The 72,089-nt window shown below is 36.3% G+C and overlaps 1 pseudogene; it reads left to right on the forward strand.

Annotated features, from left to right (window-relative positions):
• The first annotated feature begins 30,436 nt into the window (after positions 1 to 30,436).
• On the forward strand, positions 30,437 to 33,799 carry LOC145965984 (uncharacterized; annotated as a pseudogene).
• The last annotated feature ends 38,290 nt before the right edge of the window (positions 33,800 to 72,089 follow it).

Raw genomic sequence — 72,089 nt, forward strand, 5'->3', positions numbered from 1 at the left:
GTCTTGACGCAATACTCACACACATTCCAATATGGCAATGTGCCAACGAATCAGTGTGCTAATTGCGGGAGTAATTGTCATGAAAAACGACCCCTTCTTGAATGCATTAAATGTTTTAAAGCCTATAATCAATTTGTAGACATGATCGTTAAAAAGGGAGAAGAGAGCACTTACAGGCAAACTATAGGCCTGTCTGTAAACTCAATCACATTGAAGATAGATTATGGAGTGGCTGAAATAACGGTTGATCCTAATGATCCAGAAATTTTAGAAGAAAGATTATTAAATTAAATAATAAAATGAAATGGATCATCTCAATCCTTATTTTACCAATAAACTTAAATATCTTATCTATTAGGAACTATACGTATATATATATATATATATATATATATATCCATAATAAATATATTAACGGACTGCATTTATGAAAAAAAAAATAAAACAAAAATAATAATAAAAAAAAATTTTATGTATACGAATAACATAAAATTTTTTATAGTATATATATATTCTAAAAAATATATATATATGTATATATATTCATATATAATTATCCTTTAATTAATTTACTATTAATAAACAGTAATAATAATAACTCATATTTACCATATAAATATATATATACATATAATAATAACAAAAAAAAACAAACAAAAACACAAAAAAAAGGGAAGGAAAATGCTTCGAAAAATACTTCACAGGAAATAATAATCATAAAGAACAAATAAAAGACATATAATATAATGATAACAATATACATACAAATTTAGTCAGATTACCTCTCTATATGTATATATATATATATATATATATATATACATATATCCATGTTATATTATAATCACATTGAGCGACGCTACAAAGATACCTCTTGTGTATTCGAATACTTTCATAAGTAATTATAACTTAAATACACCTAAGATCCAATGTATAATTATGAATCAATTCTGCGACATTTGTTCGTAATCAAACTTTCACGAACATTGTACCATCAATCATGTAACCACAAAATGTAATATAGACATCTACACGTACACCAAAATTGTAATCATTTCAGACCACCATGACGCCCCTAATCCTAGTAATCTTCTTAAGTAAAACTGTCGCCTTAATCGGATTTGATTGCGGAGGACAACACCTCAACGTAACAGCCGTCTCTCTCCTTGATGTCGGCGAATGCGATCTGAACATACGACAACCCAACACCACAGATGTTTATATTCAGCTACTACAACTATCCGACTACAGTTATACAGAAGTCATACAATGCAAGGTTGAAATATCCCGAAACATATATCATTGTGGCATGCATTCACATATATCTGCTGTCCACAATGGAAGAGCCGATTATGTGCATGAGACTGGATACACTCAGTGCCTAAGAATGTTTCAAGATGGAACTATTTCCTTGGGAGACAACACCCTTGTCGCTGGCATAAAAGCAAATCAGACAACCTATCGAAGTATCACCTTGGTGGGCCGCGTACAAGTTGACGGATACTGCAAGGGATCCCAGTACAACGATCCATACGGAACATGGGACGACGTAGTCGTCCAAGCTGCTGTGAAAATATCACTAAAATCTTCCTACGTTCCCGTACAATTGAATACTGGAAGGATTAAATTAAAATCTGGAACAGTGTGTAAACTCGTTGACAGTTACTGTTTAGACGCTGACGACGGATACACCTACTGGAAACCTAAGCCTACGGATACTTGTAATTTTCAACAGTATGATGTCCTCTACGAAGGACCTGCAAACAAAATTTCTGAAGACATCCCTAAGGCAGACACCCCGACCATCTATAGTCTTGTGACTCAAGAAATCACTTTCGCCCTTATGAAAACCAAAGAAATACCTCTATGTGGTTATACCCTCCTGTGCACGGAACACCCGAAATTATTCATTCTTGAAGCTAAACCTGGCAATACATTCGCTAGTCGGAAAACTATTCCTGTCAATAATCTTGACATCTTTACATACATGAACTCCAAGTTCGTGTATATAGAAAAACATGTCAAACAACAGATGACATCTCTATAACAACGTCATTTCGCAAAAATGCGAGTTAGAAAGACAAGTAATTACTAATGCCTTATCTTTTGCTACACTCCAACCAGACGAATTTGCCTATCAGCTCATGAAAGGGCCAGGATACATGGCCGTTACAACAGGAGAAGCAGTACAAATAATTAAATGTATCCCTGTTGAAGTGATGGTAAGAAAAACTGGAGAGTGTTATACCGAACTTCCCATTTCTGTACGTAATCATTCCTTCTTCCTTACACCTAAGTCAAGAATTATCACCAAAATTGGCAACGAACGAGAATGCAGTTTAGAACTTCCTACTTTGTATCGAATCGAAGATACATGGGTGCAACTTACACCTAACATTCAAGTTAGACAACTGCCACCTCAACAGCTAAAACCCATGACTGCCTTAACCTGGAGATATCTCACACCGGGACCTTTGGCCGTAAGTGGAATATATTCTGATACAGATTTGGAGAAATTACGAAATCACATTATGTTCCCAGCCGAAAAGCCAGCTTTGCTCAATGCCGTTGCTAGAGGACTAACTGGCCATACCATGAACACTGAAGGAATCTCAGTATATAACCTACTGGATGAAAATTCCCTAAATAAAATTGTCGAAAGCACAGCCTCGCGAATCTGGAAGGGATTCATAAATTTTGGATCAGCCACTGCAGGACTCGTCGGAATCTTCATGATTATTCGCCTAGTAAAATTAGTCATTGACACAGTCATCCATGGATACGCTCTTCACACTGTATGGTTGCAGCCTTCATCTACTCGGAGCTTTATGGAGCTCCCTCGCAAATTTGCTGCTCCATTTAGCACGAGAATCTTCTAAGAAATCTGGAGACGATAACCGAGACAATCAATCACCTGGCGGAGGAACAACCGTGCAAACCTCCAACATCGATCCCACTGCACCTGCGGAAGTAATTACTCAACAACCTCCACCAGTCAAACCTCCAAGGACAATGAAACCTTGCCACGAAGAAATCACCAAAAACGTAAATATACCTATATCATATACTAAGAGACCGCTTAAACACTCTAGATGAAAATATTTAATCTCCCTAGACCAAAATCCTCCGAAAACAATCGGATTTTGTTCTTAGTAGGGGGGAGGTGTTATGTCCCGCAACAAAAAATTTAATATTTCTTTGTATAATATAGTGACTATAGAATTATTCAATTTATATAATTTTTGCGTATAATTATATAATCATTCGCTCAATATCCACATTATTTAGTTACCTTATATATACATATATCAAATAAATTATATAACCACTAGTGTTAACCCAAAGCTGGTCCTATATATATATATATATATATATATATATCAATCAAATAAAATCAATAAATTCCCTAAATTAATTGTTATAAATATTGTGATAAAGATTTCATTGAATATCCATCTTAAAATCACTAATAAAATTTTATGAATTACTAATTGAAATCACCATATATTAAAATATCTATCATCAATAATAATCTGATTAATATAGTATATGACCAGAGGTATATCATGGTATATTGGCAGTACTAACCAGGCACGATGATATTTATATAAGGAACTGTTATTAATCAACTATATTCAAGATGGAAATAGATTTAAAATTTTATTTTCAAAAAAAATCTTCAACAAATGACTCTGAATAACGCACTTGTGATAAAAGCATTTTGCGATAAATTTAAGTATAAGTTATTATATGAATATCACAAAATTTTATTATTTTACCTAACTAAGTATATTTAATCAATAACTAATCGGAATAATAAATATATATATATCTCAAAATACTATAATAACGAAATTAAAATCTGTTAGAAATAGACTCATAACCTTATTAAAATTTTCTGAGATCAAGTAATTTACATCGTCAAAGCCACAATGCGCAACCATGAGATACGTTATATAAGAATATATATATTTACCATACTATAAAGATCCATGAAATTCCCACAGCAACGAAACATGGGAACAGTCATGGACCAGCTAGGTCATCCAATAAAACATCATTCTCCACCTGAAAATTATAGAGTAATAATAGAAACAATTCCTTAACTCTCTTTGATTAACCACATTTTATATAATCATGTTAAAGTTATTCATAAGATATTACAAACAACACAAAAAATAATATTATTATAAAAATCTATGCTATTACATATATTCTATATACGATAACCCTCAATTAATTAATAAAATAAATATAAAGCATATAAGAAACAATACTATATTATACTAACAGTAGTTGTACATTCAAAATAATTATATATTCTAAAGTAAAGGTAAATATACCTGTTATATAAAAAAATTATTATAGTTAACCCTTTCAGTTGAAGGAAAGACAAATTTAAATTCGTGTTAGACATTGGCAAATTTAAATAATTCGCAACATCAAGGCAATAATATAACCAAGAAAGGATATCTCTATGCATGTATACGCGCTTACTACAAAGGCTCTGTGGAAAAAGCATAAATCAAAATATTTTATCAAATGATACTCACCTAAATTCTATTAATAAATAATTTTGTGAGCCCATGCGTATCCTTCCAATAAATAGTATGGTCAGTTGTCATGGGAGAGATGCAGCGATTACAAATCTTGAAACCTGAAACCCATATAATTAATTAATATTTGGATAAATAAAGATAACTTACAGTAAAAATGCTAACAAAAGTTCTGAAAGCAAGTCACGTAAAAATACTAATACAAAAAATACTAATACAAAATTTATAAAGAATTATCAATAACAAAAAAGAAATTATCAAGTTAATATTTTACATACAAAATATAAACCAACGAACAATAAATAAATGTACAGTCAATCAAAATTAATATCCATGAATAATAATTATTACCAAAATAATACATTAATTTCGCTTTAGAAGCCAGCAATAATAATTAATAATAAAATAATTAACGATATATATATATACATATTCGAGAGAAATAAAATTAATAAATTTTCCTTGACTAATTATAATAATAAAAATCTTTATAGTACATTAATACCATCGGCCAAATATATATATATATATAAAAGTTTAATTGTTATCAAATAACAAATATATTTATTTTGATTATTTAATTATAAAATTAAAATGTAAAAACAGATGGCCAGTAACGACTAAATAATAATCCTTTGTAAAATAACAAGCTTCTTTTAAAAATTAATGATTTAAATACTTCTTAACGAATGAAATATAATTAATCAGGCAAGAACTTCCTTTAAAATCCTAGATTACTTTAATTTTTAGTCCTCGTTGAGTTCCCGTAAATCCATATATATATATATATACATATATATATATATATATATATATATATGTTCACTATTAGGAAGTAATTTTCCTCAGAGTCTTGATACCTGAAAAATATAATAAATGTTTAAGAAAATCTACTATAAAAATTATTAAATAAACCATTTAAAATATAATACATACTTGCACACTTTTTATGATCCTATATATATATATATATATATATATCCTCTTCCTAATAATGTAAGACAGCTTGTCATAAATAAGTAGCAAGAATTCCAAGTCCCAGCAACTGAAAATAATAATCAAATAATATTTGGCCGTATGAAAAATTAACCTAACAAAAAATATACTAAAAAAATCAATTTATACAAAAAATCTATTATCATTATAAAAGTTTGATTGATCAAAATTGTTATATTAAAAAGGTTTAATATTTTACAAATGTATATAACTATATAGGAGTAAAGGAAATCAAATAGTAAAAGAAGTATAATAAATCAAATATTAATACACGTCAAATATTAATACATTAAATTTCAACAATAAACATATTAAATTAAATAATAACTACAAAGAAATGTCAAGAAATTTAGTATGAATAAAATTTTATACATAACTCTTTGCTGCATGCAGAATAATAAGTCACCCTATAAACATAGCCTTCACTTGGTTGTCCACCGGGTGTCTCAATATTTTCATCACCTAACGAAAACGCTATACGGAAAAATAAAAATATATTTATTAATAAAATTCCTTAGAAATATATTTCAATAACAACCTACAAATACGCCTCCTCAAATATATAATCAACCGACCACATCTATCGAAATTTATACACGAGACCTCAATAGGTAGTAGTACGTGAAAGTGAGAGAGACCGCACTATCGGTTGGCCCGCGCGAGTGAGAGAGACAGCGCTATACGTAATCCCATATGTAAAAATAAGAATTAAATCGCGAAACAAGCTCGGATAGACTTGTCACTCTTGTTATTAGTATAAATATATATGTAGTTATTAATAAAAACTTAAAAGACAATACATTAAAATAATAAAAATACATATATATGTATATTATATATATATATATATATATATATATATATATGATGCAATTAAATAAAACTTTTAACTAATAACCTTACCAAATAAACTTCCGAAATAATTTACACAACGGCCTCAAAACCCTTTCAATACTGCATATTCTTATACGCTTTAAGCCTGTCTGTTATCCGTGAATAATCTATTGGTCCATATCCTTTCCAACATATATATATATATTATATATGTAAATGCAACCTAGACAAATAAGAAAAATTTAATTAATAACACATTTAAACTCTTAGCATAAGAACATAATAATTAATTACCAAAATCCGGATGACGAGTGTATGTATCGGGAAATTAATAATAATAATAAAATAATCAACGCTCCATACCATCAAAAAGAAACAAAAGTAATAACTTCTTTAAATTAATCAACTGAACATTTTATGGGAAAATTCCATTATATAAAGGCACTGTCAAACGCATATTATCATTAAATGCTATAAAAATCTCTTTTCATATACGTATATTCTATGTAATTATTCAAATAAAAACTACATCACTACACTACATAAGTTTCACTACATAATAATAAATTATATAAAATCTAATCCCTCAATTATTGCCAAATAATATAATATATATTTTCATTTTGATTATTTAATTGCAAAAATTTTATATATAATTAAAATATAATAAGTGAGCAACAATAACCAAGTAATAAACCATTTCCGTTATATAAAAGCTCAACATTATTTAGTACATATATATATATTATTACGTCCTATTTTATCGTTTATTCAACGACTCTGCAGGGCTTACCGTGCATGGACGAACAAGGTTGTATCTCTCAATTTCTTTTTCAGGGCAACCTGCTAGGCCGGCTATACCCAGGGACGCCGAGAGATTCAGGATCTGTAGGACGCTTCTTTTCAGAGGTATTTTAAGGTTGACAAATAAATAAATGGATATTTTATATTATAAATTTCTATTTTTATTTATTTCATTCCCTTATCCATGTACATTAAATGCAAATTTATGTTAAATATAGAGCGATATAATAATAATTTTTTGTTGATATTAATGTATTACTTTTTATAGGTCAATCGTATCAAGGAATTCCTCGCTGCTTAAATAGTCGAGGAGTTGATTTATTTCAAAATCTGTAAAACTCTCTTCGCTCGGAGAGATATCTATGGGCTCTAAATCTGTTTCTCCAAAAGCAATCGGGGAATAATTCGGGGTATAAAGACCTGGGAATGAATCAGGAGTTCGTGGAGGACTTGGCGGCAGTGAAGTCTGGACTTGTTGGTCCCTTGTCGCAGGGATTTCTGCGTTGCGCTCCCAAGCGCGGAGCAGTCCTAGCGGGAACCCCTCCGTAGGATTGTTTAAGTCGACAATTATTGTCGATGCGTCGCTTGAGCCGCTTGGGTTGTCAGAGCCAGCCGATTCAGTTCTTCGTCAGACTCTGCGCTCGCTGCTATCGCTGGGATGTTGCCGTTGTTGTTGGTTTCTGGATTAAATTCAGGGGGCAGGGGGGCGAAGGACAAATCGAAGAGGGTATCTTCGCGATCGTTGGCGGCGTGTACAATATTAGAAGGGATATTATCCCTGTCTACAAATAATTGTCGTACAACGGAGGGACGATCTCGGAGCAATCGTTGTCTATATATTTCTCGGCGAGCTACGCCTGCGTTTCGCAGAGGGAATTCGCGACGAGTTATTGGGTCTGGACGTCGGGTGTTGATCATCTATTAATAAGAGAAAAGGTTCGAATTCCGATACGAATATAATATAATATTTTAGTTAATTTTCCCGAAAATTATTATTACTTACGATGTCGCAAGAAAAAAAGGGTCACCTGTTAAAAATGAAAGTACCGTGTGAATAATACGTCACACACACGCATATGCACAGTGGAAGAGAAAGTAGATAATTAAATAAATTTATTTTATTTCTTTCTCTGATACTAAATTATGATTTGAAATCATTAAATAATTTTTAGTTATTAATCATGCTTTTAAATTTCAAATCGGGACATCAAGTAAGAAGAGGATTACAGGATGTCATTGAAATGACAGTTTATCAATGCAGCTGGCTCAGTATATTGTAAAATTTTCATATAAGCCTCAGCCAGTGTATCGTTACTAATCTCTGGGATGAATCTCGTATCTTGAAATCAAGGCTAGATTCAACCTGACGTTGTTTACATCAGACAGCTCCAAAATTAAAAGACAACTTCCATCATCAGTAACGCAGCTTCAGGATAATTGTCAATTAACCGGGCCTAAATTGTATCTTTGCCTAATCAAACGTCGATATGACAGGAGGCCGCTAATTTTTTACTTGCCTCACCAGCTCCAAGTCAAAAGGAAACCTCTATCATTGGAATATATTCCTCAAGATAATTGCCTTTTCACTGTGCCTAAATTAGATTTGTCCTGCCGAAGCAGGTTCTTACTAATTACTGTCAATCGAGTCGTCTTATCAAAGAGATAGATCCCATGAAAGACTTTCAATTCGAAGTAAGATTTAAATAAATTGTGTGTATGGATGTGGGAATATGAATAAAAAATATAGAAAATGACAGTCAAGTAGCATGCGACTGTATAGATTATTAATTATTAATAAGTATCAGGAAGCAAAGAAAATTTAATTGGTTTAAGATGTACTTACCAGATGATGAAGTTCTCGATGACTGCTCTCCGTCGGAGACCGACTGCCTCGGCGAGGTCCCTGAAGAGAGGTCAGGAGCCGTTGAAGAATAATTGGCAGAAGTTGAATTTGAATTTACTTTTATTTTAAAGTATACTCGAGTACAATATTTGACGGCTCTAAGATGCTTCCTTCCTTCTAGAGAGCTGGTGGTCAGATGCTAGGTGATGTCCACTCGAGAGCGCTGGGTCAAATGCACGGAAGACTGAGCTGCGCTCCCTGAAGTACCCTCTGATCCCTACTTTGTTCCAAGAGTCAGTGGTAGGGGAATGGGAGCTCTAAGCGTAGGTTGCTTGGCTGCTATTTGCTGCACTAGCTGCCCTTCCTTTTGGCGCATGTTGTGACGTAGTAGTTGCGCTTTTGCGTGGGGGTAGTGGGCTATCCGTGCGTTGGTTTGTTAATTTATAAAATTTTATAATAGTTTTTAGCTACCAGAATTCTCGTTATTTGCATACATTTTCTAATGTAGAATCTTAAATCTCCTTAAAGGAATGCGAAAGAAATGCGAACGGTTCTTCTAGCATGCTCCGTTCAAAAGCTGCCTTAAATTCCGCTTATAATAATTTTTTATAATTAGTAAATTCTGGTGGGTAATCTCTGGAGGCCTGCCCCGGCCCTATCTTAGGGTCCATCCGCCACTGCTATTTGGTACAGTGGGGATTTTAATATATACTAGAGGGATCTTGGGGGATGTGGTCACTCTACGGCGTTGTGCTCGTCGGTGCCGTTTCATACGGAAGGCCAGTCGGAAGCCAGCATGCACGCGAATACCTCCACCGGCACTTATTTGGTCAGCGAGCGACCTTTCAGGGATCCTCCGTGGCAATCGGCATTGCATCCATCGAGTGAGACCAACATCGCTCTGGAGTCGCATATCACTGTGTTAAAAAGCAGCATTAGGTGTGAGGTCTGGATAGCTCAGTGGTCTAGAGCAGTTGCCCGGAAAGCGAAAGACTCGGGTTCGATTCCCGATCCAGCCACTTGCGCCTCACATATTTTTCTAGTCTGCGAATATTGTTTTCTAGCAATTATTCGTTAGACTGAAAAATGTGTGAATGCTCTCTCCACAGGATATGCGTCAATGCCGTTGCCACGGATGGATTCCGTCGCTCGTTGATCAAATGGGCGTAAAGACACGTCCGACCTCCTCCCACATACATCCCTATCTTTCTCTGGACACCAGGCCTCTGGTGTCATAAACTATTATAATTAGAATCATTTTATAATATACATATATATACAGGGTGATTCAAAATAACCCCTGTGTCCCTGAAATGACATATTCTTGAATCAATTCTAAGACGATTTTTCCTTCGGCAAAATTTCGTCCGAAGCTTAGTTTTTGAATTATTAAAGGAAGTAGTTAACGTATGACGGGTCGAATACAAGAGGCAGGCAAGGGTGGCGCGATTCATCGTCAGACGCGGGAGCTTACGCGGGGCGCCTGCTGCGATCAGCTGATCGCTATACACATACAGACACACATGCGAACACATACATTCTCTCTCTGTCTGTCTGTCTGTCTGTCTCTCTCTCTCTCTCTCATTCGCTCACTCACCTGTAAATTTTTTTTTTTTTTTTTTTTACGAGAGAGGGGAAAATGCATTTTATGCATACCCACCGGTCGATCCAGTGAGTTATGTGGGACTCGAGTACCAAGTCGAATTACCAACTCGGTACTCCCTACCCACTAAAAACCCCTCTCTTTTCAGGAATTTCCTTTAACACACTGTCCCTCTGACTCCCCGAGATCTGTTTTCACATAACGTCAAAAAATAGTTATTATTACCTTGTTCGATGACTTTTGATGTATTGCTGTAATTGCTTGAAGGAGAAATGAATTTTCTGATAGATCGTACGTTCTCAAATTTAACGTAGATATCACGTTGCAAAAGACAAGAAATCCACACTAAATTATTAACTGAAAGTTTTTCTTCTTTCATGAACTGTATTCTTTTATTAAACTTTAACATAATCACATTTATTTACTCACTCGATGAGACGAGAAATTTACTAATGACTCTATCACTAATCACTATTAATCACTGTCGAATAATAATTGTTGGCGATTAAAAATCACTCGACGAAAGAAACACGCGCGGACACGTTACTACACGACGCGACGACGCGACAATGTGACGATAATTACGACTCGGCGACTGCAAGCAGTTTTTTGTCATGGTAGGTTGCGGTAGGTTAAGGTATTACTGGCGCTATCGAACGCGATCATGTGTTCGATTGAAGAATGCGGTAAATATAATAAACATTTAACATATTAATATTATTATTATGTTAAATGTTTATTATGTTTACCGCATTCTTCAATCGAACACATGATCGCGTTCGATAGCGCCAGTAGTACCTTAACCTACCGCAACCTACCATGACAAAAAACTGCTTGCAGTCGCCAAGTCGTAATTATCGTCACATTGTCGCGTCGTCGCGTCGTCGCGTCGTGTAGTAACGTGTCCGCGCGTGTTTCTTTCGTCGAGTGATTTTTAATCGCCATCAATTATTATTCGACAGTGATTAATAGTGATTAGTGATAGAGTCATTAGTAAATTTCTCGTCTCATCGAGTGAGTAAATAAATGTGATTATGTTAAAGTTTAATAAAAGAATACAGTTCATGAAAGAAGAAAAACTTTCAGTTAATAATTTAGTGTGGATTTCTTGTCTTTTGCAACGTGATATCTACGTTAAATTTGAGAACGTACGATCTATCGGAAAATTCATTTCTCCTTCAAGCAATTACAGCAATACATCAAAAGTCATCGAACAAGGTAATAATAACTATTTTTTGACGTTATGTGAAAACAGATCTGGGAGAGTCAGAGAGACAGTGTGTTAAAGGAAATTCCTGAAAAGAGAGGGGTTTTTAGTGGGTAGGGAGTACCGAGTTGGTAATTCGACTTGGTACTCGAGTCCCACATAACTCACTGGATCGACCGGTGGGTATGCATAAAATGCATTTTCCCCTCTCTCGTAAAAAAAAAAAAAAAAAATTTACAGGTGAGTGAGCGAATGAGAGAGAGAGAGAGAGAGAGAGAGAGAGAGAGAGAGAGAGACAGACAGACAGACAGACAGACAGACAGAGAGAGAATGTATGTGCTCGCATGTGTGTCTGTATGTGTATAGCGATCAGCTGATCGCAGCAGACGCCCCGCGTAAGCTCCCGCGTCTGACGGTGAATCGCGCCACCCTTGCCTGCCTCTTGTATTCGACCCGTCATACGTTAACTACTTCCTTTAATAATTCAAAAACTAAGCTTCGGACGAAATTTTGCCGAAGGAAAAATCGTCTTAGAATTGATTCAAGAATATGTCATTTCAGGGACACAGGGGTTATTTTGAATCACCCTGTATATATGTGGATATATATATATATATATATATATATATAGTTGCTTACATAGAAGAAATAATTGTTAATAACAATTGGGTGGTATAAAAGTGTTCGAATTATTACAGTTCGATATATCGAATTAATTTTATTGTAGCGGATGGCCGTAATATCAGGCGGTCGTGCCGAGTCTCTTATCTTATCGCTAAATGAGCCCATGTACAACTGTACTGAATGAAGCTCGGAGGGTCGCTTATCTCTTGGTGAATAATTTTATTCTTATATTATTTTATAAGACGATTTAATAATTTCGCTTGCAACAATTCATGTAGCTCTGCTACTTATTATGTAGGATATATATATATATATATATATATATATATATATATATATATATATATATATATATACAGGGTGACCCATTTTAACTTAGGCAGCCAAATAACTCGAAAAATAAGCACACTACGAAAAAATGTTTAGAATCAAAATTTTGTCATTTCGAGGGGGACGTACAATGACGTTAAAATGAGCCCCCCCACCCCTCCCCCTGGGCGGTGAGGGGGGGCAAGTTTGAAATCTTAAATGGGAACCCCTATTTTTTATTGCATATTCGGAATCTTTGGCTAAAAACACATACAATTTGTCTGAAACATTTTTCTCGATTCATGATAGATGGCGCTGTAATCGACGAAATTCAATTTCTTCGATTTCTCTTACTGAGAACCCATGCTTACGATTCTGCAATAAATTAACAATAAAGATACCACGTTTTCATTGTTAATACTCGAAATTAGTCTTAAAACAAACTTCTCATTATTTTTTATTACTCATTAATTACTTCTCAAGAAACTGCTTTTAGCGTAACCTGCCCTTTAGGCAACTTGAATGGTCCAAAGTACCGAGACATTTTGGACTTTCCATCTGATGGAGTTCCTCTAAGTATCCCTCCAAAATTTTGTCCATTTAGTGCCAAAGTCACAAGTGTTTATGTATTTTTTTAACATTTGTACTCTGATAAAATTCTGGTAAAATGGCAAATTATACGCCTACAGAAGTAGTCGATATTCTTATAACCTTTGGCGAATGTGGTAGAAATTATAGACTTACTGCCCGTACTTATGCGGAGCGATTCCCAAATCGCCGCCATCCTACTGATCAACAAATTATAAACATTGAAAGGAGATCTCGTAATAATCCACTTCATCGCGAAAGGCGAAGGAATAGACTTCATAATAATAATGACCCTAGATTGCTCGCAGTTTTGGCTATGGTTCATCAAAATCCCCATATTAGTACCCGTCAAATAGAACGAGAACTGGGAATCCCTCAAACTACGGCACATAGATTGTTACGATCAGTCAATTACCATCCGTATCATATTACTCTGGTACAGGAATTAAGTGAGGCCGACTACGTACTCAGAGTACAATTTTGTAGATGGGCTCTTGAGATGTTAGATCAGAATCCAGATTTTTTTAGTAATGTTTGTTTCAGTGATGAAGCAACATTCATCAGCAATGGTAGTCTCAATAGGCATAATTGCCACTATTGGTCACCAGAAAATCCACATTGGTATCGTGAGGTGCTTAATCAACATCGTTGGAGTTTATATGTATGGGTAGGCATTTGCAATGGCCAAGTCATTGGACCTCATTTTTTTGAACGTCCAATTAATAGTCCAATGTATTTAGAATTCCTCGAAAATGATTTGCCAGCATACCTAGAGAATGTTCCCCTTGCAGTTAGACTAAATTTATGGTATCAACAAGATGGTGCTCCTGCTCATTATGCTCGTATTGTACGGATGTTTTTGAATCAAAGGTTCCCAAATCGGTGGATAGGGCGGGGTGGACCAGTTCTGTGGCCTCCGAGATCACCGGATTTGAACCCCCTTGATTTCTTTTTATGGGGATACGTTAAAGATGCAGTGTATAGTAAAGCTCCAACGACAAGATTGAATATGATGGAAAGAATAAGAAGAGCTTGTGAAGCTATAACTCCTTTAATGCTAGAAAATGTACAACGTAACTTTCGCTGTCGATTACTGTTATCCTTAGAAAATAATGGTGCACACTTTGAGCATCTCCTCCATGCGGAGAGAGCTGATAACAATGCAATCTTGCCTTAACTGGTTGGGTCACTACACGACCTTGCCTTCACTGGCTGGGTCACTACTTGACCTTGCCTTAACTGGTTGGGTCACCACACGACCTTGCCTTCACTGGCTGGGTCACTACTTGACCTTGCCTTAACTGGTTGGGTCACCACACGACCTTGCCTTCACTGGCTGGGTTACCACACGTTCAAGCACCCCGAATTGTGAGAGGCGAGGGGACTCACGTTAATCAAGCACCCCGAAGGGAACAGAAAACTGCTACGTCCACGACGTTGTTCCTGGGTTACGCTAAAAGCAGTTTCTTGAGAAGTAATTAATGAGTAATAAAAAATAATGAGAAGTTTGTTTTAAGACTAATTTCGAGTATTAACAATGAAAACGTGGTATTTTTATTGTTAATTTATTGCAGAATCGTAAGCATGGGTTCTCAGTAAGAGAAATCGAAGAAATTGAATTTCGTCGATTACAGCGCCATCTATCATGAATCGAGAAAAATGTTTCAGACAAATTGTATGTGTTTTTAGCCAAAGATTCCGAATATGCAATAAAAAATAGGGGTTCCCATTTAAGATTTCAAACTTGCCCCCCCTCACCGCCCAGGGGGAGGGGTGGGGGGGCTCATTTTAACGTCATTGTACGTCCCCCTCGAAATGACAAAATTTTGATTCTAAACATTTTTTCGTAGTGTGCTTATTTTTCGAGTTATTTGGCTGCCTAAGTTAAAATGGGTCACCCTGTATATTGGTTGTAAGATTTTATAGTTGTAAATTTTTATTGTCTTGTCAAATTTATTTTATAATGATTTAGTGTGTATTAATATTTTCATGCCGAAAAATAAGAGTTTATTTGAACCTTATTACATCTTAATTTTTTTATTAAACATCCAGGCTCATTTGGCGTATGAATATATATATATATATATATATATATATATATATATATATTCTTTTACCAATTCTTTTACCATTACTTATATTCCTTTTACCATTACTTTTACCATTACATATATTCTTTTACCAATTCTTTTACCATTACTTTTAACAATTTTATAATTTTATGAATATTACGCTCGCAATAGGAAGTGCTTTTTATAATATTCGTTCGAGTTATTATTCTCGAGTCCTCTTTGTCTTTAGACTCGGGCGCGTATGTTGAGACATGGTGGAAGATAAGATTATTGGCACGCGCCAACCGATAACGCACTGCGTTCGGCTTAGCCTTAGGCTTTGGCACATATAAGAGGATTTATAATTTAGCTCGATTATTAGTACGTATAAAATCATGTTTTACTAAATTTTATAAGATTGTACATTTGTTGGATTTCAATTTTATGTTCTAATCCCTTTAATATATTTTAACATATCTTATTTCCTTCATTAAATTCATGTTTTATTGTCAGTTATATTGTTTTTATAATTCGCCTTTTAAATTTCGTATGTATATGTGTTACGTATTCTCTTACGATTTACAACTTAATAATTTAGTAAAACATATTGCAATATATATTTATTAATAACCATGCGTGTTAATGGTTAAAGCAAAAGGTCGGTCCGAAATTTATTTCACGCCTTGACTTTAAAAGAACATTATTTTCAAGTCTCCTTGGTCTGAAGTCTAATGCATGAACGTCGTAAGTATCAAGGGAGATAGGATACGTTGACGCGTGTCAATAGATAACGCACCGCACATCTTTAGCCTTGACCGCTTGACTAACTTATTAATTCACGCATATAAAATCATATTTTATTCGCATTTACCTATAGTTTTTAGATTTGTTACTAATAAAGAAAAAATTTATTGTATTTAGGTTGCTAGAGTACATATGTTTGTATGAATAATTAAAGCACTTAAGCTAACGGATATTCCTCGGATAATATATATATATATTTAAAGTATATAAGAATATATCGCATGTTTTTTGTATGACTACAAATTTTGTGTGCCCAACTCACCTTGTTATTTTTATTAATAATTATATATATATTCTAATAACAAGGGTGACAAGTCGGTCCGAGCTTGTTTCGCGATTTAATTCTCATTAATTCTTGCATACGGGATTACGTATAGCGCTGTCTCTCTCGCTCGCGCGGCCCAACCGATAGTGCGGTCTCTCTCACTTTCACGTACTACCTATTGAGGTCTCGCGTATAAATCTCGATCGGTTTAACCGTTCGATTATGCTCTATTATATGTTTGAGGAGGCTTAGTAAGTATTGTTGGCGTTATTATTTACTATTAATTGATTTATTAAAATGTGGTTTTCCATTATGTAGATTTTTATATATGTATATGTATATACATATAACTGGAAAGGCACAAGCCTATGGATTTTTCATGGATAATGTGTGTACGAAATGAGCCTCTTTTAAATATTTAACAAGGCTGCTACGCAAAACATCCGTAATTCTTTGTTTGAAATTCATTCGGCAAGTATATTCGAATATATATACATAAATTTTATATTTGTAATTGATAATGTATTTTTGAATATGGATTCACGTGTAGGTTATTGTTAGGAAATTTTACTAATAAATATATTTTATTTTTCTGTATAGTGTGTTCGTTAGGTGATGAAAATATTGAGACACCCGGTGGACAACCGAGTGAGGCTACGTTTATAGGGTGACTTATTATTCTGCATGCAGAAAGAGTTATGTATAAAAATTTTTATTCATACTGAAATTTTTCCCTTTGCACTTATTATTTAATTTAAGATAGTTATTGTTAAAATTTAGTGTATTAATATTTGATTTATCATACTTATTTTACTATTTGATTTTCTTCATTCCTATATGGTTATATACATTTGTAAAATATTATACCTTTTTAGTACATTAGTTTTGATAAATTAAAATTTTATAATGATAATAGATTTTTGTATAGATTGATGTTTTTATGTATTTTATGTTAAGTTAATTTTTTCATACGGCCAAATATTATTTGATTGTTATTTTCAGCTGCTGGGACTTGGAATTCTTGCTACTTATTTATGACGAGCTGTCTTATATTGTTAGGAAGAGGATATATATATATATATATATATATATATATATATATATAGATATATAGGGTTATAAAAGGTGTGTAAGTATGAATTATATTTTAAATGGTTTACTTAATAATTTTTATAGTAAATCTTCTTATACATTTTATTATAATTTTCAGGTATCAAGACTCTGAGAAAAATTACTTTCAAATAGTGAATATATATATATCTAGGATTTTAAGCTTTGTGCCGACAAAGTGTCGATTTTTAATAGTTTAAAACGAGCAACAAATTCAATCTCTTATATATTTCGATAGTATATTGATTACGGATTATTTTAATACCAAAAAGATGCGAGCAACAAATTCTTTGAGTTACTTTTCTCTTGTACAAATGAATGGCATCGTTCGCCGATACTTATGATATGTTGGTTTTAATTAAATAATACAATTTTTACAAAATGTTTTTACACTATTTTGGAGCACAAAAATAGCACATAATTCTGGTGTAATTGATTTTTTTAATTGGAGCATTTTTTATGATTTTTTCATTATTTGGGGGGGCTAGCTTAATGTCAAGCTGGCCCCACCCACTTCAAACGTAATTTTCTGCTAAACGGTTTGAGCAACAAAATCCGGACTACGGCAACAAATTAGCACATAATTAGCACAAAATTAATTTTATAAATTTTCTTTTATTAGTGATAATTTTTTTATTAATCTTTTATATTAATATTCCTTCTGTGTAGACTTGCTTTCAGAATATTTGTTAGCATTTTTGCCACAGGTTATGTCTCAATTCATCCAAATATTAATTTAATTATATTTTTTTTTCAGGTTTCAACATTTGTAATAGCTGCAGCTCACTTATGGCAACCTAGCTATATTGTTTATCGAAGCGATCCTTATAGGTTAATAAAATCAATCGTTGACAGATTTTAGGTAAGTATTATTTTATAATTAAAAGTGTTTTTACTTAGTCTTTAAATAAATTGTTTCTAATATTATTTTATAATTTCCAGGAGAAGGGTTATGTTTTATGAGGTAGCTCGGTTGGTCCATAAATATTTCCGTATCTTATTGTAAAGGGAATTTTATGGAACTTTACAGTATAGTAAGTATAGGTACTTATATGAACGTATTTTCCCTTACGATATTTTTGCTCTAACAATATAAATTACTTGAATTTAAAAATAGAAATTTAAATTTGTCTTCTTTTTGACTAAAGGAATTAATTATAAGTGTTTTATATAACAGTTATGTTCACTTTCCTGTAATTAATTTAAAGTGTATAATTATTTTGCATGCACGATTACTGCAGGTGTAATATAGTATATTTTCCTAGATTTTTGGTTACATATATACAGGGTGTTTCATTTTAATCCGACCAGTCGAATATCTCGAAAACCAAGCCCTGGAGAGAAAAATATTTCAGACAAAAGTTGTTTGGTTTCGAGGGGGCCATAAGATGGTATCATTGGTTTGACCTTGAAGAGTCATTTGAAGGTCACGTGAAGGTCACTTCAATTTTTTTAAATGGAACACCCTATATATTTTTGCACACTCTTGTAGCTGACATCGAGAGCTTTCCAAAACACTATCATTAAGTACCTTTTCGTTAAGTACTTTTTGAGTTATGAGGGTTGAAATAATTTCTTAATTTTACATAAACCGTAAAATATCTTGTAAAATATTCACTTTTCGATTATTTTACCTTAATACTTTTATGTACAAAATAATGAGAGGAATCAATTGGTGTAAAAAAACACATAGTTGTTTTTAAGAAAAAATATGGAATTGTTAATTGCAAATTACATATTTTTTCTTCAAAACAACTATGTGTTTTCTTTACACCAATTGATTCCTCTCATTATTTTGTACGTAAAAGTATTAAGGTAAGATAATCGAAAAATGAATATTTTACTAGATATTTTACGGTTTATGTAGAATTAAGAAATTATTTCAAGCCTCATAACTCAAAAAGTACTTAACGAAAAGGTACTTAATTATAGTGTTTTGGAAAGCTCTCGATGTCAGCTACAAGAATGTGCAAAAATATATAGGGTATTCCGTTTAAGAAATTTAAGGTGACCTTTATATGACCTTCAAATGACTGTTCAAGGTCAAATCATTGTCACCATCTTATGGCCCCCTCGAAATCAAACAACTTTTGTCTGAAATATTTTTCTCTCCTGAGCTTGGTTTTCGAGATATTCGACTGGTCGGATTAAAATGAAACACCCTGTATATTAATAGATATTTGAAATAATAAATTTTCTGCTAATATTCATATAATGATTTATATGAATTTTGTCGCGAACACCTTTAACACGGTTTGCATTATTCAAAACAATTTGTTGAAGGTTTTTCTTTAATGATAAAATTTTAAATCTATTTTGTTACGTCCCGCAACAAAATTTTTATTTTTATTTAAACATGCAAAATTTGCCTCTATAATCTTTAAACTGTAATTCCACCGACGAACATATAAATCTTAATCCCACCGCGTAACATATTATTGTTAATATAATTAATATTGATAATTAAAATTCCACCGCGCACCATCTATTATCACCAATGTTTCTTATTATAAAATCTCACCGCGCAATCTATTATCACCAATACTTATAGTACATCAATATCATTCCGCCGCGCGATATACTATTGTCAATATCTCCGAAAATAATCTTTCTTTGTTAAGAAGCTAGCTATACATGACATAACCTCACTTAGGAGTAATAGAAATAATTTTAAGTATTTACCCGCATATAGTATCGTCCGCATAAAAATTACCTACTTTACCGACAATAGGCAAAATCACCCACACAAAAGTTACCGACAGTCGATAAAATAAATTCGTACTTTACCGACAGAGTAAAAGTTACCGACAGAAAAGTTACCGACGGAAGGTAATGCAATTTCCTACTTTACCGACAGAGTAAAAGTTACCGACAGAAAAATTACCGACGGAAGGTAAAGTAATTTCCTACTTTACCGACAGTAGGTAATGTCACCCGCACAAAAGTTACCAACAGATGGTAGAATAGTTTCCTACCTTACCGACAGAGTAAAAGTTACCGGCACATGATAGCGCGGTTACCAACATTACCGACTGAAGATAAAATCACTTCCCACTTTACCGACTGACGATAAAGTTACTTCCTATATTACTGACACATGGTAATTACCGATGTAGGATAACGATGTTTCCTACCTTACCGACGATGAATAATGTTGGTACCCACATTACCGACGGATGTTAATACCGACCCGAGGTAATGATGTTGCTAACCTTACCGACATATAAGAGTATACCTCCTTTATTAATATATTATCCTGATACTAAAAAATTTTACAAACCAAAATCCAAAGGACTTTTTATATACATATATATATATTTGTACACGTCTCAGCACCGACTATACATATATATCATTATTTTAAGGCATAGACTATATCAAAAACCTTTGGTTACTTATTAACTCAAAAAATAATATAGATATAAATCTCTTAATAATTTTTACTTAAAGAGCATAAAAAGCTGAGTTGATACATATATGCATAATTACAAAAACTTGAATATTACTAATTTTATAAGTAAAGTTTTAAATATGATTTTACGTACGCAATATTATAAGTCGCTATAAGGCACTCAAGGTTAAACGCAATGCATTTCTCAGAAACGCCGGTCGATTGCAATTCTCAGAAACGCCGAGCTCGTCGCATTCCAAAAGCTATGGAATATTCCGCTCAAATATTATTGCGCAACATGATGAAATAATTAACTACTAATAAGAAACAAACGAATTTATTGTTAAACATTCGTATTAAGCATATGCAATAATTTTTATTAATTTATTAATGCAAAAACCTAACAGTTATTAAAATCCAAAGAATAAGGATTGTTGCACAACTTATTGAAATAATTTATAGTCTTTATATATCTATATTCTACCACGTAATCATAAATACATATATGTTAAAATAATTGTAATTATAATAATTATGATGTCAGAATTTATTAACAATATTTAAAAGCATTTTCCATAATAATACATAAAGACAAAAATGAACTTTTGAACGGAGCATGCTAGAAACTCCGTTGACATTTCTACAGCTAGAGCTTAAAAATCTACATTAGAAAATATATGCATGTAAACTGCAAAGAAATTCTGATGGTCTAATAATTATTATAAAACTTATATGTCAAAATACAATGTAACCAGTATAGCCGATTCTATACTGACCGCTCCGTCATCCCCACTCCAATTCTGAAGAGTCCCACCATCTACAAATTAAACTACGCCCAATTTCTGCGGCAACGCCCAGCAGCGCGCGCATCTTCCCCACGCTTGTGCCAGCGACGCGCGCAACCAGCCCGGAGAAGGGTACCAATGAGCGACCGCGCCGCCCACGCTGAGGCGCGTGCATCTTCCGAGGCGCGCGCATCCGGCACGTCAGAGAAAGCCAATCACAATTCGACACGCATCCGGCACGTCAGAGGGAACCAATCACCTATTGACAACGCGGCACGTCTCCCGAGGCGCGCGCATCTTTCGAGGCGCGCGCATCCAGAAGCAAAGGAGGGAACCAATCACAACTCAATTCCCTCCACATCAAGGCGCATCCTCCACCATTGGGACCGTGTGCAAAATCGGGACTGACGACTATATAAACCCGTGCAGAGCGGTCCTCTTCGCACTTTGCCCAACGATCTTCACAGTGTTAACTTGGCACTTTGCCCAACGATCTACTATAGTTAACAACTACTGGCATTTGGCCCAACGTTTTCAACAGTTAATAACTGGCATTCTGCCCACCGATCTTCACGTTAATACTTATCTCCGAGATTTTGTACGCGTATTCAGTTAATAAATTCAGTGACTATTGAACATTGAGTTTCTCAATCGAACTCCTGGACTGCAACCTCCATCCCGAACTGTCACTGAGGTAGACGATATCCAGCGGAAGGAAGCAGCGTCCACTCATCAACCTAGTGAAGGGAAGCCGCCTTCACACATTAGGATACAGCAGATACTGGTAAATACATGGCCAATTTGTCATTCCTCTAACCTTTCAATTCAACTTCATTTCAACTAATGCTAATTAAATTAAAACCGCATAATAGTTTTAATTCGGGAAACTATACCTTCGACTATGCATTTTCCCTCATCCATGTACTTAAGTTAATTAAATATTATTTCCAATTGGAAGATTTGTTTGCGACTTATCTCCTTGATAAGACGACGCGATAGACAGTGAGCGAGTGCGAAACTGCTGCGGCAGGTCGAACCCAAGTCTGGCTCGGTGAAAAAACAATTATCTTGAGGAATTTATTCCAATGATAGAGGTTGTTTCTTAACTTAGAGCTGGTGAGGCAAACAAAAAATTAGCGGCCTCCTGTCAATCGACGTTTGAGTAGGCGAAGATACAATTTCGGCCCGGTTAAGGGGATCCTAAAATCGTATATATTACCGACAGAACGCAAATATTAATTATAAGGCAGATCTTTTTTTGTCTATTCAAATTGACAAATCGTTTTCCACAATTAAAATACTTGCAATAACGAACTGCGGGCGCTTAAGTTCATGTAGAAAAACCAAAGAAAAGTTAAATAAGTATTTTTTTGTTACCGACTTCTTGAACAATATTTATTTATTATTAAAATTGTACAATTTGTTCGTGCAAAAAATATAGCGTCCGCAGTCGCGATAACATCAAAGAAAAATATTAAAATGTTACAAATGAACTTAGAGACCTATATAAAAAGATTTATTGAATAATTAATTGAGTATATACATGTGCATGAGGAATCGACGTCGATGAGTAAAAAAGAGCAGTAAATTAGTTGCCGTATCGAGTGATAGATGGAGCTGCAATTTAGCAGACAAGGATAGACAGAGTTATCTGGTTATACTCTTTTCCTCTCTGTTTCTTTTTCTTTTTGCCTCTTTCATATATGTGAAAGCAATATATATATATATATATATATATATATATATATATATATATATGTGCACAAGTATTATTATATAAATAAACTTATATAACACAAAGTATTTTTGTATATTTGCAATTAAATAATTTTTGGAAAATTGATGACAATTTATAGCTCTTTATCAATTTACGAATAAAAAAAAAGATAATTTGATACATTTTATCAATTTACATTATCATATATGTACACTCCGGGACAACGATGCGTTCCGTGGCCCCTCTTGCAGGCAAGGGGAGCGTAGCCTCTGACCAATCAGACACTGCCACGCTGGCAGCTGATTGGTCACTTTTACGCTCCCCTTGCCCCGCGAGAGGGGCCACGGAACGAATCGTTGTCCCAGAGTGTACATATAATAATGTTATATACAATATATTATTATTTTAATAATTTTTTTCATACAATATAATAGTATTATTTATGATATTTATAGCAATAAGTATGTATTTATAATTTATGAGAAAGCTTGTGCATATTCATGAAAAAACAAGTTTTTAAAGCAAAAAGTTTGAATTTTATTTTTACATTAAACGAAGTAAATAGAAGTAATAACTTCATATTGTATATTGTCATTTGATAAAATGTAAACTGAAAATATTTGGCGAACTTAATTTTTGTAAATAAAAAAATATATATATACTTTTTTTTAATTTGTCTGTCTTTCTTTTCTCTCTTTCTCTCTCTCTCTCTCTGTCTTTCTTTCTGCTTGCTCATTATATACTTTCATTTATATTTAGTTATTTATTCTCTTTATTTTATTTCTTTCGTCTCTTTATAGTAAAATGAATCTTTCATATATTGTATATATATATATATACATATATATATATATATATATATACATATATATATATATATATACAGGGTGAGCCATTTTAATTAACGCACGCAATTATTTCGGAAACAAAGCATTTTAGAGAAAAATGTTTCAGACAAAAGTTTTATGGTTTCGAGGGGGCCATAAGATGGTATTATTGGTTTGACACTGAAGAGTCATTTGAAGGTCACGTGAAGGTCAATTCAATTTTTTTAAATGGAACACCCCATATATTTTTGCACACTCTTGTAGCTTATCTCGAGAGCTTTCCAAAACACTATAATTAAGTACCTTTTCGTTAAGTACTTTTTGAGTTATGAGGCTTGAAATAATTTCTTAATTTTACATAAACCGTAAAATATCTTGTAAAATATTCATTCTTCGATTATCTTACCTTAATACTTTTACGTAGAAAATAATGAGAGGAATCAATTGGTCTAAAGAAAACACGTAGTTGTTTTTAAGAAAAAATATGGAATTGTTAATTGCAAATTACATATTTTTTCTTCAAAACAACTATGTGTTTTCTTTAGACCAATTGATTCCTCTCATTATTTTGTACGTAAAAGGATTAAGGTAAGATAATCGAAAAATGAATATTTTACAAGATATTTTACGGTTTATGTAAAATTAGGAAATTATTTCAAGCCTCATAATTCAAAAAGTACTTAACGAAATGTTACTTAATTATAGTGTTTTGGAAAGCTCTCGAGATAAGCTACAAGAGTGTGCAAAAATATATAGGATGTTCCATTTAAAAAAATTGAAGTGACCTTCACGTGACCTTCAAATGACTCTTCAGTGTCAAACCAATGATACCATCTTATGGCCCCCTCGAAACCATAAAACTTTTGTCTGAAACATTTTTCTCTAAAATGCTTTGTTTCCGAAATAATTGCGTGCGTTAATTAAAATGGCTCACCCTGTATGTATATATATATATATATATATATATATATATATATATATATATATTAGGTGGTAAACTTAATTCATGCCGTTAAATATTGTACAATACAACGTATTGTACAATATTTAGCAGCAGGAATTAAGTTTGCCATCTAATGCTTTCTTCTCTTTTACTAAAAGATATAATTATATTATTTAAATTATATTATGGATTGGATAAAACATTTGTGTATATTTTGTGTATACTTTTTGCACGACGCTGATAACGGTGTCAACAATTTATCCAATCATAGGTTGTATATTTTTTACTTTCTTTTTTTACTGAAACATACATATACATGAATTTTATTGTTTTCAACTAGTTAGATACATGCATTTATGTGTTACATATATGCACGTGTGTTATAATGCGATTTCTTTTTCAATATTATTTCTCACATTTTAGTTAGAAACACATTTTGGTGTACATATATATATGTACACCAAAATGTGTTTCTAACTAAAATGTGAGAAATAATATTGAAAAAGAAATCGCATTATAACACACACGTGCATATATGTAACACATAAATGCATGTATCTAACTAGTTGAAAACAATAAAATTCATGTATATGTATGTTTCAGTAAAAAAAGAAAGTAAAAAATATACAACCTATGATTGCATGAATTGTTGACACCGTTACTAGCGTCGTGTAAGAAGTATATACACAAATATTTTATCCAATCATAATATAATTTAAATAATATAATTATATCTTTTACTTTCAAATTTATTAAAATAAAATTTATTAAAACTAACTTTTTTAACATTTTGCCCCATTCTTGGGCCTGGTTCCGCTCGCCCAGTCTCCGTCCTTCTGTGTCCGTACGTCATGGTCGACGTGGTCGTCGACATTGACCTCGACGTCGACATCATCGGCGATTGTCCGGTCTCCGTCCTTCTGCGACCCGCATACGGTGACGTCATAGTCGATGCGGTCGTCGTCATCGGCGACGGTTTCGATCTCGTCATCATCGGCGACGTCGTAGCTGTCGTCGTCATCATCGGCAACGTCGTAGCCGCCGTCGTCATCATCGGCGACGTTGTAGCCGCCGTCGTCATCATCGGCGACGTTGTAGCCGCCGTCGTTACCGTCTTTCGCCCAAATTTGGCAGGTAGACTGCCCTCACTTCGTGCTGTAAATTAAATATTATTAAATATATATATTTTTTTTAATTAGAATTGAAAAAGAAAGAGAACGAAAGCGAGAGAGACTATATATTCAAAAAAGCTAAATATATTATTATAATTTATGCAGTGTTATACAATTCATAAATTATATTGTAATGATATAATTAACTTAAAATGTAAAAATGTTATTATATATAATTTTAAAATAAACGTAAAATACTTACATCTCGGCATGCTGTGGACTTGTGGACACAATAACTGTACAACACTGCACAACTCGAAGACTCGGAGAACGACTGGACGACGTTCTTTTGTCCGGAGGACGACGTTCTTCTGATTCCGTGTGTACAGTGATGCCAGATTTGAGACGCCGCCCAGCGCTCGGCATCTCGAAACTGGCATCATTGCTATAGTGAGCGAACGCTACTTCGGAACTGTTTGATGATGCGTTATCTCGTTTGCTCTTTACTCGTTCTCGCTCTCGCTTCAACAACATCGGCAATCTTTCCTTATCTATAACAACTTAGTGATTTAAATATCATAAAAATTAAAATTTTGATTACGCATTTTTTTTATTCGAAAATACTTGCAATGGATTAATGTGACTTTTGCGATTAAAATGACACCAAATACGACATAAATCGAATAATTTCTAATTAAATATGCAATTAAAATTTAACAATTTATCTGATTAAAAATGATCCGATGTATGTCGTGTTTGGTGTCATTTTAATTCGTACATATATATGTCATCTTACTATGGAAATTAAAACTTTTATATTTTGCATTTTTTCGATTTAAAAGTAATTACAATAGATTAATGGGTTTTTTGCGATTATAATGACACCAAACACGATATAAATCGAAACATTTTTAATCAAATAAATTATTAAATTTTATTAATTTATTTGATTAAAAATGATCCGATTTATATCGTGTTTGGTGTCATTTTAATTGCAAAAAACCCATTAATCTATTGTAATTACTTTTAAATCGAAAAAATGCAAAATATAAAAGTTTTAATTTCCATAGTAAGATGACATATATATGTACGAAGATAAGAAAATGCGAGCGAGACTTCGGAACTCTTTGATGATACATCATCTCGCTTGCTCTTTACTCGTTCTCGTTCTCGCTTCAACGACATCGCCGATCTTTCCTTATCTATAACAACTTAGGGATTTAAATATCGTAAAAATTAAAATTTTGATTGCGCACTTTTTCGATTCGAAAATAATTGCAATGGATTAATGGGAGTCTTGCGATTAAAATGACACCAAACACGACATACATCGGATCATTTTTAATCAGATAAATTGTTAAATTTTAATTACATTAGAAATAATTCGATTTATGTTGTGTTTGATGTAATTTAATCGCAAAAAATCTCAAATTTATTGCAATTATTGTTCAACCGAAAAAGAGGGAAATAAAAATTTCAATTTTTACAATATTTAAATCATCAAGTTGTTACGTAAGGAAAAATCGCTGATGTATAAACTTCATAACTTTTTATTTATATCAACATATGTATATATATATATATATATATATGTATATATATATATATATATAATATGTGTGTGCTTGTATTGTATATGACAATAAATGTCGTCAAACCTTTAAAAAAATTATGATAATGTAAATACTAACCTTTTAAACCATCCTTTCTTCGTGGAAAGTCTGTGAGCACTGAGAGGCGACCGTTTTTCGTTATACGTATACCCCATAATGGAAATACACAAAAATAAATAATTAAAATAAATCTATCTTCAATATATACTTTATTTTCACCGTTATCTTCGACACGTTATAACACGTGACAGTCGACTTTCTTCGCGCCGCTTTTTGTCACGAGTACGCGCGATAGCTCAGCGCACAGTGATGCCAGAATGCCCACGCGAGCAACAGCCAATTATTTCATATACAGTATAGCTCGACGTCCCTCGACCCTCGATTGTTCCGCATGAATGCCAAGCTATACTCTATGCAAAATATTTTGCTGTTGCTCGCGTGGGCATTCTGGTATCACTGTCAGCGCATTGCATGTATGTGAGTGAGTTACATACATATATATATATATATATATTCTGCACATACAATATATACAGAGAGAAGACAAGAAAGAAAAAGAGAGAGAGATGAGGAAAAGAGAGAAGAAAATATGTGAATCAACATCTTTATCAACATCATAAAGCCATATATTAATTAATTATTTTTACATAGCGTCACTGACGCTATAAAGTATCGACAGAAAAAGATACAATCATTTCCTTTTATTTTCTCAAATAAATTGAAATAGTTAGCACTTAGTAATACTCGATATGAACAATAAAATATAAAAATACTCGGTCATTCGTTCTCTCTCTCTCTCTCCCTCTTCCTCTCTTCCTCCGTCTCTTCTTTTTTCTTCTCTATGTATATAATCATTTCTCTCCATCATTTTTTATTGCATACATGTGCTGTATTATATAATAATCCGTATGTGTGTATTATATAATAATCCTGTGTATGTTTATTTGTATAGTAGTAATTCTAAATTTATATAAATATGTATATTATTTTCGTTATACTTTTATATTATTTTGTTGTATTTTTTAAGTATAATTTCTTATTTATTATTTTTTTATTATATTTTTATTTATTATTTTAGTATATTATTATTTTATTATATTTTGTAATATAAGAATAAATAATATTAATAATTATATATTTATTTTACATATAAATTTATCTATGAATGTACATGAATTCTAATATATTAATTCTAATGTGTAGATTTGAATTTATTTGTTAGTTTTATGGTGACTCAGAAAGATGTCTTGATAATAAATTATTTGCGCACGTGCGGAATATAATGTATAATGTAAATAATTTGTCAAAAATGGAATTACAAAATGTAACGTTCAAAATATATATTTTTTTAATAATAAGCTAAAGAAAATCTTCTAACATTTCAAAAAATGGTAAATAATTATTGGTCGGATTTTAGCTTTATATCTTTTTATTTCTTTAGTTTGCGTTCATAGAAAATTTCCAAATAAATTCTCAGTTTTAAAAATAATGAAAAGTATATAACTGAAAAAATAAAGAGCATTGTAACTGAGGTTTGACATATAATTAGTGATTATTTTTTGAAGCGCTTCAAATCAGTTGAGATTGAAAATAATCATTTATCATTGTAGTCCAACTTTTGAATATTATATGTTATATTATAAATATTTGTTATATTTAATTAGATTTAGATATATTTGATTTGCCTTTTTACGGAATAATGAAAATTTTTTACTAAAATATTATTTTAGAATCTGTACATTTATATAGAAATTTGTGTTTCAAAACTCCAAAATTATATTTAAATAAATTTAGAATTACTAAATTATTGCTGTTATATTATTTTTATGTACACACAATAATTATAAAATAGTTATTTTTATGTAGACAAATAATTATAAAATAATTATTATCTCTGAAAGATAAGAATACAGTCCTTTGTTTATTCATATTTATTAAAAAATGGTTATATATGCATTTTTTATAGTGGTTAGTGCCAGAGGCGGTCTATTCGTGAGCTGGCTCGTAAAATATATTTATTTCAGATGTGGTTTGCTTGTGCGCTCTAGTTAAAGAAATATATAAATCCAGAGGCGATCTGTTCGTGCGCTGGTTATTAAAAAATATATAAATCCAGAGGCGATCTGTTCGTGCGCTGGTTATTAAAAAATATATAAATCCAGAGGCGATCTGTTCGTGCGCTGGTTATTAAAAAATATATAAATCCAGAGGCGATCTATTGGTGGTTATTTTAAGAAATGTTTCAAACCAGATGTAGTTTGCATGTACGCCTTAATTTACTAGAAAATATGATATTTCTGTTGTCTGAACATAATTTTTTGTGTCATAGTTTTTCAGTAATAATTTTATAAGCAAAGGACTGCACTTATTTTTCAGAGATTTTATTTCTTTTAAGATAACATTGAGGTAAACAACATTATTTTTATAATAATATTGTACAAATTTTTTTGCAGGCGACAATTATTGAAGCTAATTGGAAAAACAAATGGCTCCAGGATCATGAAGGGTATTAACGCTAAATCCATCGATTTTCAAAAATCAGTAGAATTTCTTCCTGATACGATAGATTCAAAAGTTAGTATTCAAACTATTCAATTCCTGGAGCCAACTTCAGATACAGGTATGTATTATGAAAATGTTGACAACTGCGTTGATAACAACACACTTGTTATCGATAATAAAGCCCTTTTAGATACTTCTTGTATCCAAAAAAACTTGCCCGAAGGCCGTCGCATTGTCGATATTTCTTTTATGTGGAATGAAATCCACAGAACATTTGATAATCATGCGCGAGGAATAGAGTGCCAATTTAAAGATTGGAAACTCATAAATTCTCGTCGCCGTGGGTTCATGACGCAGTTGTTCTTCAAATGCCAAATGTGCCATTATGAAGCCAACATTTGGTCTGAACCCACGAAACCAGAAACATTAGATATTAATACAGCTGCTGTAGCAGGAAGTATTACAGTGGGAATAGGTTATTCCCAGCTCGAAGAGCTGTGTGCAGCTATAAATATTCCTAGCATGTCTGAGCCGACTTATGTTAAATACAGAGAAAATTTAATAGATGAATTTCAAGAAACAGCCATGCAAAATATGAAAACGGCTGGCGAAGTTGAGAAGCAACTTGCTATTGAAAAAAATGAAGTTATAAACGGTATTCCGTATATAACAGTTGTAGCGGATGGTAGTTGGCTGAAGAGATCGTACGGCACCGCCTACGATTCTCTTTCCGGTATTGGAGCCATAATTGGTTATCGCACAGGAAAAATTCTCTTCGTTGGGATCCGCAATAAATTCTGCGCACTGTGATGTAGCAGAGCGAAAAGGTGTTCAACCAAGAGCTCATAAATGCTACAAAAATTTTGATCGCAACGCAAGCTCCACAAGCATGGAGAGCGACGCCATAGCGGAAAGTTTCAAATGTAGTCTCGAAATGCATGGACTAATTTATAAAACAGTAGTTGCTGATGGTGACAGTAGCGTATATCAAGCCATTGTTGATAATAAACCATATCGTGAACATATGGTAACCGTAAAAAAAATTGAATGTACTAATCATTTGCTTCGCAATTTATGCAAAAAGCTAAAAGCTGTAACTGAGATAACTCAACCAAAAATGCATAGACAGCGTGGCTTTGTAGAGATACGAAATGTAATAAAAAATAATATTTTAAACATACGAAAAGAAGCAATAGATGCAGCTACTTTACGAAGAGAAGAAAGACAACCTCAACATTGTCAGGCCATAGAATTGCAAAAAGACATATTAAACATTCCTAGCCATATCTTTGGCGAACATAAGCGATGTGAAGCACGTGGCCGTATATGTAAAAGGAAATGTGATGAAATCAAGAAAAATTATGTACCATTTCTAAAATTACACGGTTTCTATCCAAAAATAGAAAGTGCTATCATGTATTTAAGTACTTATTCTGACAGCCTATTATTAAATTTAACGAATAACCCTGCAGAATCATTCAACTCGATAATCTGCAAACTAATTGGCGGTAAACGTATCAATTTTGGTAAACGAGGCTCTTACAATGCTAGAATTGCAGGAGCAATTCTGCAATATAATACACAACAAGTACTTACACAAGTACATAAAAATATGTGTAAAACTATTCCGCCTATTGTCGAGAATCTGGAAAAGCGACGACAAATAAAAGTTGCGAAAACCAGAGAATCTCGAGAAACACAAGGAAGGCAAAAAAAATTCAAACGAGAATCAGGAACAGATCGTTATTACGGTCCGCAGTCGCAAAAACCGGATCTTCCATCCGATGTATTCGAGCAGCTTCGACAAAATCATTTAGAGAAATTGTTCGAAAATGGGAGAAATTGGCAAAATATTGAATTTGATACCAGAAATCAAAATGAGTCAGAATTAATTGGTTATTATTGAGGCGTGAAATGTTGACGGCATCCAACTTTGGAACCGTATGTCGCATGAGACCGACAACGTCTTGCGCAGCGACTGTAAAAAACATTTTATATCCTCCATCTATTGATACTGCAGCTTTGAGATATGGTCGTGATAACGAGGAAATTGCAAGGCAAGAATTTGCCATGAAATTAAATAAAGAGATAAAACATTGCGGTTTGTTTATTGATACTAAAAATCCATTCTTGGGTGCTTCCCCTGATGGAGTTATTGAGGAAAATGGTCTTGTGGAAATCAAGTGTCCTCTATCGGCTGAGTATTTGACAGCTGAAAAAGCCATAGAGACATTGCCTTCTTTGAAAAATATATTTGATAAAAAGAATCCACATGAAATGAATCGAAATCACCGATAATTTTATCAAATTCAAGGCCAATTAAACATAACACAGCGAGAATATTGTATTTTTGCTGTTTGGACGCCGAAAAGCATGAAAACATTGCGGATTAGTATAGATAACGAGTTCTGGAAAAATCAAATGCTGCCTTTTCTAACACGTTTTTATTATGAATGCATGCTTCCAGAAATCTTGGATAGCCGTCATAATAGACACATGCCAATCAGAAATCTAAGATATATCGTAGAAGCTAAAGAGGAAGCAGCAAAAAAAACACTTAGTCGAACAAGTAGACGAAATGTAATAGAAAATGAAAATGGCATACAGCAGAGCAAACGATTTAAATCGAATGTTTCGCCAGTGAATATAACAGTAACTGATACTGATGTTATTGTTCTGGATAAAGAGCAAGATAATGATTGCATCATTATAGGTTACTCAAGTAACAAAGAAAATATAACTAAAGATGATATAGCAAGACGTAGAAAAATTCTAGATGATACATTTGCTCCTCTTTATTTGGTAATGAGTAATGTCTTGCCTATAGACAGCAAATTAAACAACGAATCATTGGATATATTTTTACGCGTCGTAAGAGATACTTCTGATTTTGAAACACAAAGTGTTCTATATTTAGAATTTCCTGAAATAATCGAAGCAAGTCATAATGACAAAAGCTTGCAAATCAATGGGGGAAATTGTAGTGATCATTGGCGATGTATTTTCTTTAACGGTACCAAACTTCGCGTATATGACAGTCTACCCAACTGTACATATGATAAGTTGGTAACTAAAGAGAAAAATTACATACATCTTCGTTATCCTACAATAAGGCAAAGTGATATAATTTTTGAAAAGGTTGAAACACAACCTGATGCTATATGTTGTGGAATTTATGCTGCAGCTTTCGCCACTACTATAGCTTTAGGAGGCAATCCTTGCGAACAAAAATACTCCAAGGACGTACAATGCATGAGAGAACACTTTTACAAAATTGTAGAAAGTAATAAATTGATGTCTTTTCCAGTATTATAAAAATTATATTCTATAATAGAAAATAACATACAGGGTGTCCCGAATTTAAATGGCAAAACTTCAGGAGCGTGTAGGGGACCGAAAAACTAAGTCAAAAAGTCCTTTAGCGATTTGCTCGTTTTTGCTTCATTTTGGAGAAAATCGCAAAAAAAGAAACAAAACAAGTTTTCTTTTTTTTACTGATGTTACTTGATGTTATCCTTTACATTCTTTCATTTGTTTACATTCTTGCTTTCTTCTATGAGTCCTTCATCAGTCTTTAGTCAGATACTCAGATATTTTGAAGTGAATAGCATCAGCTACAATGCCGCGTACATATTCTAATGTTGAATACGCTGATATAGTTTTCGTGTACGGTTTCTGCAACGGTAATGCTTTAGAAGCGATGCGAGAGTATGCGCGCCGATTTCCAAATAGAAGAGTGCCTAATCGACAAGTCTTTTCGTTGACTTTTAATAGACTACGAGAGACTGGGTCATTTTCACTTCGTAATGAAGGCGACCAATTCCAGGCAGCGTTAAGAGCAGATTGTCGGAGAAGAAATTGTATTCAACACCACTTTGATAACAATCCTGAGACTAGCGTCCGAAGAGCATCAGCTGCATTAGGAATATCGCGGCAGGCAATATGGCGAACTTTGAAAGGTGATAATCGCTACCCGTACCATCTTCAAAAAGTACAGAATTTATTACCTCAAGATTACGTCAAGAGATTGAATTTTAGTAATTGGTTTCTTGAAACAATTCGCAATGACAATTTATTTCCATTAAAAATAATATGGACCGATGAAGCTACCTTTACAAGAGGAGGAATTGTTAACCAAAGAAATTATCATGTATGGGCTCATGAAAATCCCAGAGCTATTAGAGAAAACAGGTTTCAGCATGAATTTGCTATAAACGTTTGGCTTGGAATTTGGAACGGATTGCTGGTGGGACCGTATTTCTTACCCGAAAGATTGAATGGAATCACATTTACGCATTTTTTAGAGGACGACTTTTCTAATTATTTAGAAGACATTCCCTTACAGCAGCGGATTGAAATGTGGTTCCAACTCGATGGATGTCCAGCTCATTATAGCAGAGCTGCTCGATCTTGGCTAAACATAAATTATCCACAACGATGGATTGGACGTGGAGGAATAGTACCTTGGCCACCCCGATCACCTGATATGACACCCATGGACTTCTTCGTATGGGGAACCTTGAAGCAGGAAGTTTATTCGGTGCCAATCAATTCAAGAGAGCAATTAAGAGGCCGAATCATAGATGCAGTGCACCAAATATCACCAGAACAATGTCTAGCCGCAATTAATCAAGTCAGTGCTAGATGTAATGCTTGCATTGCTGTAAGAGGGCTACATTTTGAACAATATCTGCATTAAATAGATGATAACAAATAAAATGTAAATAAATAAGTAAAAAAAAGAAAACTTGTTTTGTTTCTTTTTTTGCGATTTTCTCCAAAATGAAGCAAAAACGAGCAAATCGCTAAAAGACTTTTTGACTTAGTTTTTCCTACACGCTCCTGAAGTTTTGCCATTTAAATTCGGGACACTCTGTATAATACAATTGTATAAAATGTTATATTAAACAATTATATATAATATGTAAAAATTCATTTATCGTATTTAGAAGCTCTTATATTGTTCGAGACAAATCAATAAAAAACATCATATTGTATACAGGGTGATTCTGAACAGACGTTTGTCTTTAAAAAGATAAATTGTCGAGTCTATTCTAAGACGATTTTCCCTTTACCAAAATTGTCTACGAGGCTTAGTTTTTAAATTATTAAATAAAATAGTTCGCGAATTACGGAACGAGTACAAGAGGTAGACAGGGACGGCGCAACTCACCATCCGATACAGGCGATCATGTGGGGCGCGCGACGCGATCAGCTGATTGCTGCACACGATGAGTGTAACAATCAGTGTGTGTGTGTGTGTGTGTGTGTGGGGTGTATTTATGCACGCGTATCCACACATGCACCGTACTCTCTCTCTCTCTCTTTCTCTTTCTCCCTCTTTCTCTCACTCTCTCACTCACTCACTCACTCACTTATTCTTACCTTAATAATGAGATTCTTCATACTGCTGATAAATAGCAGTGCCCAGTGTGTTGCACGATAATAATCGTCGTCGACGAGACGTCGTTTCTTCAACACGCAGTCTGACACAAATAAGCGAAGTTTTTTCTTTCATCACTTTCGACACTTTTACAAATTTACTCGCGCACTTAATCACTCACGATTGATAAAAGGAGGAATTTACCAACGGTTACGGTACGAATTTAATAAACGGTTAACGCATTTAATTATTAATTACACACTCGATTAAAGAAACGCGTTAACAGAACGCGATACTTGATGCAAAGCGCGCGACGCGACGACCGACGACAAGCAGGTCAGGTTAGTACTAGCGCGTAATGCTACACGTTTATGTTTGGCAGCGCTAGAGGCGCTAGTACTAACCTGACCTGCTTGTCGTCGGTCGTCGCGTCGCGCGCTTTGCATCGAGTATCGCGTTCTGTTAACGCGTTTCTTTAATCGAGTGTGTAATTAATAATTAAATGCGTTAACCGTTTATTAAATTCGTACCATAACCGTTGGTAAATTCCTCCTTTTATCGTTCAATCGTGAGTGATTAAGTGCGCGAATAAATTTGTAAAAGTGTCGAAAGTGATGAAAGAAAAAACTTCGCTTATTTGTGTCAGACTGCGTGTTGAAGAAACGACGTCTCGTCGACGACGATTATTATCGTGCAACACACTGGGCACTGCTATTTATCAGCAGTATGAAGAATCTCATTATTAAGGTAAGAATAAGTGAGTGAGTGAGTGAGTGAGAGAGTGAGAGAGAAAGAGGGAGAAAGAGAGAGAGAGAGAAAGAGAGAGAGTACGGTGCATGTGTGGATACGCGTGCATAAATACACCCCACACACACACACATACACACACACACACACACACACACACACACACACACACACTGATTGTTACACTCATCGTGTGCAGCAATCAGCTGTTCGCGTCGCGCGCCCCACATGATCGCCTGTATCGGACAGTGAGTTGCGTCGTCCCTGTCTACCTCTTGTACTCGTTCCGTAATTCGCGAACTATTTTATTTAATAATTTAAAAACTAAGCCTCGTAGACAATTTTGGTAAAGGGAAAATCGTCTCAGAATAGACTCGACAATTTATCTTTTTAAAGACAAACGTCTGTTCAGAATCACCCTGTATAGGAGATACCTATTGTAGATATTATTCTGCAACTTTCTATAAGTTACAATCTGCAAATTGTTTTCGATATAGTTGACAATATATTACCAGAAAATATATATATTATATATAATAAAAAATTATATTCTCGTCATACTCATAAGAAAGTATTGAAAAAATATACTTCTCAATATCATTTAAAAATTACAATTGGAGAAACGAAGAGAAAACATATTGGTTGCGTTCTCACAGGAATGGGCGATGGAGGGGCTCATTCGATATCTCCATATCCAAAATATGTAAATAGCACATTTTTTCAAATATTTTGGAATTTAAAAAAATATACATATATGTGTGCGCGCGCGCGTGCGTGCGTACATGCAAACATTTATGTTACAAATATATAAATATCTACTTTTTTATGAAAAAGATTACATATTATTTGTTATCTTTTCATAATCAAGAGCTAATAAATAATATGCAAGTCTTTTCACATAGAAAAATAGATATTGATATATTTATAATGTAAATATGCGTACAAACACACACACATAGATAAATCTATATATGTATGTAACATGAAAAATAGCAAATTTGCAATGTGTTTATTGTTTTAAAATAAAATATTGTTTATGTTCTATTATTTATCATCTCATACGCTTATCTCGCTAAGCATATAAACGTACAGATGCATATCTGTCCCTCTTATATATATTTGAACACAATTTCACAATATTGCTAATGTTAGCTATGTGCATTTCTAAAAAAAATTACATTTGGCTATTTCTAAATGTACGTATGTATATCCAAAATATAACAATATCATAAGACTTTTTCCAATATTTTGGAGATTATATATATATATATATATATATATATACAGGGTGAGCCATTTTAATTAACGCACGCAATTATTTCGGAAACAAAGCATTTTAGAGAAAAATGTTTCAGACAAAAGTTTTATGGTTTCGAGGGGGCCATAAGATGGTATCATTGGTTTGACCTTGAAGAGTTATTTGAAGGTCACATGAAGGTCACCTTCAATTTCTTAAATGGAACCTACTATTTGTCATTGCATATTCTTGTAGCTTATCTCGATAGCTTTCCAAAACACTATAATTAAGTACTTTTTTGTTAAGTACTTTTTGAGTTATGAGGCTTGAAATAATTTCTTAATTTTACATAAACCGTAAAATATCTTGTAAAATATTCATTTTTCGATTATCTTACCTTAATACTTTTATGTACAAAATAATGAGAGGAATCAATTGGTGTAAAGAAAACTCTTAGTTGTTTTTAAGGAAAAATATGGAATTGTTAATTGCAAATTACATATTTTTTCTTCAAAACAACTATGTGTTTTTTTTACACCAGTTGATTCCTCTCATTATTTTGTACGTAAAAGTATTAAGGTAAGATAATCGAAAAATGAATATTTTACAAGATATTTTACGGTTTATGTAAAATTAAAAAATTATTTCAAGCCTCATAACTCAAAAAGTACTTAACGAAAAGGTACTTAATTATAGTGTTTTGGAAAGCTATCGAGATAAGCTACAAGAATATGCAATGACAAATAGTAGGTTCCATTTAAGAAATTGAAGGTGACCTTCATGTGACCTTCAAATAACTCTTCAAGGTCAAACCAATGATACCATCTTATGGCCCCCTCGAAACCAAACAACTTTTGTCTGAAACATTTTTCTCTAAAATGCTTTGTTTCCGAAATAATTGCGTGCGTTAATTAAAATGGCTCACCCTGTATATATATATATATATTATATATATATATATATAATATAACAATATCATAACAATATAACAATATCATAAGATTTTTCCCAATATTTTGGAGATTTTATATATATATATATATATATATATATATATATATATATATCCAAAATTTAACAATATCATCAACTTTTTCCAATATTTAGAAAATTTTATATATATATATATATATATATATATATATATATATACAGGATGTCCCGAAACTACCGCTCCATATTTTGAAGGTAGATTCTCTGGCCAATTAAAAACGATTTTTCCTCAGCGAAAATGTCGAGGCACTAATAGTTTTCGAGTTATAAATGATTGATAATAAAGGGTTTTTCGCAAACTAAGCTTTATGGGAATAAAATATTAATAAAGTCACATTCTTTAGTTAATTTTAGGTAGAGTTTACAGTAGTAAGTCTAGGCCGGTTCTAACCCAGGGGCTCCGAGGGGGGGTGAGGGGCGAGGGGAACCGGCGGGAGGGGGATGACGTCACGCGGGGGGGGGTGACGTCACGCGGGGGATGATGACGTCACGCGGGGGGGGGGTGACGTCACGCGGGGGATGATGACGTCACGTGCGGGGGATTATGACGACGTCACGTGCGGGGGATGATGACGTCACGTGCGGGGATGATGATGACGTCATGTGCGGGGGATGATGACGTCACGTGCGGGGGATGATGACGTCACGCGCGGGTAGGGGGAGGTCCGTGGCGCGACCGGTGGACGAGGGGGTCCGCGCGGGGAAGGGGGGATCCGCGGCGCGACCGGTGGACGAGGGGGTCCGCGCGGGGAAGGGGGGATCCGCGGCGCGAGCGATGGACGATGGGTTCCGCGCGGGAAGGGGGGATCCGCGGCGCGAGCGATGGACGAGGGGGTCCGCGCGGGTAGGGGGGGGGATCCGCGGCGCGAGCGATGGACGATGGGTTCCGCGCGGGAAGGGGGGATCCGCGGCGCGAGCGATGGACGAGGGGGTCCGCGCGGGTAGGGGGGATCCGCGGCGCGACCGATGGACGAGGGGGTCCGCGCGGGTAGGGGGGATCCGCGGAAAGAAGACGGTGCACTGGTTTGAAAAGGATAGCGTAAATTGTGTGAAGAGGACAGAGCGACAAGGATGGCATCAACGTGTGACAAGGACGACATCAACATACGACAAGGATGACGTCAACGTGGAACAAGGACGACGCATTATAAGATGCCACATAGGTGGGAGCAGGACGACGCAAAGGTAAGTGAGTGATAGCGACGAGCTTGTGAATGAGAGAAAACGATAATAGCGCGAAGAGAACGCATACGAAAGAGAACTATAATATCGCGAGAACAACGTGTGCGAGAGAGAACGATAATAGCTAAGATAACGCGTGCGAGCGAGAACGAAGATATCGCGAGACTTACAACTAACGCGAGACTTATTGTTAGAACGATAGCGCGTACGAAAGAGAGAGAGAACGATATCGCTATACTTACAATTAGCGCAAGAGAGACGCAAAGGATGGGAGCGCAAGGAGAGGCGCGTAAATAAATACATTTCTTTTCAATACTAAATATAACATTTATTTTAAAATGTGTGCGTGTATTATACAATTTGTGTTGTGTGTGTGTGTGTGTGTGTGTGTGTGTGTGTGTCTAATAAAATAATAATATAAAATATAAAATATAAAATTTAAAAAATATAATAAAAATATAAAATATAAAATAATAAGAATAATATATTTGGGGGAGTGCGCCGGGCTAAGGAGGAGGCCGCTCCTAGAATGCTAAGGGGTCGATGTGTCGGGCTGAGTGGAGCCGCTCCTGGAACAGAAAAAGACATTTGAATAGTTTTTAATAATTTATTTTAGAACTTTTGATGTATTATAAATTGAAAGTTACTTACAATACTTTCCATGGCATTTTCCATTCACCGTTATACAATACACACAATTTATATTTTGATGCAGGTTTGGATTCACATATCTGTTTATCCTCTCGTCGACCATTCATATCATCGCGTAAACTCTAAAATCAAACATATTAATTTTATGTTTTAAATTTATTACACATCGACAAAAATATTTTACCTTCAACGTTTCCAATTTCCGCCGCAGTATATTCTCATGATCATCTTCTTTCAATTTTTCAAAATCTTCTATTAATTCGAGATTTTCACGCAGTTTGTTTCCAATACAATTTACTTTAGAATGATTAGGTTCTATATTGAAACATTTACATCCATGATATTTTGCAAAATCTCGCGCACATATTTCTCGAGCTAGAAGAAATGTCCTCAACGAATTTGTGCGAGGTTTTTCCAAGCCGAGCTCTTGATGTCTTATAAACTGAACGATTGAAGTTTCTAGATTCTTCTTTGAAAGTTGTTCCCGCTCGTATTGAAGTAATTCTTCATCATCACTAGTCCGAAAACGGAAATCAGGTTTCCCATCGGATGATCCCTCCTCCATTTCTCTCTCCTCTCTCTCTCTCTCCATCTCATCCATTTCTCTTTCTCTTTCCATCCAATAATCATCATCATCCGTATCATCATCGATGATAATAACATCGTCTTCAGCCATTGCACTAACGTAACACAAGACTAACGAAACACAGAACAACGAAAGAAATAATATTCTAATGTCGCAGACTCCTCTTCATTATATATCTTTTAATATCTTTTGTCTCATTCCAACTAGGGCATCACGTCTCATCTACCTCAGCATTTCTCTACATCTTTAGCGGAGCGTGTTGAGAAAAGTATAACTATTCTTATTCGTATGGAAGGAAAGAATTAAAATCATAGATGAAATAAAAATAATTATTTATTGCAAGCATCGTAAAAAATATCATTTACAGCACATGTTAGTAATTCGCAATCGATTAATGATTCGCTGTTAAAGACATCACTATCGCGTATCGTTTTTACAGCATCGCATACAGTAGTAATATTGTTACGTTGTAAAACAGTTTCAAATTGTTTAAATTTTTCATTCACGAGATACGTATTCTCGCATAACCAATTATGCATATGATCGATACAATTTTCAAAATTAAATAAATGTAATAATGTTTGTGGTTTCATATACAAAGAATTTTCGCATAATGCGAGTTTTACAATTTTCGATTGATACATTTCAATCGATAAATCTCCAATCCTTAATGGGAGAGCAGTCGATTGTAGAAATAGTTCAATGTCTGCTTGCTTCTGCATCAACAAATTCCATGTTGAAAAAGGCAACATTATTTGATTACCTCGATTATCACCGAGAATCAGTTCCACGTACGACACAGCTCCAACGCTTATTCCAATGTCCAAATACTTGTACGATGTTGGGGTTAGAGCATATCTTCTTCCAAGTATGCGAGTCGCACGACGAGGCTGAATGCTATAAAAATATATAAATTAGATCAATATTTAAAAAATTAAATAATTAAATAATAAATAAAATTTTTAAACGATCGAAACTTACGTGTCACATTTTTGCTTCTTACACGGTGGAGTTTCACCGTTTCGAATCGGAACATAAAAATTCATATCGATTTCTTCAGCGAACCTTTCACACGCGCGATTGATGCAATACTGATCGTATTAGAATTAATATCAATTCAAATAGTATCGCAAATTGCGATGTAGAGGGGATTATTGCTGACACGACATTTTAATTTCCTCTAAAATTTTGTCGCGCCGATGTACGGCTGCGATGACATCATCATCCCCAGAACAAAGATTTAGCTGAATTCGCTAAAATCGAGCGCCGATGTACGGCTGCTCCTGATGCAATCACGTCAGATTTTTCAAATGTACGTGACAAAACGTGAAATTTTCAAGGTTAAGATGCACATCGGAACAAAGATTAACCGTCAAGGTTAAAACGCACATCACCCCTAGACAAAGATTTAGCTGAATGTGCTAAAATCAAGCGCCGATGTACGGCTGCTCCCGATGCAACCACATCAGATTTTTCAAATGTACGTGACAAAACGTGAAATTATCAAGGTTAAATTGCACACGCTATTCCGGGGAATTTTTTAAGATGAAATCATTCTAGAATGTTCGATGATATGCACGAGACAGTATATAAATCATGATCAAGAGGCACACCCCACCAGTATTTTTGCTAAAGTACATCCAGAACTATCATTGGGAAGCGCATTTCGCAAGTCTGATACAATATGGAGGAACAAAGTTTGCGAGAGCAATCCACTTTGGTGAATTCATTGGAAGACTACATTGTGTGGGAGCAACGATGTGATACGTATATCGAGTCGTTGGAAGAGCAAAGTTGCATCAAGCGACCGCGATTATCGATCGGATATCGACAATCGCTGATTGCTCGGATCGCGCGCCTCGAAGGGTTGAAAAATTCGGTACGTGGACGTTTTGTACACACGGGTGCCGGATGTAGCACGCGTCAAAATGGACTTGCGTGGCGCGAGATTGATGCGGCGTTCGAGAGTCGTATATTGACTGGTGCAGTGATAAATTATAATCACATCGAACCGCGCCAGTTTCTCGATGATGCCAAAGACATTGTGTTGGAACATGTGAAGGATGTTATGAAAAAACATTATAATGTGAAAGTGAACACAATATTTAACGGTGAATTTGTGGCTGGGGATAAACGCGCCAATAAAAGTATAAACACGAAAAACTATGAACTCTTTCGCACATCCGATTTACGCGAGTGGTACGAACGGCGCGTTATCGAACCCACCCTAGCGTCTCTGGAAGAGTTTCAGGAACGCGACAGCGGGTGGGCTTTGTCGCGAATATTAAATTTAACTGTAAATATAAATAAGTATAATCCTATGCGTGCGGGATGTCACATTAAGTTACCGCGGGAGATTATGTTGAAAAGAGCGGTGATTAATGTACAATCAAAGGACAATACATGTTTCGCGTGGGTAGTGGTCGCCGCACTATACCCCGCCGAAAGAAAGGCGGAACGGGAATCATCGTACCCACATTACACGACAGTGCTGAATCTCCGGGACATTGAGTTTTCAGTGACTGTGAACCAAATAAAAAATTTTGAACTTGCCAATGACATTTCTATAAATGTGTACAGCATCGAAGACAAGAACAGCATTGTCCCGATGCGTCTTACGGAGCAGAAGCGGGATAAGCATATCAACTTGCTGTACATTGAAGACGACAACAGCGTCGGACATTTCACTTGGATTAAGAATTTATCCCGGCTCGTGAGCTCACAATTGAGCAAAAAGGAGCACAAGAAATATATCTGCGACCGGTAAGTTTAATTTATATTATTTGAATAATTATAAGTTATGTAGCAAATTGTATATAAATCTTTAAAAAATTTTTCTTTTACAGATGCTTACATTACTTTGATTCGGACGCCAAGTTGCAGTCGCATACGGTCGACTGTGGAAAGATGAACGATTGCGCTGTCCGATTGCCGAGCGATAAGGACAAGTGGCTCGAGTTCAATAACTTTAATCGGAAGGAGCGGCTTCCATTTGTGGTCTACGCCGACCTGGAATGCGTTTTGGCCAAGATGGATGAAGAGAAAAACGCATATCAACATCACCAAGTATTTAGTATAGCTTACTATGTACATTGTTCGTATGACGAATCTTTATCGGCATATCATTCGCGTCGTAGCGCCGATTGTATAGCTTGGTTCGCCGAAGACCTCAAAAATTTAGCGTTACGTGTAAAAAATATTTTAAAAACAAATGTCCCCATGGTAAATTTGACGTCCGAAGAGTGGGAAAAATTCCATAGCGCCACTCAATGTCATATATGCGAAAAACCGTTCGTGGAAGACGATACACGCGTTCGCGATCATTGCCATCTGACCGGGCGATACAGAGGTCCAGCACACTCAAATTGCAATTTAAATTATAAAGAATCTTTTTGTATTCCCATAGTTTTTCATAATTTATCAGGTTATGATTCACACTTTATTATCGAGGAAATAGCCACATCGTTCGAAGGGAAAATCGAGTTACTTCCGATAACAAAAGAGAAATATATTTCATTCACAAAAGATGTTTGTATGGATGAAGAATCAAAAAATCATGTAAAATTACGTTTCATCGATTCATTCAAATTTCTCGCATCGAGTCTCGACAAATTGGCATCGTTTTTGGATAGACAAACTCAAAATTTTAAAATCAGAATATCAAAATTTATCAACAGAAAATTTCAATTTGTTAACGCGGAAAGGTGTATTTCCGTATGAATACATCGACTCGGTAGATAGGTTGCAAGATACGTGTTTACCACCGCGCGAATCATTTTACAGTTCCTTGATCGGTGACACTGTATCCGAGAGCGATTACGCGCACGCCGAGAACATCTGGACGCGATTCTCCATTCGGACGCTAGGCGAATATAGCGATTTATATCTTAAAATTGATGTCTTGTTATTAGCCGACATTTTCGAAAACTTTCGAGATAAATGTATCGAAAGTTACGGACTCGACCCCGCGTATTACTATACTCTCCCCGGATACACGTGGGACGCCATGTTGAAGCATACGAAAATTACGTTCGAGTTGCTTACTGACATCGACATGGTTATGTTCATCGAACGTGGTATACGCGGTGGTCTGAGTCAATGTTCGGGTAGATATGCTCGCGCTAATAACAAGTACATGGAGTCGTACGATCCATCGAAACCAGCATCGTACTTGATGTACTTTGATGTAAATAATTTGTACGGATGGGCAATGTGTCAACCGTTACCTTACGCCGATTTTCGATGGGTCGACGACGTGACCAATTTTGACGTATCATCCATCGCGCTAAATTCGCCTACAGGCTATGTCCTCGAAGTGGACCTCAAGTACCCGCAACATCTTCACGATGCACACACTGACCTACCGTTTTGCCCGACACGCGACAAACCACCTGGCAAGCGGGAATTCAAACTGCTTGCAATGCTATACGATAAGAAGCGTTACGTGATACACTACCGCAACCTGCAGCAGTGTACGCGTCACGGTCTTCGCGTTACAAAAATACATCGAATTTTACAGTTTTCACAATCTCCGTGGCTTCGAAATTACATAGAATTAAATACACATTTTAGAACATTGGCTAAAAATGATTTCGAAAAAAATTTATATAAATTAATGAACAATGCAGTGTTTGGTAAAACGATGGAAAATGTGCGCAATCGTGTCGATGTTAAATTATTAACAAAGTGGGATGGTCGGTACGGCGCAGAGGTAATGATTGCGAAACCAAATTTCCACAGCAGAAGCGTTTTTTCAGAAAACTTAATCGCTGTGGAATTGCGTAAACTCGAGGTGAAATTCTACAAACCGATTTACGTGGGTATGTGCATACTCGACATATCCAAGACATGTTTGTACGAGTTTCATCACGAGTATATGACGCCAATGTATCGCGACAAATGCCAGGTAATGTACACCGATACGGATAGTCTCATATATCACATTGAGTGTGCGGATGTGTATGAGAATATGAAGCGCGATATCATCAGATTCGACACGAGCGATTATGCAGTGGATAATGCGTACGATATACCGCTTGTAAATAAAAAGGTACCGGGCCTGATGAAGGACGAAAACAACGGTACCATAATGACCGAATTCGTTGGGCTCAGAGCAAAGATGTACGCGTTACGAGTGAATGGAAAAAAGGATACGAAGAAAGTTAAAGGTGTCAAGAGTAACGTTGTTGCGAGAACGATAACGTTTGACGATTACACGCGGTGTTTGAAAGAAGAAATTGAAATGACGCGTCAGCAGTCGTGTATACGATCTAAACTGCACCAAGTATACACGATCTGCGAGACGAAAATTGCTCTGAGTCCGTACGACGATAAGCGGTATATCGTATCCGAAACCACCGATACGTTACCGTGGGGACATTATAGAATACCATTGTAAATAAATGTATATTTTATTTATTATTAATTGTATATTTTGTACATAACCATGTATATATTCTTATATTTAATACATTTTATGTATTTTTATATTATTAAATATTTATATATTAAATTATTTATATAGTTTATATGTATATTATTTTAATAAATATTTATAATACACTATTTTTATGTATCCAAGAGTTGTATGATTTATTCATTCCCAACCATTTCACGTATACGTCATCACCCTTTTCCCGCAAAATTTTTTCCACGAGATATACGTCGGGATTAGCGACGCGTTGTAATTCGTATTCGTAGAATCCTCCAGCGACGGGATCTCCACGCGAATCTTCGAGTATGAATGTCGTGGGATTAGTTTTCTGCACCTCGACAATCTTAAAAACTTCGGTCGTCCAATTAGGTGTGAAACCTTTTTCAAAGATGGTCTTGTATTTGCTCACGCGTACAGAATCGCCTACTTTAAATTTTGTCGGAGCCGCAATTTTTACGTTGCTATACACCGTATTTAAAAGTTTTTCAGCGATCGCTGGAGTGACGTCGGCAGGTCTCATACCGATAGTGCGATGTTTTCGCGTATTGTACTCTGCAACAAGTCGAGATAGCTTGTCGATCCATTTGTAATTTCCGTTGAGCGTAAACATTTTCCACATATTGTTTTTCAAAGTACGGTTGAATCGTTCCGCGACCGAGGCTTTCATAATGGAATACGTCGAGTAATGATTAATGTTGTGTTTCTTCATGAGTTTCTGCACACTCGCGTTGTAAAATTCTTTTCCTCTGTCGGTTTGAAAATTTTTCGGACACCTTTTATCGTCTCCAATAATCTTTGCGATCGTTTCGGACATTTCGTTTCCGCTCTTACTCTTGAGCGGTACGGCCCACGCATACTTGCTCAACACATCGATAACTGTGAGTATGTATTTATGACCCTTGTTGAGTCGAGAATACGAACGCATGTCGACCACGTCCGCCTGCCACAGATCGTCGTATCCGCGTACAATGACGCGTCTTCGTGGAAAATTTCTTCTCGCCGGAGCATGTAGTTCCTCGACAAGTTGTCGCTTTTCGGAGGTGTTTATCTTCTTTCGCACGTTTGATCGAGGCATAATTAATATTGCGATATTAGTATCTCTCGTTTACTGTGTCGAGTCAGATGTTGCATATCTCAGCACATTCTTTATCTCGTCCATCATTATTCGTAGCGCCTGCACGTGTGTTTCAAGCGTGATAATTTTTTGCTCAATTTCTCCCTGTCGATCTCTCAAAAGTTTATCCACGTATCGTTTGTTGACGGCGTCAGTATCAGTTTCCGGTTGCACTACACGTTGAATCTTGCGCGACCTTGCGTCAAAGCCGGTAGTAGTCTGGCAGAGAGCGTTATCGCGAACGTAATTTCTCAATAATCCATTCCATTGATAGTACAAATTATTCGACGTTCCGAGCGATAATCCAAATTTATTAATCGACATTTCGGTACCGAGAACTTTGACCGAATGACATGTATCGTTGACGCATAGTTTAATTTATAATAATGCCAGCCTCGCGAAGTTCTTCGATAATTGACAAGATTTCATTGTCGTGAGCATTGTTGCCGGCTCGACGCGAGGCGTCCAGCAATCGCAAACGATTTACCAATTCGTTGGGATCGTTCCAATGCACGTAATCGATCATGTTGTCGCTTAGCGTCATGGTATGCGGCGCGTCTATACCTCTTCCCACCTTTCTATCGGGGAATAATGGTGCAATTATATATTTGTACTTGTATCCTTTGTTACTTTTAATAGGATTATTAACTTTGTTGTCACGTTTATGCGCATTTGTTGCTTTTAATATACTTTGATATTTATACAAATCGTCTTGAGTGTATTTTTTATGATTGGGAAATTTTCTAAAAATCAAATCGTAGATACCTTCGGATCCCGTATATTTTATTCCATCGATAATTATATTATCTTCCATGTCCACATCGAAACGTTTATCACCGAGCATCATTCCTTCGCTGGTAAATTTAACACCGTAGACGTAATCCATACTCTTATTTTTATCAACACTCATGATAGCTCCTATATATTTTTGCGCTAGTGGACCAAAATGATCTCGGAACGTTTTCTGACCTTCGGACGTTTCTAATTCATGTCGGACCGATGTTACAAACGAATCGGGCGTGGTCTCATAAATTTCTTCGACGGACGGGGATGGCATTGTTTGACGCGGTTGTACTTTTATCGGAGTAGAAACAGTAGCCATATTAGAAAATTGTTTCCTTCGTTTTGATCGATTCGGTGTCGAATATATCGGCGAATCGTTTATCGGCATATTTATCCGTGCTCGCTTTATTCCTTGCTTCGACTCTTTTATTTTTTCCTCGTGCTTCTCTCCAAACGTTAAACTCAATGGTTCAATTTTCGGCGCATCAGATTCCACAGTATTTTCGATAAGCTGTTTTAAAGGTTCGGTAATTGGCTTAAATTGTCTTTCCAATGCAACGTCTTCCTCCATTTTACCAGTTTTCAAAGCGCGATATTTTTTGCGAATTGATTCGCTCATTTTTGCAATCTCTATCGCAATCTTTTCATGATCGCCGTTCATGATGCTCGATCGATGTGTCGATGACGACTGATCGCTTTACGGTATCGCGAAATCGTTAAATCCTCTTCTATATCGTCCATTGATCAACATGCTGTCTTTATCAATGACTACGAAGCCATATTTGCGTTGCCAACATTTCTGACACAATGCGCGGAAATCGTCGTAAGACATGTCGGTATTTACATGATCGTTGTACACATGTTTCAAATTTGTGCCGTCTTGTTTAAATAAAATCAAAAGATTCGCATTATCGCGTATAAGATGCTTAGGTATCTTGGCGTACGTTTGACAAAGATAGAAACAGTCGACGCTCGAGTGTCGACCCATTGCAAAGTATTCTCTTATCGTATCTTGCTTGTCACATGCCACGTCATCAAAGATAAAGATGGAATTCGGAAGCGCCTCGCTCGGTGGAATGACATCGCTGTTATTAGAGAATGTAAAATAACCAATTTCGTCTATAGGTGCTAGTAAATTTTCCAAATATCTATATTTCGGTTGTTGAAGCGATTTCGAGTATACGTACATGTTCTCGAAACGTACACCATATGGACTTTCTATCAAACTAATCAACACGTTTGTCTTACCGCAGTTTGAAGGGCCGCAAACGATACCGCGTATAGTAGTCGGTAGCATGTTTCCATGCTTGCGTACTTTTTTCTCCGATATTAGTCTATCATCGAAATTTGATACTTTGATTATCCGCGCTTGTCGCACGAACCGCATGTTTTCTCTTTCGAATCAATTTTGCAAATGATCACGAGGGGGAGACCTATTTATAGAGGTGTCTCAACTCGAAACCGTTCAGTATCAAAATGTTTCTCCTTCTGTCGGATGAAAGAGACATTTTCCGGCTTACCGCTGAACAACTGCAGTATATCCCAAAGATTGTTTTACTACAAAATTTTGGTGATTACGTGGAACGATTGTGGGACAAGCTTCCAGAATATATAAAGGCTGATTCGGAGGTTCGACAATATCGTTCGTGCATGCGACATTACAATCAGCCGTGGCAGCGAACGCACATCGACGGTCCGCCACCGTTAATAAAAGATTGCTACGAATGTCAGCGAGAATCGTAAGAGGTAGCGGTCTCTTAAATCGTGCGATAAACGCGCTTCCCATCGAATTACATATTCCCGGTTATCAGTTTTGCGGCCCGGGAACACGATTAGAGAAACGATTGGCTAGAGGCGATCGAGGCATCAATCCATTGGACGCCGCTTGTCGCGAGCACGACATTGCTTACTCGCGAAGCAACGACCTCAGTCAACGACACGTCGCGGATCGCATACTAGCTGCAAGAGCGCGAGAACGCATTACCGCGAGGGATTCGACTCTTGGCGAAAGAGCAGCCGCTACGACTGTTTGGGCGGCAATGAAGGCAAAGACAAAACTCGGCATGGGGATGAAAAAGCCATCGACGACAAAGAGGAGGAAAAAACGAATACTTCCAGTAGCGAAACGCGGTGGTATTTTACCACTTTTACCGTTGTTGGGAGTTGTCGGTTCTTTAGCCGGCGGTGCGGCGGGAATCGCAAAGGCGGTAAACGATAGCAAGGCGGCGCAACGTCAGCTGGAAGAGTTGCAGCGTCACAATCGCGCTATGGAAGGTCGCGGACTTTATCTCGCTCCGTACAAGCGTGGACAGGGATTCTCAACAAAGTCTAAGAGAAAAAAAAAAACGTCGAAAAAACATTAAAAATGCCTACGGGTGCGACAACTAACGTGCAATTGGAACAATTGGTGAAACGTATGCACATACCGTTCTTTAGAGGTGTTTTCATGCGCAATAATTTACCAATAAGCGGTGTACGACGAAACGAGAGCGGTATCGTCAATTTGGATGACGTTGATGGTCCCGGTACTCATTGGGTAGCGTACGCAAAGAGGGGAGATCGTGTCGTATATTTCGACAGTTTTGGAAACCTTCGACCACCCAAGGAACTTGTGCGATATTTCGGACGAGTGAAAATTGAATACAATTATGCATCTTATCAAAGTTACAATCAGAGCATCTGTGGACAGTTGTGTTTAAAATTTCTTCAAACAGTCGACGATCAATTTAAAGCCTGACAATCCATCGTCACGACTCAGTATTCGTTCGACATGTCACTGACACTTACGTTGACTGGCAGAAGCAGCGTTCTCGCTGTAAGCTATTTTCCCGCTATAGATTTGACTGATGCCGATTACGAGCTTGGATTAACGGATTTTGAAACTTATCATATGATTCCAAACGTAAATTTTTCGAATAATAAATTTTACTTTGGCAACGACGACAAAGAAATTACGATTCCCGAAGGATCGTACGAATTGCACGCTATAAATGACTATCTCAAACGTGCAATTTTGCAAGATGAACACCTTTCCAGAGATGTTGAAAACGATTATGATGAGGAATATCCAATAGCGCTTCGCGCCAATCATAGCACGCTAAAGAGCGAAATCAAATGTGCCTACAGAATAAACTTTACCAAACCCGACAATGTAGGATCCTTGCTTGGATTCTCATCGAATCGTATATTGCAACCTCGCGAGTGGTACGAATCGGACGAACCGGTTAATATTATAAACGTAAATATTATTCGTATAGAATGTAACGTGACTACTGGTGCGTACAGCAATGGCATGCGCGTACACACAATACATGAATTTTCACCGAGCGTACCACCAGGATATAAGATATCGGAAACGCCAGCACAGATCATTTACCTGCCGATCATCGTACGGAGCATTACGGATTTAACGATACGTATTGTGGATCAAAGAGGTCGATTGCTCGATTTTCGAGGAGAGGAAATTACCGTAAGATTGCATATACGGCGGCGACAAACATAGTATGCTCGTGCTGAACGAAACGGAGCACGCGAGAGACAATACTTTTACGAGGGACAATACTATTGCGGTATCGGGTGACAATAATAAGATAGCCATTAAGAAGAAGCTGAGCGCGTTGAATCGTGAATTTTTAAAATCATTGGGATTCATCGTACGAAAAGAATGATTGATATTTTGAATATCGGAGGTGAGCCAGTCTTTGACGATCGCATCGTCAAGATTGAGACTCATACATACAATCCGTACGCCAATACGACGCTTGGATACAGCGACGAGATACGAATACCTATATAACATCAGGATTTGTACACGTTACCGTGTGAAAGCTTTCTTTACATCGAGGGAAGGTTTAATGTGCGTAAAGCGAATGATGAAATGAAGGTTGTATTGGGAAACAATTGTGTCGCATTCATGTTTGATGAGCTTCGATACGAACTCGACGGAGTAGAGATTGATCACAACAGAAATGTTGGAATAACTTCGACGCTCAAAAATTATGTCTCTCTAACGCACCAGAAAAGTATAAACTTGAAGAACGCTGCGTGGGATTTGACGTACAATGGTGACAAAAATTATTTCAACTATTGCGTACCGCTCAACATGCTGCTGGGATTTTGTGAAGATTATAAACGCGTTGTGATTAACGCTCGTCACGAATTGATTTTGATACGTTCGCGCAACGATAATAATTGTCTATTCGGACACCCATCGTCGGAAGCAGAGATTGAATTACTCAAGATACAGTGGCGTATGCCTCATGTAATATTGAACGAGATTAATAAATTGTCGATGTTGCGAATGTTGGAAAGCGGACGATACTTGAACATGAGTTTCAGATCTTGGGATCTATACGAATTTCCTCTGCTGCATAGCACGACTAAGCATTCATGGACCGTGAAAGCCGCCTCCCAGCTAGAGAAACCACGATACGTGATCTTTGCATTGCAAACTGGTAAAAAGAATTCAGTGCCACAAGATGTTACATTGTTCGATGACTGCAAATTGGCCAACGTTAAACTCTATTTAAACTCGGAATTTTATCCCTATGATGATTTAAATTTAGATTTTGAAAAAAATAGATTCGCCGTTCTATTCAACATGTACTCTCGTTTTCGCAAATCTTATTATGGATGCGATAACAGCACCACGCTATTAACCATTTCAAAGTTTCTACATTGCGGTCCTCTCGCGGTCATTGATTGCTCGCGACAAAACGAGTCTGTCAAAACTGCTACCGTGGACGTGAGAATAGAGTTTGAATGCAGGGAAAATATACCGGCGAATACTACCGCCTATTGTCTCATCTTGCACGATCGGGTTGTCGAATATAATCCATTGACCAATGTAGTCCGCAAAATTACATAAGTCAGCAAATATCCCCTCCATTGCATATGAAAAAATATAAAAGATTGAGATGTTTGACGATCGACATCAGTCTGCGATCGGATCTTGTCATCATGGTTGTGCCAACGTTTGTGGATCTACAAGGATTTATCGTTGACAAAAATTTTGTCGTGAAGGAAGCTGCTGTTCTGAGAAAGGGATCCATACTTTCTCATTACATTTTTACATGTCCCGAACCATGGCACATGCTCACAAAATCTGAGAGATGTCAGGTTTTATGGTTGATGAAAAATCACCATGGATTATCGTGGAATGATGGACACGTTTCATATTGGAAATCGAAACGTTTAATTACGACGGCGGTGATGGGTGCAACGGGGGAGGATGATGATGCGTCATCTCTCGTGTACGTTAAAGGGCATGAAAAACGGCAATGGCTAGCCGATATACTGGACAATGATGCGAGAAACGATGTGATTATCGAAACTTTGGATGCAGATTATGAGGATGTAGCTTCTTTAAATAAGTTAGATGTTAAGAATACTGTACGTTGTGAAAATCATGTAAAAAATTGTGCTTTAGAAAATGTATTTAAGATTTATAATTGGTGGTTGAAACATCATGATAATGATTCGTCGAATCCATATTTATAATAAATTGATGATGCAATATATTTTTATCGTCTTTCTTATTCTCTCCTTTCTTTCCTCATCTCTATCTATGTACGTGTGCAGTATCATGTTTCCGTACGCGACACAGCTGCCACAGATATTGTATTTCGATACTACATTGTGGTATATGATAAAATATTTAAATATTTGATAATTGAATATAGTTTTGCGTTCGATAGTCGTTGATTTCCTTTCAACAGTTGTTCATTTCCGTTCGACAACCGTTCATTTCCGTTCGATTCCGTTCGACGGGCGTTCGTTTCCGTTCGATTACCGTTCAATTACCGTTCGACGAGCATTCGTTTCCGTTCAACGGGCGTTTGATAACCGTTCATTTCCGTTCGACGTGCGTTCGTTTCCGTTCGATGGGCGTTCGACGGGCGTTCATTTCCGTTCGACGGGCGTTCATTTCCGTTCGACGATCGTTCGTTTCCGTTCGACGGGTGTTCGTTTCCGTTCGACGGGTGTTCATTTCCGTTCGATGACCGTTCAATTACCGTTCGACGACCGTTCAACGAGCGTTCGTTTCCGTTCGATGGGCGTTCGACGGGCGTTCATTTCCGTTCGACGGGCGTTCATTTCCGTTCGATGACCGTTCAATTACCGTTCGACGACCGTTCAACGAGCGTTCGTTTCCGTTCGATAGCCGTTCGACGGGCGTTCGTTTCCGTTCGATGACCGTTCGATAGCCGTTCAATTGCTGTTCGATGACCGTTCGACGAGCGTTCGACAGTCGTTCGTTTTCGTTCGATGACCGTTCGATAGCCGTTCGACGGTTGTTCATTTCCGTTCGATGACCGTTCGACGAGCAGTCGTTTGCGTTCGATAGTCGCTCATTTCCGTTCGATGACCGTTCGAGCAGGGTTGACACATTATATTATAATGTTATATTATATCATGCATACTTTTGTCTTACGATGCGTTTTTGGTAAAGCGATAATGATACGTCCTTATTCTAAAGTTTCGTACTGAGACCTCGTTGTCTCCTCACAAAGTCGCGATATGATAATATTAATATTATATTATATACCACGCTGAGTTGCATGGGACCATACTTTTGTCTTACGATGCGTTTTTAACATGGTGATAATGCTACATCTCTACTATAAAACCCCGTACCGAGACCTCGTTGCCTCGTCAGAAAGAGTTTAGAAGTGCGCGAGTCGTGAAGTACTAATAAAAATGGATTGTGTAAATATATACCCTGAGTGGAAGAGGAAATTTTTTAACATTCTGTGCATCGTGTTCCTGAAGTTGACGTTCCTGTGGAATGTAAGTATTGAATGTATTATGATTATTTTATAAAAATTGTAAAAATTGTGTATTTTTAAATAAATATTTTTGATATAGTTTCAGGATGAAGTTCGGATACCGGGCTTCATCAATATTGAATGGAGGCAATGGGTGCGGACGGTGCGTCGGGCTAGGAGAAGCCACTTTTTATATATGTGGGGCGACACCCCGGAGAGTCGCCAGGTCGAAGATATTTTCGACCTGCGGCGGCTCTTCGGGGAAGAGCCTCAAGAAATAGAGGAACTATGGGATATAGAAGAAGAGGAGCAGGAGGAGGAAGAGGAAAGAGAAGAGGATGAGGAAGAGGAAAGAGAAGAGGAGGAAGATGAGGATGGAGAAAGAGAAGAGGAGGAAGAGGAGGATGGGGAAAGAGAAGAGGAAAGAGAAGAGGAGGAAGAGGAGGATGGAGAAAGAGAAGAGGAGGAAGAGGAGGATGGGGAAAGAGAAGAGGAGAATGAGGAGCAGGAGGAGGAGGAAAGAGGAGTGGAGGAACACGAATGGATCGATAGATGTAAGTGTTTTTTTATAAATCTTATCGTAATATATTTCTATTAACACATCATTTTTTTTCTGTTCCAGAAGCGGCCTCCCCCTTAGCCCGGCGCACTCCCCCAAATATATTATTCTTATTATTTTATATTATATATTTTTTTTATTTTATATTATATATTTTTATTATATTTTTAAATTTTAAATTTTATATTTTATATTATTATATATTAAGCGCACACATACACACACACACACACAGACACACACATACACACACACACACACAAAATTGTATAGTACACGCACACATTTAAATAAATTTTATATTTTAATTAAAAAAAAAAAAGAAATGTATTTATTTACGCGCCTCTCCTTGCGCTCCCATCCTTTGCGTCTCTCTTGCGCTAATTGTAAGTATAGCGATATCGTTCTCTCTCTCTTTCGTACGCGCTATCGTTCTAACAATAAGTCTCGCGTTAGTTGTAAGTCTCGCGATATCTTCGTTCTCGCTCGCACGCGTTATCTTAGCTATTATCGTTCTCTCTCGCACACGTTGTTCTCGCGATATTATAGTTCTCTTTCGTATGCGTTCTCTTCGCGCTATTATCGTTTTCTCTCATTCACAAGCTCGTCGCTATCACTCACTTACCTTTGCGTCGTCCTGCTCCCACCTATGTGGCATCTTATAATGCGTCGTCCTTGTTCCACGTTGACGTCATCCTTGTCGTATGTTGATGTCGTCCTTGTCACACGTTGATGCCATCCTTGTCGCACTGTCCTCTTCACACACTTTACGCTATCCTTTTCAAACCAGTGCACCGTCTTCTTTCCGCGGATCCCCCCTACCCGCGCGGACCCCCTCGTCCATCGGTCGCGCCGCGGATCCCCCCTACCCGCGCGGACCCCCTCGTCCATCGCTCGCGCCGCGGATCCCCCCTTCCCGCGCGGAACCCATCGTCCATCGCTCGCGCCGCGGATCCCCCCCCCCCTACCCGCGCGGACCCCCTCGTCCATCGCTCGCGCCGCGGATCCCCCCTTCCCGCGCGGAACCCATCGTCCATCGCTCGCGCCGCGGATCCCCCCTTCCCCGCGCGGACCCCCTCATCCACCGGTCGCGCCGCGGATCCCCCCTTCCCCGCGCGGACCCCCTCGTCCACCGGTCGCGCCACGGACCTCCCCCTACCCGCGCGTGACGTCATCATCCCCCGCACGTGACGTCATCATCCCCCGCACATGACGTCATCATCATCCCCGCACGTGACGTCATCATCCCCCGCACGTGACGTCATCATCCCCCGCACGTGACGTCGTCATCATCCCCCGCACGTGACGTCATCATCCCCCCCGTGACGTCACCCCCCCCCCCGCGTGACGTCATCATCCCCCGCGTGACGTCACCCCCCCCGCGTGACGTCACCCCCCCGCCGGTTCCCCTCGCCCCTCACCCCTCCTCGGAGCCCCTGGGTTAGAACCGGCCTAGACTTACTACTGTTTACTTTAATAGAATTTTAATTTAAGGCTTAGTTAGAAAGATACATCATGACAAAAATTGGGAATATGCAAAATATAATGATCTTCTTCGACATTTTCGCTGAGGAATAATCGTTTTTAAATTGGCCAGAGAATCTACCTTTAAAATATGGAGCGGTAGTTGCGGGACACCCTGTATATATATATAATATTTCCTAAATATTGGAAAAAGTTTATGATATTGTTAAATTTTGGATATACATACAGTACATTTACAAATATCCAAATGTTATTTTTTTTAGAAATGCACATAGCTAACATTAGCAATATTGTGAAATTGTGTTCAAATATATATAAGAGGGACAGATATGCATCTGTACGTTTATATGCTTAGATAAGCGTATGAGATGATATATAGTAGAACATAAACAATATTTGGATGGAGTTCCGAAAAGGTCAAACCTCCGATTTTGCTATCATCACTTATACTTACGTATTTTGATGCGCTGATTACGAAAATGATAGTTAAAGTTACCGACTACTTCATTTTCATGGTAAAAACCATAAAAAAAGAAATCGTTAAAAAATGACGTTTTTTGATTTTATTTTATCAATATACTGAAAATTAAAAAAAAAAAAGTTTCAAAGAAAAGTTGTAGATCTTTTTAAAATATACATTTTATGTGCTATTCATTTTTACTGTTATTCACCACGGTCCCGATTGACCACGGTCCCGATTGACCACGGTCCCGCCTAAACACTCTAAAAAGAAATGATACGGCTCGCTTCGCTCGCCGCACCGGCCTGCGGCCCGCTAAAAAATAACTACCTTAGGCGATAGACATTGGGCTACGCTACCGACAGTGCCGCCCGACCCCTCTCCGCGGGGAAGGCGGCTTAACGGGCGCGCTAACGCGCGCCCTACCGCCTTCCCCGCTCCGAGGGACGGGCTCCGCGATTAGGAAACATGTATTTGAACACTATAGTATATTAGCTAACAAGTGCGGGGGATCAAAAATCGGCCGAAACTGCGGACAGTCTCGAACAGTTCACACGCCAAAGGTTCCAGTATATTGTATATCTTTCTACTCTTCTCACTAAGTCAGAGTGTATATAGAGCTTTACAGCAAAGCAGCATTTGGTTTCAGATAAATTTTGTGACAATTGCAGTAGTTGTTTTTCTATTTTTTTTGTTCAAAATCTTTAAGTTCTGATTTGCTTTAGCCTGCCTTTTAAGGTTTTTTAATATTTATTATAGATAAATGAGCTTTGCCATTCCTAACACTGGTTGTTTAAAAGTTTATTTCTGTTTTGTTTATCATAAAAAAATGGACAGAACGTATAATTTTTTCTCATTGGCGTCTATTCTTCAAAATCGTTCCTCAACTCTCCAATGGCTTAGAGATATTGGTTTGATTCCGACGCAAAAATTTTGTAAAACTCATAAAAAATATATGGTTTTACAAGAATCACAGCATGCTTGTGGACAATTTCTTTGTATGAAAAAAGGAAAATATCGACATATTGCAACTGTTGCTGAAAATACATGGTTTGAGAGATGCCATATTTCTCCTGCAGCATGTATCTTTATAACGTATTGTTTTTCGGTCAATATGACGTTTGAGCAAACAATTCGAGAAAGCAGCATTTGTGATGGGCAACAGATATCTCGTGAAACTGTAGCTGATAGATTTTCTTTTTGTCGAGAAGTCTGCATGGCTGCACTTGATGAGCACTTCGAAAATGAAGATCTTTTAGGAGGTGTTGGTAAAGTAGTAGAAATTGACGAATGTAAGATTGGTCGTCGAAAATATGAACGAGGACGTATTGTTGAGGGGTCATGGATTCTTGGAATGATTCATCGTGGACATTCTGCTAATTATCGGCTTGAAATTTGCCCAGACAACAAAAGGGACAAAGATACTCTTCTAGCTTTGATAAAAAAACATGTGGCACCTGGAACAGAGATTCATACAGATTGCTGGAAAGGTTATATCGATTTGGATAAGCACGGATATGTTCATAAAACGGTAAATCATTCTGAGAATTTTGTAGACCCTGAAACTGGTGCTCATACTCAGAATATTGAGTCTTCCTGGCGCTGGATGCGTCGACATTTATCTCGTGGTGCTCATCAGGAGAATATTGCAGAACATTTATGCGAATTTTTGTGGCGTCGCCGTGTTCGAAAATTGAATGAAGATCCTTTCAAACAATTAATTATTGATATTAAAAAATGTTATCCAGGAAAAATGTAACGTATTAAAGAAATATATACATATATATATGAAAGCAGTTACAATAGCATCTAACATTAGTTTTTAAGTAAAAAAAAAATCAAAAGCAAAAAAAAATTAAAAGCAACAAGAAAAAAACAAAAAAACAAAAACAAGGAGCTACAAAAACTTTCTACGTCCACGTCGTTAGCTCTGGGTAATGCCAAAGGAAAGTTAATTTATCGTACACAGCATATCGTAGTGTGATGAGATATATCTTTAAGTTTGATTTTCTAGAGAACTATCACTTGTATGGTAAAAATGAATAGGACATAAAATGCATATTTCGAAGAGATCTACAACTTTTGTTTGAAACATTTTTTTAAATTTTCAGTATTTGATAAAATAAAATCAAAAAACGTCATTTTTAACGATTTTTTATGGTTTCCACCATGAAAATGAAATAGTCGGTAACTTTAACTATCATTTTCGTAATCAGCGCATCAAAATACGTAAGTATACGTGATGACAGCAAAATCGGGGGTTTGACCTTTTCGGAACTACACCCCAATATTTTATTTTAAAATAATAAACACATTGCAAATTTGTTATTGCTATTTTTTATATGTATAAGGCTGCAGTCGAAAACGTTTTGAATGCTTTGAAGCATTTGATTGACCAACCAGGGCAAAAGGAGTAAAGATTTCTCCTGATTTATTAATCAAACGCTTCAAAGCATTCAAAGCGTCTCCCCGACCGTAGCCTCCAAATCATGGATAATGTTGATAACAGCGAAACTAAAATTGTCGGTATTATCGATAATTTTAGTGGGTATTATCGATAATTTTAGTTATGCTGAGATGAGGGCGCTATTCCGTTGGAGTTCGTCGTCCGCTTTCGGATCCCCTTAATAGGCAATTATCTTGAGGAATTTATTCCAATGATAGAAGTTGACCTTTTGATCTTGGAGCTGGTTGACGTTAACGTCAGGTTGAATCAAGCCTCGATTTCAAGATACGAGATATATCCCAGAATTTAGAAACGATATACTGGCTTAGGTTATAACAACTTGAATTATTATTAGTATATACAATTAATTAATTATAACCTAACATTACAAGGTTAATGCCAAGCCAGACGTACTATAGGTGGATACTTTGTCAATGTATCCGATCTCCTTATTCCTCCTCGAACCCCTTTTCGATTTTCAGAGAACCAAATAAATAAAACTAAACTCAAAATTGAAACCTAACAATTTAACAAACCCTGCGATCTCTACAAATACTAACTTACCATAGATTGCTAACTTACCATCAGTAGATAACTTACCGAGCACTCTCAGTCAAAACTTACCATCGGTCGGTAAAACAGAAAGTGACGCTAACAATCGGTCGGTAAAACAGAAATTTGACTTACCATCGTTCGGTAAAACAGAAATCTACATTACCGACGGTCGGTAATTTTCGGGAGTCGAAGTTTACCATAGATCGATAATTTATAGTACTAACACTATTCACTTTTCTCAGCCTATAACTTTATTAAACTTTGGGAATGTCTATCTGACTATCTCTTACTACTCTTGGGATAACACTTACTGATCAAATATTCACGCGGAACCCCCCTTTTTTCTTTCTACTTAACAGGTGTTGGGTTTTTATTCGGATTCGTCAACGTGAGTAACATCAAATCACCAGGATCTTAATAATAAACTAAATAAATTCTCACCTAATTATTTAAACAATAGATGGTCCGAGCGCGACGCACTAATTCAAATACCCGTCGAGCCACTCTTCATCAAGTACGACGGAATAGACGATCACGACGCACCTTCTATCTAATCATCACCATAGACAACGATATCATTTCACCAACCCCCGAAATAGTTGATCTAGAATCCCAATCACCAGAACCCCAGATTCCCCTTATCATTCTTGAACAGGAAATCATAGACCTCCAGGAAGATACCGAGAACACCAGCCTTTTTACTCAACCTTCCACCAGTAACCATTATACAACTTCCGAACTTGTAGAAGGACTCATAGACGATTGGAGTAACTGCTCCACTATTTCATTGACTTCTAACACCTCACCAATCCCAGGGTCTTCAACAAATTGGGAACAAAACTCGGGAACAACACAAAATCCAGATACCATCGCCCAATATATTTATTACCCAGAGGAAGACGACGTCTACCCTCCACCCAATTATTCACCCGTAGTATACGAAGACTCAAATCCCTTCGAACCCTTGAATATTCCCCAAGTTCCTATAGAGGCACCTTCCACTACGATAGACATAGAGTATTCTTATTTCCTCCCTGCTATGTATGACTATCCCCGAGAAGAGTGAATGACGATTTATAATCATTTCTGTATTCTATTATAAAGAAAGGAATATATATATATGTATATATATCTGGATAAAATAAACTCGTACAAAAATATATATATATGAATGTTTATTCTCTTTCCGCCCTGAATCCTCTCTACAAGGCACAATAGACCTTCAATCTCTCGGCGTCCCAGGGTATAGCCGGCCAAGCAGGTTGCCCTAAAAAACAAATTGAGAGATTAATTGCGTCCAACTGGGAAAGTAAGACCAGTCCTGAGGAACTGGGGACGTAACAGAAATCCCCTTTTATTAATTTTGGTGGCAGCGGTGGGATCTGCCGAAGGATCTGTGCTTTTGAGAGATTCAGTGGATAGGAATAGATAATTTCAACATAATCATGCAAACTCGCTCAAGCTCTGCAAGCTCCGTAACCACGGGAGCTACGAAAAAACAATATAGCCCAGAAGAAATTGATATCATAATAAAGAAGATGCACGAGAAGGAACAATTATTAAAAGAACAGTCAGAAGATCTACAAGTTAAACAGGAGCGTCTTAGAAGAGCCCAAGAAGAATTAGAACAAAGAGAATTCACCGAAGACTCCGCAGGCATGGAACAATTAATATCATCGATGCATAAGATAGCTGATCAAATTGAAAGAATTAATTCAAGGATTACAAACTTGGAAAATTCCACTCAAGACACAAGGCATGATAGGCCCGAAACACAAACGACTCCACAACTCTCTCCACATAAATTTGATGTGATGGATCAACCATCCCCCATACGACTTAAAGATGCTATCGACAAGATTCCTAAATTCAATGGACATAAAATGTCCGTTTTCCATTTTAGTAAAATCTGCGAACGCGCTCTTGAATTAATACCGCAGTATCATGAATATTTCTTAGTCCAATTAATAATGAATAAACTACAAGGACACGCTTACTCCGCAGTAGAAGGATTTGAATATCATACTGTTTTCGAATTAACACAAAGATTGAAGCTTATATTTGGACCGAATAAATCGGTAGACCAATATAGAGGAGAATTGGCAAATGTATATATGAAGCACAACGAAGATATTTTCGATTATATTGGAAGAGTACAAGAATTACGTGCTGCAATCGTCGATGGAGAAACAGACTATACTGGACATATAGATGAAAGATTAAAAGATGCAATCGAGATGACTACCTTGCACAGTTTCATTAACGGACTTCCATCTGATCTGCTAGTAAGAGTCAAGCTGGAACATCCACGTACTTTCAAAGATGGAATAAGCACTGCCATCCAATTATCCAAAACTATAGAAGCAGAGAACTTACGGAAACGAGCCGTGTTCCGTCCGAATTTCCAATCACGTGCTGACCTAATAATTATAACAACACTTCTCGCCAATTCCCTGTAACCAACAACATTAATAATCAATCTAAACCTGGTAATGGGAATACAACCACATTACCACCAGCTCTTCCGACATTCTCAAGACCAGCAATATCCGCTGGACAATCTTCGCAAAATTATCAAACAAAGATCTGTCGTTATTGTAAAACTCTAGGCCACCTGATACAAGAATGCCGAAAATTAGCCTGGAGACGAGCGCAAGAAAGAACGCAGCAACCTGTAAATTCGAGAAACGCTCAAAACGTTCCGATAAATCCCGGCGTCAGTCGGAACGATCAGCAACAAGGGCGCCCGACTTATATCGTACAAGGAAAACCCAGCGCCACAATTCCCCCGGAGACAACAGTGCAAGCCTCCGGATCTGCCAATTGAACAGCAATCAGCATCCTACGGATTTACCTACGATTACATTAGCTTCTCCAGACTTGGCAAAAGAATGCAAATTTATGATTGATTCAGGATCCGGTTTAAATCTTATTAAGGAAGGATGCCTGAAACCATACGCTACTCTTGATAAAACAAATCCCCTCTGCTTGCAAGGGATTGCCTCTGAAACCGTCGTTACTTTAGGCGTCATTTTTATGACGATACTCGGCAGAACGTCCGAATTCTATGTAATCTCTGACTCAATCGCATTCCCACAGGATGGGATCTTAGGCAACAAGTTCCTGAGGGAACGAGCCGTTACTATAGATTACAAAAATAATTTCATTCAACACGAGGATGAAAAAATTCCTTTTCTAAACTCAAATTCTATACTTCTTAAAAGAAGGAGCGTTACTCCTTGCTCTTTTTCAATCTCAAATCAGCAACAAGTCGGTTATGTGCCACGTCATACTCTAGCCGAAGGCATCTATTATAGGCAAGCAATCGTTACTAATAATAACGGGAAGGCATACATGCCTATCTTTAACACTTTCGAGGAAGAATTCATTTTCAATATCCCCGTTATTCAACTACAAGATTTCGACGTCTGTGAGCCAGACGTATCAGCGATACGTCTGTGAGCCAGACGTATCAGCTACTAACTCCGTAGGATTAGATTCTTCTAATCCTACGGAGTTAGTAGCTGATACGTCTGGCTCACAGACGTCGAAATCTTGTAGTTGAATAACGGGGATATTGAAAATGAATTCTTCCTCGAAAGTGTTAAAGATAGGCATGTATGCCTTCCCGTTATTATTAGTAACGATTGCTTGCCCATAATAGATGCCTTCGGCTAGAGTATGACGTGGCACATAACCGACTTGTTGCTGATTTGAGATTGAAAAAGAGCAAGGAGTAACGCTCCTTCTTTTAAGAAGTATAGAAGGAGTAACGCTCCTTCTTTTAAGAAGTATAGAATTCGGGTTTCTACCCGAGGGAAATTCTCTAATGCCATCGACAATCCTATTTACTTTAATCAAGCATTGCCCCAATCCACTGAAAGAGCTACTGACGTTATAAACCTTCTTCGACTAGAACATCTGAACTCCGAAGAGTCAGCAAATATACAGTCTCTAGTATACAAGCACGCCGATAGATTTCATATTACTGGTGAACATCTTCAAGCTACTAATGCCGCGCAACACTATGTTCCTACTATTAATGAAGTACCAGTCCACACAAAACAATACAGGTTTCCCCCTGTACATAAAGAAGAGATCGATAAACAAGTAACCGAATTATTATCTTCAGACTTAATCGAAGCATCAACCTCACCTTATAACTCTCCACTCTGGATTGTTCCTAAAAAACCAGACTCCCTAGGAAACAAACGATGGCGAATGGTCATCGACTACCGTAATCTTAATGAAAAAACCATAGGAGACGCTTATCCTTTACCGAATATAACAGATATACTCGATCAACTCGGGTCCGCTAAATATTTCTCTGTATTAGACTTAGCGTTAGGATTTCATCAGATTCCTATGTCATCAAAAGATGCTCATAAGACTGCTTTTTCCACACCTTATGGACACTATCAGTTTAAAAGAATGCCGTTTGGATTAAAAAACGCACCCGCAACATTTCAAAGACTGATGGATAACGTGCTCTCTGGCTTACAAGGAAACGAATTATTCGTTTATATGGATGACATCGTCATATATGCAAGATCTCTAAAGGAACACGAAGTCAAATTCGAAAGATTAATGGAAAGACTAAGAACCGCAAACTTAAAGCTGCAACCTGATAAATGCGAATTCCTACGGCAAGAAGTCATGTATTTAGGACATATAATCGGAGCTGACGGAGTCAGACCCGATCCTGCAAAAGTAAAAGCCATTATGAAATTTCCTACGCCAAGAAATCCCAAAAACATTAAACAGTTCTTAGGATTAGCTGGATATTATCAAAGATTCATACCGAATTTCTCCAAAACCGCCAAGCCATTAACAGATCTTTTGAAAAAGAATAAGAAATTTGAATGGAAAGAAAATCAAGCAGAAGCATTTAATAAATTACAGCATTCATTATGTTCCAAACCTATATTGCAATATCCGGATTTTAATCAACCTTTTATATTAACCACCGACGCTTCAGGATACGCCGTCGCGGGCGTACTTAGTCAAGGAAAAATTGGAAAAGATTTACCCATAGCTTATACTTCACGCGTATTAAATACTGCAAAGCAAAATTATTCTACGATTGAAAAAGAATGCCTTGCAATTATTTATTGTGTGAACCACTTTCGACCATATTTATATGGCAGAACTTTTACAATTATCACGGATCACAAGCCTTTAGTGTGGCTACATTCCATTAAGGACCCTTTTTCGCGATTATGGAAATGGCGAATGAAATTATCCGAATACCAATACGAAATAAAATATAAAAAAGGAACTTTAAATAATAACGCCGACGCTTTATCTAGAAATCCTGCTGTCAACATAGCCGTACCTTTATTCATTGTTGACGAATATTCTTCCGATGAATCTATTTTCTCGCCTCAATCTCCAGACATCTCTAGAAAACAGAAATTAAATCAAAAAAATAAAGGAATCATTCAGGTTACAAGAACCTCTACCCCCATACAACATCAAGAATTAGAAAACTCCGACATCAACTCTGAAGATCACGACAATAGTCAAATTATCATTGAAGAAGTTACAGACTCCGACGAGAACACTGAGTCAGATTATACTGAAATAATGGATTCGAATATTATACCTCATCAACCGAAACCTCCAGAGCCTCCGCCATGGAGCCAAGCTCAAATACGAGAAGTACGAGAAGGCCTGTTAAAACAAAAAGATAACCATGTAATATTTCTTTACCAAGACAGTACTCCTTACGATAATGGAGCTAAACAATATCAAGAAGCCAACTTGCTTCCTAATTACGAAGAATTAACATTCGAAAGAGCCAGAATTCGTACGATAGAAACCAACACGCTTATCGCTCTTCCTATAAAATTAAATAATCATATTTTAGTAGAAACACAAAATCTTAAAATTGTTTGAAATCTTTAGTAGACGTCATTACTGAACTCGACCTACCATCTCTCAGTCTTAGCAAAACCGACCGTTTCGACGATTTGCCATGGTCTTATATAATTAACCAGTTTAAAAAACATCTCCAAGAATTACCTATCAAAATCATCATATGCCTAAATCTTATACAGACGCTTGAAATAGAGCAACGACTCTCCCTAATTTTAGAAAACCATGCCTCTGCGCATGGCGGACATAAAGGAGTGACAAAAACATATAACCGCCTCCGTTCTCGATATTGTTGGAAGACAATGAAGAAAGATATTCAAGATTTCATAAGGACTTGCCGTGAATGTCAATTAAAGAAATTAACTAGAGTTAAAACCAAGCAACCAATGGTCATTACCGATACGCCTGGAATGGCTTTCGACAAAGTTTCACTGGATATTATGGGACCTCTTCCCGTCACAGATAACAATCATCAATACATATTAACCATGCAAGATTTATTAACGAAATATTCCGTTGCATCACCTTTACAAGAAGCCACTTCTTTAACAATAGCCGACGCTTTTACCAAAGAATTTATCTGCATATACGGAACCTCTCGTGCCATACTAACGGACCAAGGAACCAACTTCTTATCAGCCCTAATGAGACAATTAACAAAGAAATTTGGCATACAACATTTTAAAACTACAGCTTATCACCCTCAATCAAATGGATCGCTAGAACGTTCACATCACGTGTTAACAGAATACTTAAAGACACAAATAAATAGAGAAGCTAACTGGGACGAGTATATTAAACTCGCAATGTTCTCATACAACACCAGTGTACACGAAGGCACTAAATATTCACCTTATGAATTGGTTTTCGGGCGAATAGCTCGATTACCTTTTGCGCATCCTATCATTGAAGAAAATACTGAACCTACTTACCATGAATATATCACAAATCTCTTTAATAAAATAAGAGATCTGCAAACTCAAGCTCAACTAAATCTTATGCAAGCTAAAGAAAGAAGTAAGAAGTATTATGACCGAAATATAAACCCTCGAGCTCTTGAACGAGGAACATTAGTCTATTTATTAAAAGAACCGCGTAAAGGAAAATTCGCCGACCAGTATACGGGTCCCCATGAGGTACTTGAATTATTACCTCCCAGCAACGTCAAACTCAAAATCGGAAATCAAACTCGAATTGTTCACGTTGAAAAAGTGAAGCTCGCACATTCTAAACCCGGATGAAACATTAATATTAATTTCTCTTTTTATTTCAGATGCTTTGGCACCGACAGCCGATTCGGCCGCAGCCAAATATCCAGCAGGTACATCGAATCAGGGATTCATTCCTATTCGCTCATTGCACTCATGTCCACGGAGCAATCTGCCTCGAGGATGACACTAACTTTTGCGGCCGGTGTTATGACCGAACTCGCACCGCGATAATCCGGGAAACTTACAGGAAAGTTCATAGACACTTTTTCGTAAATAGTCATTTAGTCAAAAGAGAATACTGCATAGCTTGCGGTATAATAGTAATAGAAACTCGAGATATAATTAACTGCATCTGCTGTGTCTTAACAGCTACCGAACTGTTACAAACATTAGAAGAAACTTCGACCCATACCGATTATACATACCCTCTAGTCGTAAATGTCTACGACAGAACCCCTGCGCTATAAGACATATCAAAAGAATGTCCGGTGTCTTTTGTTGTGCGAAAGCTCAAGGATACCGAGACCCATACTTCAATACATACTTCTGTGAGCCCTGCTATATCGAGATACAATTATCTCTACTAATTACTCAGCTTCCTCAATTCTTTGTTCACTATTTCTTCATTGGACCATTCCACGTGGAATACCGTTGCGCTAACTGCTTACGAAACCTAACCACTCTGAGCCCCATACATCAATGTTCTATTTGCATCAGAGATCTTACTGAGATACTATCTATATACTTCCTTTCTACTATTTGTGATGTCTCAACAAATCCCTAATGCTGTATGCATAAAATTACACGGGTATCTTCATACCCATAACCATAACCATTACTGTTGTCCATGTTACTGCTTACTTTATACTCCTATCACTCATCGATTCTATTTACCCATAAATTCCCACATAATATCTATCGCACCCCATGCAGTGCAGACACTCTGTGCTCATTGTTACCGACCTATATCTATCATAAGGCCTTTAGCCACTTGCCCCACGTGCATAAGAAATATACCCAGAATATTTCGGGATACACAACCTCCAAATGTTTCCTTAAGTGAAGAAAGAACTTCCGAATCTTGAAACATGCAATCCGAAATTAACACAGATACGTTAGCTCATGTAGTACATGAGGAATGGAACGGATATCTCTGTCAAAAGGAAAACTTATATTTTTGCTGTGCGTGCAAAGACCGCGACATCTGCACCCACCGTTCTTGTTCATATTAAATACCACAGTATATCTCAATTCTGCCCTTTGAACGATTTTCGCGAATTCGAATGTTGCATGTGCACGACTAAAGTATGCCGTATAACTCCTATTACCACCTGCACTGAGCAGTGTTTTCTAAATTATATACAGGAGGAACTAATTATATACAGGAGGATTTATATACAGGAGGAATTAAAGGAGGAATTATATACAGGAGGAACGCGAACGCGAAAACAGTGACAAAGAAAATAGAGAACAAAATTAAAATCCAAGAACCAAAATTCTGTCATCACGATGGAAACTCCAAGCAGCACCACTTGTAATCATTTGATTCATGGCCTCTTAATTCATTTTCCTAAAATCCATGAGGCAAAATGTAAAAAGATCATATTTTATAAAAGACTTGTAGAATCTCGTGTAATACGCATGTGCTGTTCTTGTCATAGGCTCAGCCGACTCAGAGGCCAAGCCTCCTTAACAGTCTGCCATTGGATTACCTCTGGCAATCTTAACTTCGCTGCATGCGAATTTTGTAACGCATCTTTAGAGACAACTCGCTCTATCTTTAACTGTCCTGAATGTGTCTATACTTATTTTGAAAGAGCTATAATTGAAAGAAAACGTGGGAGAAACATAAATGACATAAATGCCTTCGCCTATTGCAGAACACATAATCAGGGTCAAATTTCCTGAATTCAAAGATGTGTCTACCAATTAAGGCCAAGACATCAGTCCACCCTCTGCTCGATAATACTTTGTTCAATAGCTTAAACATAAAATGTACCATAACTCTGACACACGACGTCATGGGTTCCGAAAATCCTTACATAATCTGCGCTAAATGTTATAAACCTCGAATTTATAATGAGGTCTTAACTCAATATCTGCATGCATTCCATTTCGGAAATGTGCCGAAAATCATTTGTGAGATATGCGGAGGGAAATGCTATCAAAATAAACCACTTATAGAATGCTTAACTTGCACACGCGCATATTACCAATTCCTCCAACACATATCCGGAGAGGAAGAAAATTGTAAACGATTAGTAGCTCTAATCGTGAATTCGCAAACTCTGAGAATAGAATATAGCGTTCCTGAAACAGATCTTGACGTAGAAACTAGAGACGATCTAGTAGATCGCATAGAATCACTATAAGAGCCTTAACATTGATATTAACGCACGCATAATGCTTACCTCCATTTTAAGAAATATTTATTGTATAGACTCATATATACACATATTATACTTAGAGGTAGAAATGCATTTATTGTTTAACAAATACATATTAATTATTTTAGTAATAGCGTACATATCCGTAATAATATAATTAATCACCCAGAGTATATACGTGTATGACTCGAAAAAAAAAGGGGGGGGGGGAAAAGAAAAAAAAGAGAAAAAATTTTAATTAATAGATATTAATAGAATACTTTAGTGGAATAGTCCACCGCAAGTGCGTATATAATAACTTTAGTGGGAAATCTAGCGCTTAAAGGAAAATAATAAAATTTTTGTGGCAAAATCATAATCCCACCGCAAATGCATACACATATATATATTCCATATAATCTAGAAATAATCACAAGTACTCACTATTACTCATGTAATCATAATAAGGAAAATATACATATACAGGGTGAGCCATTTTAATTAACGCACGCAATTATTTCGGAAACAAAGCATTTTAGAGAAAAATGTTTCAGACAAAAGTTTTATGGTTTCGAGGGGGCCATAAGATGGTATCATTGGTTTGACACTGAAGAGTCATTTGAAGGTCACGTGAAGGTCAATTCAATTTTTTCAAATGGAACACCCTATATATTTTTGCACACTCTTGTAGCTTATCTCGAGAGCTTTCCAAAACACTATAATTAAGTACCTTTTCGTTAAGTACTTTTTGAGTTATGAGGCTTGAAATAATTTCTTAATTTTACATAAACCGTAAAATATCTTGTAAAATATTCATTTTTCAATTATCTTACCTTAATACTTTTACGTACAAAATAATGAGAGGAATCAATTGGTCTAAAGAAAACACATAATTGTTTTGAAGAAAAAATATGTAATTTGCAATTAACAATTCCATATTTTTTCTTAAAAACAACTATGTGTTTTCTTTACACCAGTTGATTCCTCTCATTATTTTGTACGTAAAAGTATTAAGGTAAGATAATCGAGAAATGAATATTTTACAAGATATTTTACGGTTTATGTAAAATTAAGAAATTATTTCAAGCCTCATAACTCAAAAAGTACTTAACGAAAATGTACTTAATTATAGTGTTTTGGAAATCTCTCGAGATAAGCCACAAGAATATGCAATGACAAATAGTAGGTTCCATTTAAGAAATTGAAGGTGACCTTCATGTGACTTTCAAATAACTCTTCAAGGTCAAACCAATGATACCATCTTATGGCCCCCTCGAAACCAAACAACTTTTGTCTGAAACATTTTTCTCTCCCGGGCTTGGTTTTCGAGTTATTCTCCATTAAAGGTTAAAATGGTCCACCCTGTATATTTGCGAATTTTATTTATTCCATTCCGGGTATATTTCTTCCTTTTACAATTGTGCTTTGGTTCTTAAATAGAGTACAAAATGGTTATAATTCATTATTTATTCTTCTCGGGGATAGTTATACATGTCGGAGAGGAAATAAGAGTATTCAATGTCTATTGTAGCGAAGGGTGCCTCGATTGCAATCTGGGGAATTTCCAAGGGTTCAAACGGATCTAGATCCTCGTATGCGACGGGTGAATAGTCAGGAGGGTAGAAGTCGTCTTCCTCCGGATGATAATTATATTGGACGACTGTATCCGGATTCGGTGAGGTTTCGGCGTTTTGCTCCCAATTTGTTAAAGTCCCTTGGGTTAGAGAATTGTTGGAAGTTATAGAAATGGTGGAACAATTACTCAAATT

The sequence above is a fragment of the Camponotus vicinus genome, unplaced genomic scaffold (assembly GCF_025532165.1).
Source record: "Camponotus vicinus isolate PSW18456_S1 unplaced genomic scaffold, iyCamVici1.0 SCAF_1, whole genome shotgun sequence".
NCBI lineage: Eukaryota > Metazoa > Arthropoda > Insecta > Hymenoptera > Formicidae > Camponotus > Camponotus vicinus.